General features: G+C 41.3%; 5 protein-coding genes, 1 long non-coding RNA gene and 1 pseudogene across 7 annotated transcripts; 6 read left to right on the top strand and 1 right to left on the bottom strand.

Annotated features, from left to right (window-relative positions):
* Nucleotides 1–2,668: 2,668 nt before the first annotated feature.
* Nucleotides 2,669–6,198, top strand: LOC127775826 (1-aminocyclopropane-1-carboxylate oxidase homolog 4-like). The gene is made up of 2 exons (XM_052302132.1): nt 2,669–3,895; nt 5,821–6,198. Exons 1-2 carry the CDS (start codon nt 3,053–3,055, stop codon nt 6,073–6,075), a joined length of 1,098 nt encoding a protein of 365 aa, XP_052158092.1. The 5' UTR covers nt 2,669–3,052; the 3' UTR covers nt 6,076–6,198.
* A 483-nt stretch (nt 6,199–6,681) lies between these two features.
* Nucleotides 6,682–7,752, top strand: LOC127775825 (uncharacterized). Its single transcript, XR_008018042.1, has 3 exons — nt 6,682–6,908; nt 7,009–7,152; nt 7,263–7,752. It is a non-coding gene; the product is annotated as an uncharacterized LOC127775825 (long non-coding RNA).
* A 15,475-nt stretch (nt 7,753–23,227) lies between these two features.
* Nucleotides 23,228–26,198, top strand: LOC127778110 (probable peroxygenase 4). Its single transcript, XM_052304767.1, has 6 exons — nt 23,228–23,484; nt 23,644–23,799; nt 23,936–24,021; nt 24,819–24,916; nt 25,617–25,742; nt 25,843–26,198. The coding sequence occupies exons 1-6, from the start codon at nt 23,451–23,453 to the stop codon at nt 25,988–25,990; spliced, it is 648 nt and encodes a 215-aa protein (XP_052160727.1). The 5' UTR covers nt 23,228–23,450; the 3' UTR covers nt 25,991–26,198.
* Nucleotides 26,199–33,310: 7,112 nt separating this feature from the next.
* Nucleotides 33,311–41,796, top strand: LOC127776522 (probable peroxygenase 5). 2 transcript variants are annotated; one of them, XM_052302927.1, is made up of 6 exons: nt 33,311–33,446; nt 33,647–33,760; nt 38,944–39,029; nt 39,193–39,287; nt 40,171–40,296; nt 41,484–41,796. In XM_052302927.1, the coding sequence occupies exons 1-6, from the start codon at nt 33,371–33,373 to the stop codon at nt 41,647–41,649; spliced, it is 663 nt and encodes a 220-aa protein (XP_052158887.1). In that variant the 5' UTR covers nt 33,311–33,370; the 3' UTR covers nt 41,650–41,796. The 2 variants fall into 2 exon arrangements, with proteins under 2 accessions (XP_052158887.1, XP_052158885.1); XM_052302925.1 differs by having other exon boundaries at nt 39,151–39,287.
* Nucleotides 41,797–42,164: 368 nt separating this feature from the next.
* Nucleotides 42,165–42,787, top strand: LOC127776379 (uncharacterized; annotated as a pseudogene).
* A 6,580-nt stretch (nt 42,788–49,367) lies between these two features.
* Nucleotides 49,368–56,605, top strand: LOC127776523 (probable peroxygenase 4). The gene is made up of 6 exons (XM_052302928.1): nt 49,368–49,510; nt 49,706–49,819; nt 53,801–53,886; nt 54,056–54,150; nt 54,994–55,119; nt 56,204–56,605. Exons 1-6 carry the CDS (start codon nt 49,435–49,437, stop codon nt 56,382–56,384), a joined length of 678 nt encoding a protein of 225 aa, XP_052158888.1. The 5' UTR covers nt 49,368–49,434; the 3' UTR covers nt 56,385–56,605.
* A 105-nt stretch (nt 56,606–56,710) lies between these two features.
* LOC127776520 (potassium channel KAT4) lies at nt 56,711–58,566 on the bottom strand. Its single transcript, XM_052302923.1, has one exon. The coding sequence runs from the start codon at nt 58,541–58,543 to the stop codon at nt 56,711–56,713; it is 1,833 nt and encodes a 610-aa protein (XP_052158883.1). The 5' UTR covers nt 58,544–58,566.
* Between the last annotated feature and the right edge of the window lie 237 nt (nt 58,567–58,803).

Below are 58,803 nucleotides of genomic sequence, written 5' to 3'. Positions count from 1 at the left end.
CAGCGAGTCCAGCTGGCAGGCTGATTAGTCCGCTTGCAGTATTGCTTTCAATGATACTATCTCCGTTTCACGTTATAAGTTGTTTTGACTTTTTTAAAGTTAATGTTTTTAGATTTAACATAGTTTCAACACAAAACAAAGAAATTATCAAGATATTTTCAATGTTGGATGTAATAAAACTAAATTGGTGTTATAAATGATACTATATTTTTTTATAATTTTGGTCAAACATTCAAGAAGTTTGACTTTAAAAAAGTCAAAACGATTTATAATATGAAACAGGGGGAGTAATAGTTAACAGTTCAGAAAAGAAAAATCATCTCTAACTATAACATACGGTTAATAAGCCATTTGTGACTATAATATATGGTTTAGATATATGTGCACACGTGTGTGATGTGCTCATGCCTATGTGCACGTGGTCTGTTTAGCAATAGAATATGTGTGTGTTCTATTGGCACGAGTGCATTGCTTCCCTCCCTTGAATGATCCTCCAGAGAATCATTGTAAAACATCAAATAGATCCTAAGGGGGAATCATCGTTAAACAACAAATAGATTTGAGGGTATGCCGTAAGGATAGAGTCCAAAATTCAATATATCACTTTAATGTATTTCCCACCTTTCAAGGATAAGTGTTGACAACAGGTACACTGAAACTCAATATAATAAACCAATATTCATAGTATGAAACTCAATATAATAAACCAATATTCATAGTATGTCTCTGTACTACACAATTTAATATGGCCTCTCTGAACTGTCTGATGGCCTCTTGTCTTTTCTTCAAGCAAGCACTACCTCTGGAACATGCTCGCGCATCGCAGTTGCCGTCCCGCCTTGCCCAAGCAATCACGACCGGCCGCATAGATGAATGGTTGGATCTCGTCTCTATACGCGGTTACGCTGTCCAGCACTCATTCATTGAAACTATCATAAGTTTAGCTACTAGAATGAAGCCCTCGAAGTCTCTCACTAGCTATACATGCATTTTCTTTCCGTTTGCTTTATGCACATCAAGTATATTAAAAAAAATAAATGTGAGAGATGACTACAGATGCATTCTGTTGCTTTGTTGTGCTTCTTCTATCTTTTTTCGATGCGGCGCTGTGAGAGTGGACATTGGTGGCGAAGCAAGCTAGGAGTAAGCGACCAACCAAAGCGGGGGAGGGAGGGTGTGAGGAGGAGGTGGCGGCGACGGCTAGGGAAGAGAGTGAGCGAGAGGAAAGGGGCGGGGGAACAATGGCAGTTAGGGTTTTGGGGGAAAGGGGATAGGGATGCAAGATTTTACTTAAGAACATCCTAGTTTTCCATGTTTCCAAACATGGTCCTATTTTTCAATTTTTTTCTTCTTAATATTGGATATTCCACGACATGGAGGGCCTAAAGACAAAAAAAAAACCCGGAAATCGTACAATAAGAAATTTGAACAAAATTTCAATAAAAGAGAGGTTTTTCTTTTTGCAAAAAGAATCCCACTGAGTTCTAGTGCGTGGTACTGTGTCGCAACGTGGCGGTGGCCACACAAGCGCAAAATGCTCTCATAGCTTCAATTGTGAGTTAGTTTTAAGACATTAGATTGTTTCTAGTCTATAAAACACTATATTTCCTGAAAATCAAAGAAAAATAACAAATCAAACCGAGTGTGATGTGAGGGACTTAATATAGTGTATTGATTGATACTCCTTCGATCCTACCTGAAGATTATAGGGCATGAGGAACTTCGTCTACCAAGTTGGGTCACTATCATGATTCCACCAAACTCTCTGCTTGCTAGCACATCTTCCTGTTAAAAAGAAATACGGGATGTGATACATTATAGTGCTATAAATCTAAAGAAGATTATTCAAATTTGTATTACTAGCATATACCATGTTTCGTAATAGATTTAGTTTTAATGGAAAAAAAGGAGTATGTTTGTTTGTCGTTGCTGTTGGTTCCTTTTTTTTGAAAGAAAATTATGGATACCACCAATATTTAGATGGTATTCTTTTCTAGTTAAGATACGAATTTTATCTTATTTTTGTTAGCACGTTTTTCAAACTGCTAAACGAGACGTTTGGAGCGAAAAAATTTATATGGAGATTGTTTTAAAATATCAAATAAACCCATTGAAATTTTATATATAGACGTTTGTAATAATTAAAATAAAATTTATTTTACGCTAATGATCTTATTTTAAGTACGCTTATATTCAATTGAAAATATAGTTTCTAATGGTCTATTTGGGGGAGATTCTGGTATATAGAGATTCTCCCTAAATGGTTCGGATTTTCACATAGATTCTGATAACTTGTAGTAGTTGTAAAAATCCAGAAATAAACTAGTTTATTTTCTGGATTAACTATATATTCTTAGAAGTTAAACTCTGTGTTTCCCAGTTTGTCTATATTCTCATTAGCTGTTTCTTTCTCATAATTTTAAGCTACACAGACAAATCTAAATACGGTAAAAAAAAAAAGGCCTCCCATACCACAATAGTGTTACCGCGACTATGTTATTTTCTGTTAACACGGAATGTCAAAAATATATTTTCTTCCTTATTCTTTAACTTTATTGGGTCATTTAACTTTTTGCCACTTTTAAAATATGGTAATTAAGGATTTGTAATAGTGGCAAATAATTAAATATCTCAACTTCATCGGCTTCCTTTTCAACCTCTTTCAAGCGCCGCCGCCCACCGATGGCGACCCAGCCACTCTTCACTACCTACGGAATCCATGGCGGTTGTTTGGCAGGACGACGAAGACCATGGCGGCGCAGCCGCTTGCCCTCCCGCTGCTGAGTGCTGACTCCTTCGCCCTCCTCCTCACTTTCCTAGCTCTGAGCCTCTGAGCCATTCCACCGCCAACGATGCCGCTCGCTCGCTCGCAAGCCCATGCCTCCAAGTAGCTTCATCATGACCACAACTGCTGCTGCTGCTACCATCCAAATGTTTCTGGTGTAGATGCAATTCTCTCTTGATTTCTTTTCTCTCTCAACTCTGTTCTGTTATCTGTCTCAATCCACACGAAAGCTATCCAGTTCGTCATCAAGCCGGCGAGGCGGCGACCATGGCGTCCTCCGCCGCCGCCGCCGCGGCAACGGGCCGCGCCGCCCTCGTCAAGGCCTTCGACGAGACACGCACCGGCGTCCGCGGCCTCGTCGAGTCCGGTGTCTCCGCCGTCCCGGACATCTTCCGCCACCACGACCCCTACGCCTCCGTCCCGCTCGCTCCACCCGGCGTCTCCATCCCCGTCGTCGACCTCTCCCTCCCCGCGCCGCTCGCCGCCGAGGCCGCGGCGGGGGCCGCGCGCCAGTGGGGGTTCTTCTACCTCGTCAACCACCACGCCCTCGTCCCCCCCGGCTTCACCGACGGGCTCCTCGCCGCCACGCGCGCCTTCAACGAACTCCCGGCCACGGAGCGCGCCGCGCACTACGGCCGCTCCGTGGACGGCGGGGTGGACTACTTCTCCAACTTCGACCTGTACCGGTCCGGCACCGCGAGCTGGCGCGACACCATCGAGGTCACGTTCGGGCCCTCGCGCCCCGACACGGGGCGCATCCCGGCGGCGTGCCGCGCCGAGGTCGTCGGCTGGGACGCGCACGCCACCGCCGTGTCCCGCGCCGTCATGGCGCTGCTCTGCGAGGGGCTCGGCCTCGCCGCCGACGCGCTGGAGGAGGCCTCCTGCCTCGAGGGGAGAGTGATGATGTGCCACTACTACCCGGTGTGCCCTGAGCCCGAGCGCACCATGGGGGTCGTCCCGCACACGGACCCCGTCGTGCTCACCATCCTCGCGCAGGATGATGTCGGTGGCCTGCAGGTGAAGCACACGAACGAGGATGGGGAGAGCTACTGGGTAGATGCGAAGCCTGTGCCCGGCGCTCTTATGATCAATGTTGGGGACCTATTGCAGGTAAAATTCATTCAATTGGTATCTAAACTCCCAAATTCGATCCGTAGTCGGTTCGGTTGAATTCATCTCATATGTATTTGAATTGGGGCCTCATCGTTTGCCCTATAGCTTATAAGCCAAAGCCAAAATTTGAATTTAAAAACTTGAATTTGAATTTGATTTTTTTCAACATAGTTTTTTTTTTAACTTTGGCTTTTCAATCACTAAGAACATATATACAAAAGTTTTACTCACATATCATTTTGTAAACGCTAATAAGCCGCTATGGCTTATAATAAGCCTAGACCAACCGATGGGGACCTTGCACTCCTGGCATATTAAGGATGTTTTTGACGAAATTTGTTACATTCAACATCAATTAGAAACAAAGCAACTGCTCCTGGTACTGAAATTTGTGCATAGGTTAGCTTTATACTGTGAGACTTAAATTGGTTAAAAAGAATTAAAACACAAGAAAATGTTCAGTTTCATGGTATGAGTAAGAATACGTTTTTGTGGTTCCGCAGCATGGTCGTATAAACCTTTAGCACTGTGGTAGGCCATGATTAAAACACTCTACCCTGTGATAGCTCCATAGCCGTTGGATTGTGTGCAACTGTTATCATTTTGCCTGCATGTCCAGCTTAACTGTTGAAAATACAAAATATCATTTCTCGTGTAATCATATTCTCCAGATTTTTGAAATGAATTTGTTCTCAGGTTTTAACTGTCTAAAGAAAGATGCATATTTTTGTCTCTAAACCTTGCAAATCAGAGGAGCTATTACTCCAGATCTCCTACTGATTCCAACTTAGATAGCCATCTTATATAAGTCCACATATATAATGATGCTTTAGTGATCCCCATATTCACACATATAAATGAAGATGCCAATATCCCACCCACATAATTACACAATCACTAGTTGTGAATATGCCATGAAGCCAACTGCAGAATATGGTTTGTTCTAGTCTCCTTTGAATGGACCAAACGGAGCAAAAAATATCCACCTTCTGAGGAGGTATCTCCACCTCCTAGAACACTTAATACAAGTCAGTTGAGAGATGGAGGATGCCATCATATATACCTTTTTGTTGATCATTTTCCCAGGTGACACTATGGAGACATAATATGTAACAAATGTTATTGCTCCTGAAAATCAGCTCGTCCTTCCAAAATGAAGACTCCAATTAGCCTATATATTTTGCAACCTGTTCTGCTAGTCTTCTTATCAAATTGTTTCTTCCTGTTTGCCATATTTTGTGTTCCTTATACCCCCAGCAATCCTAGTATAAAATTTTAGAATTTGGGTTAAAATCCAGCTAAAACTGACCATGCTGACCATGATTGGGTCTTAGCAATGAGTTCATCGTTGTTGTGGTGCTCCAAAGAATCTGTGCGCCCCATAAGGTCTATTGGTGATAGAATACCATCGTGATGGACACATGTGTTCAGGTTGCAAAAGTTAATTCAGTATAAATACGAACAACAACAAAGATAACAAAAACTTGTGATTCTGAACAGGAGTTTTTGCTAAATATAATATAGCTTTGTGGATTATACCCCCCCTCCCCCCCCCAGCCATCATTATCTATTTTTGTCTAAACAGCTGTGTTTTGCTGGGGCCAGAACAAAAATTTGTACTACATTATTTTCCATTCACCAGAATCATCTTGTTTGAAGAAGAAAATCATGTTGATTGCATACAACAATCGCACATAAAAAAGGTAAAATGAATGAATAAGAAGATGATTTACCTGGAAAGAGAGCACTTTTCTTCGCTATAGAATGATATCATGTTTCTTGGGTTAATGATTTGTAGAAGCATGTTTTCTGTTTTTTAGATAATAAGACATTCAAAGTATTGTTTGCGCAGCTTTAAGAGGCTTACTGAAGATGTTTCACTAATGCCAATTTTTTCCATCAAATTTAATTCTTTCTATCAGATAATGTCTAATGATAAGTACAAGAGCGTGGAACACCGGGTAGTAATGAATTCACATGAAGAAGCCAGAGTTTCAAGTGCCATCTTCTACAATCCTGGCAAGAGAGGGGACTCAGTTTTTTATGGACCATTGCCAGAGCTGGTTTCTTCGGAAAACCCACCAAAGTACAGGAATTTTACTATGCCTGAGTTTTTGGGGACCTTCTTTAAACGAGAGCTTGCGAGCAATGCTCTTATCGAGCACTTCAAAATATGAAATTATTCAAATGTTGCAGGAAAAAGGTTTGAACTTCTGTATGTAGATGCCAATACTGATAATGTAATGCAAACTTAATAATGGAAGCCTCATATAGTGTTATTCAAATGTTGCAGATAAAAATGTTTGAACTTCTGTAAACTACATAGATGCCAATCTGCCAATACTGATAATGTAATGCCAATGTTCTACCTCTTAATCATGAAAGCCATGCTTCTCTATCTTTTGTATGTGCCTCAAATGGACGCTAGATTGTATAACCAGTTCAAAAACTGGTTTATTTGGGCAGCATAGCAAAGTAAACAAGTTTTAACATGTCTGAGTTTTTCGTGGACCTCTTCGGACTATAACTTGCAAATTGACCACTATGCATACTACATGACTTTATAAATGTTGCCAATTTTGCGTCAAAAAAAAATGTTGCCAATTTTGCGTCAAAAAAAAAATGTTGCCAAGCAAAGTTTGGATGTATGTACATGTACCCATGCCATGTCAATTATGTTATTTGATAGTGCAATCTGTAGGAAAATTATTATACCTCATAAGTCTTAAGTTTTATCCTTTGTATATTTTCTGCACAATGCATCTGGAAATAAATACTAAATGCAACATTTTCCTGGAACTGAACCAGTGAGTCCAGCTTGCAGGCTGTCTGCTTGCGGTATTATTTTCACTGATTGGCCTGCATACACCACCAGGCAGAGGAGGGGTCATCACATATGGTTTTGTGTAGCGTCCTACTATATCTGTTACTGATAATAGTCAACGGTTCAGAATGAAAAAAAAAAATCTCTGACTATATAACATACGGTGTATAAGCCATCTGTGACTAGGTACCTCTGTTTCTGTTGTGAGCAGCATTGACAGTATTTTTACTAGTGGTTTGTGATGTTCTGCCGGCTTACTTATTGCTCTCTAATGCCTTTTTGTCAGGTAAGCAATTGAGCTTCAAAGTATGCCACAGCTTGTTCATAGTTTTATTGCTAGGGCAAGAAGTGACTACATAGACCTCCGCTTTACTATAAATTGATCCCTGATGCCACCTTCAATTGACACTACTTGGGAGTTGGGATAAACGTAGGCTAAGTTTTCTTTACTTTTCCCTCAGCTCTCGCATCTTTGCTTACATGAATTAGTTTAATTGTTTTCTCCACTGGGTTAGAACCTGAACTTACTTTTGCATGCAGTTCTGTTGCTTACCGATGCAAGTAGGGTTGTATGGATACCAAATCTTCATTGAAAAAAATATAGATATCATCAATATGGAAATTGGATTGCCAGTGGTTTGGAACTTTGGATCTTGGAATCCAGAAAAGGGACTTCATGCAACCAGAATGTTTAGGTCCTCTGGCAGATGTTCAGAAGCTCATCCGCTGTTATCAGTGACAATTCGATCACAAAGTGAAATAATCTATGCACTGTATTTATTTTGCGATATGATATGTATACTCCCGTTTTGAAGTGACAAGTTTGGCTTGTTTGATGTTTATACATTCATTTTTTTTAGATAATGATGTTTATACATTCGTAGTTGTCAATCCAGCAATTAGCACAGATTTCAACATCAGAAATGCAGGCTTCACTAACCATGATGTTCATGTGTTTGTTCTTTGAATCAACAACTCTAGGGTTTCACGGCATCAATCCCTTCCACAATACCTGATCCTCATCATATTATGCTAGTCCCTCCGGCTACAGATTTGCTCCATCAAGATCACAGCCAAAGCAATGGCTAACAGGCTACAGCAGGAACTCCAGGCTTCCACAAGATAGTGCTGAAACTCAAGCTCTAGCAGTAGCAGCAATCCTCCAATGCAAAGTAGAAAAATTTCCCCCAGGTGTACTCTAGTCTCGGGCTTCCGTTGTCCAGCTCCAAACTGAATTTTGCTGAACTACAACCACTGATTGCGAGAATTAATATCTACCTGGAGGGATGGCAAGCTCTTTTCATGAATTATGCAGGAAGAGGGGGTTCTGGTTAACTCGGTGCTTGATAGCCTGCCTGTATATGTAATGACAACCATGCAGCTTCCTCAGGGAGTGATCTGACGCGATCGACAAAAGAAGGAAGGCTTGCCTTCCTGTGGTCAGGTGAAGAGAAAAGCTCAGGGGCACGATGCTTAGAGCCTATTTTGGGGTGTTAGGCGCCGGCCCTAAATGGCACAGCGCGTAGCTGTGCTCGACGGGAGGGGTGGTGGAAACTAACAGGAACTGAGATTACTTCTTTCTTGATTCATTACTCAAACCGAATGGCCTATGTAGCCTTACAATGGAAACCAAACAGCTACTAACAAGGAACTAACAAACTTAATCTTCCTAACAAACTTAATCAACTGAAACTAATCATAACAAACTTGATCCAATCCTCATGGCGCCTGCTCTGGCTGCTGGCGACGGTTCTGGCGCTGGTACTGAATGCCCCACATAACATGGGGAGCTTAAAATTTTAAGAAGAAGCTAGTTGATAGCCAGCTTCCGATAATATGGAAAAATTGGGTTTCGCAGCTAAGTTCATTTTCTATATTATACAGCTACAACTTCTCAGAATCTAAAAAAAAAAACTGGACTGTTTGAGAGAGGGGGGTTCTGATTCTAGGAGAAACTGCAGCAGCTAGAAGCTTCCTCAAGCAGACCCTTAATAGCTTAGGACCGTCTTATGTGTGCCGAAGTGCCAGGGCGGTCTGGGAATCAGGCACCTCCAGGACCACACCTGATTCCTAGAGCCAATGCTCCTGTGGAGACCTCTCCCGTTTTTCTCTCAGATTTTCGATTGGACTGAATTATTCCATGATAATACTATCATTTGTGCCGTAATTGCAGTTCTGTTGCTGCAGGATTGCTGCTAGAGTCTCCAGAAATTATGTCAGTCTTCATGCCACTTGGAGGATGATGTGAATGGGGGGCAGAGGAGCTGAAAACCACTTCACAGCTCACAAGAATACACAGCCTTCCTTGGCTGGATAACAGGATGCACTCACGCATCATCTGTCTCTGCTGGAATTCTGGGCCATTTGACCTAACCTCTCCATCATGCAATCTTTTTGCGTGCTTATTCTCTGTCACAGAGAGAAATCTGTTCATTTATTTATTTCTTTTTGTGATTTGGAGTATTACTTGAATTTTGAACACAGGTATAATTTAGGTATAATTTACTTAGAGTATGTTTTATTTCATCGACTTAGGACATATCCCATTTTCCATTGCAGGTAGGAACAGAAAAGATCCATGCCAGAATGATCTGACATGCAGTTTGCAGAGATAACTAAGTGCACTGTCGAAACTGAATGATTGGCCTTATTGTTTCGCGTATGTTTATGCGAATCGCTTATTAGTAATTTAAAGATAATTTATGAGTAAAACTTTTATGTAGGTGCACATAACTACAAAATCATCTTCGTAATTTAGTTTTAAAATTCCAAATTTGGCTTATGAGCATAAGCAAAACGATTGGCCTCATCTTTCTTATCTTAGTACTAGCAATTAGTGAATGTTACGTACTAAGTAAAGATGCTTCTGCATGCTTTCATTATGATGTTGACTGTACCTTTTTTAGACGGAAATGTTGATGTGCAATTTGCTTAGTCGGTTATATAAAAAAGGAGGGCAATATCCGAACGAAAGCATCTGAATACATATATCACATGGGTTCATGTTTGTTCTGTTTGCAATTGGTTGACTTTGATGCATCTGTCATCAAACTTGGACGGAAGAAAGAGAATTCCATGTTTCGATGCTATTTTTTTTTTAGAGAAAATGTCACAAGGACCCAGCTTATATTCAAAGCTAATCATCTGAGATATGCTGGGGACTCCAGCTTGCAAGCAAAGAACAGAGCAAAAGGATACAGTTTCATCAGCAAAACAGCTAAGCCACGGTAGGAGACATCAGCTCCAGCTCACCAATCTCCCCACCCTTGATCAGAGCCATCCACTGTAATAAGAAAGAATTAATTTGGAAAGGAAGCATTAGTGGAGAGTAAATCAATTTATCTCTAAACACCATATTGTTTCTGGTGATCCATAAAGTCCAGCAGACAGCAGCAAGCAAAGCAATTTTAATATTATGTGTTTAAGAACAGCTCTTAAGTTTGCCAGCAAGAAGAAATCATCAAAGTTCAGAGGGATCTGATCCCAACCTAGTACATCTCTACACATACACCACACAAAGATAGCAACAGGGCATCTAAATAGAATGTGGTTAGTGGTTTCTAATTCCCCACAGAGCTGACAAAGTGCTGAACCACTCCAGCCCTTTTGCACCAAATGGGCAGTAGTTTGAATTCTGCTTCTCATACATAAAATGTTTGATTTTCATAGGGCAGGGCCCCCAAAATATGCTATTTTATGTCATGGTACTATGTTCTGAAAGAAACATTTTTCTCGTTGTTGTTATGCCAATAAAATTGGATTGGATTGGTGTTAACTGCTGCAGTTGGTCAAGTCGTGCATTGTATAATTATGTCCATAGACAAATGAGGTCACCAAGTGCATTATTTGCCCTATAGTGACTAGGTTTACATGATTAAGCGTGTTGATCATAAACGGAACTCTTTTAGGACAACCTCTGTCATAATTGGCCAACTTAATTTTTTCAATAATAAGGCAGCCACTTGTAAACATGGTATTGATGTTCCGATAATCAAGAGAATGATGCAGAACGTGTTGATCATGTTGTCAGAATGTAAGACACGATATATTTATTGGCAAGTTAGACTTAATTATTAAAAATTCACAATACTAATGATATAATACAATCATTAAACCATGGATAAATACTAATTATTTGATACAATACAATCAATTCTAATTATTTGATAAATCACCACCAATTTCCTATATGCAGGTCATTTTCAGGGCAACTCACTGGTTCCGGTCTTGGGCACAATTACAAAGGTGTGATGAAGGTGGAGAGTTCCTGAAAGTTACATGTCGCAAGTTGGAGACTACAGTTATGCAACTTTTTGCCAACTATGAAGGTAGCCCGCGCGATGCGCGGGCATATGTATTAGCTTGTTAAAAACAGGTCTGACAAATTAATTTCAAATTAGAAGCAAGATGTTTTTTTTAATTTGCTTTTTTCTTTCAGTGAGCCGAGTCAAATGATTTGGTTTTTCCTTTTTTTTTTCAATTTGAGTAAGAATCGCACACTCTCTCTCATGAACGGAACATATACGTGGAGTACGTGCGGCTGACTCATGGATGGCATCATCAATCAATGGAGGATGAAATTATCTTGAAGTTTTTAAGTAGATTAATATTAAGATTAGATCTAATGATTGAAAATATTGAAAAATCAATGGTTAGAATATTTTATATATAATTCCTGTGATTTTTTATAATTTATTAGAGGGTCACATGTCGTTTAGGAGCGTTGGTATGATTGCCACGTGGCGATTTAGGAGCGTTTATAGGATTTAAATTTAATATTTGTTTAATATGGTGCTTAAAAATTTTCTCTTAAACATTTATATTATAAGTTTGAGCTATGTATATGGATCTTGAATTATGTATTTAATTATAAATTGCACAATAATTCAAAAAAAAGAGAAAAAAATTAACTTGAGATTTACGATCATTTAGAAATCTAATTATTAATTTTTGATAGATTGAGTGTTAGCTTAAAAAATAGAAGTTAGCTTAATAAATAGGAAAGGAGAGGAGAGTTAGGAGGGTTATGTGCGCACGTATGGAGGTGGCGGTGAGGGTGCAGGTACTAGATTTTCTTTGTAGATGAAGATCGAATGGTTAAAATTAATGGGTCCTTAAATTTTTCTAAATAAATTAGAATTTTTATGATTTTTATTAATTTGTTAGCTAGAAAGTTAAAAGAAGGAAGGAAGGAAAGAGGGAGGGACGTACGCGTACGTATCGTCTGTAGAGGAGGCCCAGGAGGAAGGTGGCGGTGGAGATGGATTTTGGGATTTTTCTAATATTGTAAAATATTGGGTCCACCGTATTAAGTGAGAATCGAGGGCTAGGTGTTTTGTTTTTTTTCTTGTAATTGCCTCGATTTCTCTAATTTATTAGAGTATTCTATGGCAGTTTAGAAGCGTCTGTAGAAAGTTTAATGGACTTTAGCTAAATAATAGGAAGGGGAAGAGGAGAGGAGAGCCCTGAGCTTCTTGGAGAGGGAAGTATCCATCGATTTAAATAAAACCGATGGTCATATGCGTTTTTTTCTCAAAAAAATTAAGATTTTTTTTATAATTTCTTAGATGTGAAATGTGTTGACATAGAGGTGTTGTAATGGACATCTAATAGATGATGATATGATATAGGTTATCAATTTTTATATAACGTTTCATTGATGTTTAGTTGTCATGGAAAGGATATGGATTTATGCCTAATAATATATTTATCAGATATCAAGAAAGGCCTAAATGGATCAAACTAAAAAGGAATATATTAAAAAATATAATCATTTACCTATCTATTCTTTATATACAATCATTTAGACTATGTGACGATCGGCCACCAACTATGCATGTAACAGACGAACTGACATCCCATAGTTATATCTCAAACGGCACCTATTAGATATGAGATCATTACAGATGATCCATCAGATGACTATTTCTACGTCGAAAACATAGTAAATATAGGACTTAGCTTGTTGATTAATTTAATTAAAAAATACAACCGTTCAAGCATATCATAAAATCAATGTATATATCGTCCATAAAAAATATTACTGCTTGCACGTTGCACAGCTAGCTCGTTGCTCCATGCAAGAAAAGATATATATAACTATTTACAATAATACGTTATGGTGTGAATCTCGTAATAATAACTACCTTAATTAGAAAAAAAAGGAAAAAATGGAAAAAGAAAATAAGGGGAGGATAGGCGTACGTCCAGATGAAGTGCACGTGTGGGGCCCAGGAGAGAAGGGTGAGAAGGGATTTTATTTTGATCTGTTGGTTAATTAGATCTACTTGAAAAAACACAACTAAATTATCTTGTTTTTTTTTTTTACATATGTAGATCTAAAATAGTATTGTATGTTTGCGAATAGATATTTCACACCCTAAAATATGATGTGAGCTTTTAAAAGAATTATCAAATAACTAACTATATTTAGGACCACATTATAACTTCTATAATTTAATTAAAGGAATAGAACAGAATCACAAATTAGATATATAATTTAAAAATAATTTAGAAGATGGTTCAAGGAACATTGATTGGATAATATTTTATATTAGTATTATAGACCTTAGTTTAACTATATATATTTATATGTGTGATGTAATATATTTTAGAGAACTATATTTTAAAGATCATCCATTTTTATGATGTATTTTTTTGTCGTCTCTTTTATGTACATGCGCATGGTTTTTTCTTTTCTTTCCGGCGAACAGTACGTAAGATATTGTTTTGTTTTTGTGTTTCTGTGTATGTTAGTACGTACAGGAGAAGATAGTGGTTTGCATCGTATAAACTTGAACGTGCATGACAACAGTAGTAGCGCTTATAAATCATATAAATAAAAAGTTATTATTTTTTAATAATAAATCATATAAATAAAAAATTATTATTTTTTAATAATAGATCTAATCCAATGGTATAAAATGGCGGGTCTACCAATTTAAGTGAAAATCGACGGTGAGATTTAATAATGCCATGTGGCGGCCTACTATGAGCGTTTGTAGGAGTGCCACGTAAAGGCTTAATAGCGTTTCTAGGAAGTTTAATGGACTTTTAGTATATATAATAATAGATAGATAGATATAATAGATAATAGATAGATAGATAAAAGATTATGGATGGAGATTTACAAATAGACTAAATATGTTCTCCTTATTTTAGATTGGGTTCTTCTTTATCCTATTTGGTGTGTTCTATTTGTTTAGATCTATACTTTTTTCTCGAGTGTTACTATGTAATAATTGGCTGTAGTTCTTTTTAGCAAAGGCCGGAATATTATATTCCATTATCTTAAAAAAATTCAAACCATGCACTTGCACGAGGCTGCTAAGTGCTAACCGCAGTCTTAAACAAACACTTCACATTATTACAATAAAATAAAAAAGATAAAGAGGAAGAGAGAATTCATCACAGTCGCATGACCCTGCGGAAGAACAGAACCACTCCATTAACTAACAAAACACTACCTCCAGTCATGCAAGAGTTATGTTTTAGACATGTTTGCACCTGCCATGTGATTAATAATATAGCCCGTCACATTCCATAGAGCTTGTGACAGAAAATCCTTTCTCATATCATACGAATTTTAGACCATTAAATCATATTTAAGATGCGCAACAAAAATCTTATCATTTTTCTCCCTACCCCCTCCTCCCTTGCAGCCACCTGCACACATGAGCGTTCCGCTTGCCTCCTCTAGCACTACTGCCCCAACACGCTGCTGCCCAACCTCATCAGCTGGCTGGAAGTCGTGGATGGTGCCAGTGAGCCCCCAACCCACCCACCCTCTGGCCGGCCTCCCCCCTCTCCTTCTCCTTAACTCAATGGCGGCGAAGTGCCCCGGCCTCGCCAGTCTTCGGTGGCTTCCTGCTGTTGGATCCACTACCACCAGCCACCAACTCCTAGGTAGTAGCTTTGTTTTTTCCCTGCCGTCAACACCGTCCTTCGTCCCGCGGTTATAGTGCTACCGCCACCGCTACCTCGCTGTCCACCTGAGTCTACCGCCGGGTCCTCCGTCACCAACAAGCCTTGAGGTAACTCTTTCCACCCTCCTCCTATCCCGACCCAACACAAAAACCTAAATGGTCGGTACCACCACTGTCTCACTAGATTTTCCGCAATTCACCGAAGCTGGTGGAGGAGGACGACACGAATTGACCATTGCTCTTGCTAGATGGCTAGAAGTACTTTATTTTGTTTTTTCAGAGAAGGGTTTTTTTTAACCCGGCTTCTACATCCAACCAGCTATATGTAGCATTTTTAAATTAGGAACTTAGCCTATTTAGCCCTTAAATAACCCTATCTGAAATTCGCTCCTATAGAGACTTGAACCTAGGATCTTCGGGTGCTACTTAGGTCACTGCAACCACTAGTTTGCACACCCTTTTACAGAAGTACTTTAATTGTTGACTAGAGAGCTACAAGTTATTCTGACCAGGCTCCATTTTCTCCTCCTTACAAATATAATGTTAAAACTACGTATCAGAGGCAATAATAAGCTCGGATCCATGCATGTGGAATGCGTTAATAGAAGAAAAAATGACATGAAAGAAAGCTCTGCTGTCACTCGGTGTGACACCCATTATAGGTCCATGTGATTTTGCCGGCAGGTTTTGCTTAAGAAAGCTAGAGAGGATCAAGCGTACTTGTGACGCTTGAAGACTTGAACAAATCAAGAAAACACTCCACAACCTGCAACGCAGTAGCGTGAAAGTGAAACCTGGCGGATTCTGTTGCACTTGGGATAAACCTTGCGATTAACGGCACAGAAGGCTGAAGACTTTGCTCGATCATCGACAGATCGTCGTATTCTTCGGCACGCATGATTTTGTTTAGTCATAGGCTCGTACGCGAAGCAAACCGGCCTTATCGCAGAATCTCCAATGCAATCTTGGAGTGGCATGCCAGTCGATCAGTTCCGTGCAATCTTCAGATTCCGGCTAATAATCACCGGCAAATTCGTCAAGCGGCGGCCGGGTATTGCATACCTACCGTCGTCATTGATTTCTGGGAATAGTTCCCACCGGAGGAACAGCGAAGATGATCGATGAAATTAAACTGACAGACGTTCAGTAGCTAGCCTAGCAATTTCTTTGCCAACGAAGCCGGACCAAATTTAGGATCTGTTTGAGGGAGATTCTAACTGCTGCAGCTTCTTTCAGAATCAGAAGCTCTCTTAAACAATCCAGCATTTGGTTCAGATTCTGAAAAGCTGTAGTTGTAGAATCCAGAAAATAAACTAGAAGCCAGAAGCTGGGAAACCCAGCTTTTCCAAATTCTCAGAAGCTGGCTACTAACCAGCTGCTTCTTAGAATTTTAAGCTCCCCAAATAGGCTCTAAGATCTTGTTTGGATCCAGGGACTAATTTTAATGCCTGTCACATCAGATGTTTGGACACTAATTAGAAATATTAAACATAGACTAATGATAAAATCTATTCCATAACTCTGAACTAATTCGCGAGATGAATCTATTGAGTCTCATTAATTCATGATTAGCCTATATGATGCCTATAATTATGGATTAATTAGGTTAAAAAATTTGTCTCGTGAATTAACTCTCATTATACAATTAGTTTTATTATTAATCTATGTTTAATAATTAGTATTCGCTGATCCAAACACCACCTAAAGGCGCGAAGAGAGGAACGTACGTACACTGCCGTGTAGTAGGAAGGAGATCGAGGAAGTCGCTGTCGCGTGGGACGATCGACGTCGTCCTTCCGACACGTACGCTAGCTCCAATACATCTAGAGAGCCGCTCTCGTGCGCGCCCCACTACGAATCTCTGGCCTCGCAGTCGCACACGTCCATACTCCATAGCTAACTCGATGTGAGGCGCCACGCGACGCGACGGCGATGTGGACATACGCGCACGCAACGCCGATGCATCGCGAGGAGGATAGAGAGGCCGGCCGTTTGTTTGCACGTGTTCCCAACGCGCCGCTTCCGGGTTGGCGATGGACCGGGGCGTGTGTGGTGTGGCCTTCGAATCTTCGATATCTCCTCCCCACCGTCTAATGGGGTCACGCGCGGTCCCGTCTCCCGCGTCGACGTACGGCGTCATCGACTACGTGCTCTTAATTATCTTTTGGCTCTCCTTCGACTGGTGGTGCACAGCGCACTGCTCACGATCGACCTCTCTGCCCTCGCGCCCCGACGTCCTCGAGAGATGGATTCTGATCACTCAAGACGTCCATTCACCCGTTTATTACATGTCAACTAGATAGTTAATCTTTTTAAATAAATTAACAAGATAGATCAATATGTAATATATCACTTTAACAAACATACAAGTTCAAATTCAACTTACATAAGTTGTAACAAAAATAAAAAATTTAACTACAAATAAATATATAATAATTTAAGTTTTGTTTATTATTTTTGTTATAATTTGTGAAAGTTGAATTTTAACTTGCATGTTTGTAAAGTGATATATTATATATTGATCTACCTTATTATTTTTTCTAAAAAATTTCATTACTATTTAGATGACATGCAATAAACGAGCAGACATCCATTCAGGTGATTAAAATAGTTTTCCGACGTCCCTGTCAATCAATCCCGCTCGTGAATTAGTAGGAGGGCAACAACAATATACCCCCTCCATTCAAAATAAAACCTAGATTCATTGTTCTAGTTGGTATTAAATCTTTACCTAGATAGTAAAAGTAGTCCATATAAATAGAACCTAACATATAAATCTTTAACTATAAATGGACGACAAACTCTCTTTCCCACAAGTCCTTGCCACACCCGGCCCCACTACCATTCTGTGCGCCGCCGAGTAGCATTGGGCTCCATGATGGATATAGGGATGGACCTCCCTCTCTCATTTAGATATGTACCATTGTGGGTAGGGGAAAAACGAGTTGGTGTAAGTGTAAAATGTACAAGGGTGGTGCAGGGGTTGTTACATAAAATGTAACGAGGAGATCTAGGATGGATATTTTGGATCCAATGGTCCACAATCTGGTTTGTAAGTTTGTATGTAGGTATATGTTTCCATTACATATTTTCCCGAAATATAAGCCATGAGCAATAGATACTGCTACGAGTAATAGATTGCCACACAAAGGCCACACCACCTGTCGGAGTGTGACACTACTACAGAATCCCTTTTTGCAAACGGGCGATACGGATTTTCGCATGCGGTTGGGCCAGCCGCATGCGCGAAATCGTCTGCAAAGATGGCGATCTTTTCATGCAACTAGGGCGACCGCATGTGAAAATCGGATTTTTGCATGCGGGCGGTTAAGCCAGCCGTATGCAAAAACAAAAAATCACGAAAAAAATAAAATTCCCCAAAAAACTAAAAATCATGAAAAAATATAAAAAATCCCCCAAAAAAAACTACCCGCCGGCGCCCACGTCACCGCCGCCGCTCACCACCGCGCCCGAGCCGTCGTGGGAGCCACCGCCATCCGCTACCACCGACGGATCTGGGCAAGAGGAGGCCCGCTGCCGCCGGATCCGGGCGGGAGGAGGCCAGCCGCCGCCGGATCCAGGCAGTAGGAGGCCCACCGCCCGCATCGCCGCCGACCGCTCCCACCACCGTCGTGGACCTTGAGCTCCGCCGCGAGCTCCTTGCGCTCCAGCCCCATGGTGATGGGCACGACGTCCTCCACCGCCGCCGGCTTGTCCCCTGCAGCACGACCCCAACCACCGACCGATCAACGCGCCTCCACACCCCATGGAAGCACATCCAAACACACGAGATCCCTTACCGGACAGGAGAGGGCTGGTGCGGCGGAAGGCGGCGGCCGTTGTGGAGAGCGGCGCGGCGCGGGCGAGGGAGGCAGGGCCCGCGGCGGCGGCAGCGGAGGTGGCACGGCTCGGGGCCGGGGCCACCAGATCTGGCCCTCCTGAGGTCGGCGCCGCTGGATCTGGCCCTCCCGAGGGCGGCGCCGCCAGATCGGCCGCCGACGCTATCGCCGCGCGCCCGGCCTGCGCTCTTGAAGAGGGAGAGGCCAGGGAGGAGAGGGAAAAGAAAGAGAGGAGAGGAGAGGAGAGAGAGAGAGAGACGGGGTAAAAAAATATAGGTGAGAGAGAGAGAGGAGATGAGAGTTAGAAAAATTTAAAGTGGTGGGAGGGAAAAGAGAGTGGAGGAAGATGAAAAAATTGGGTGGTATTTTTGCATGCGGACCACATAAAGAGTACGCATGCGAAAATACATTATTGCATGCGGTTCCTTAAGTGGACCGCGTGCGAAAATAATCATTAAAAAATAAATTAAAAATATGAGAAATCCAAATCAAATTTTATAATATTAAATGAACTCATATGAAAAGTTACCAAAAACAAAGTTGTAGAACTCATTGAGATCTACAAATTTTCTTTTGGTCATTTTGTCATCCGAGTTTGATTGAATTATATAAAATTTGAATCTTAAAATATAAGAAATTCAAATAATTTTTCGGATAGTAAATGATTTCAAATGAAAAAGTTGTTAGCAACAAAGTTGTATAACTTATCAAGATCTATAACTTTTGTATTGGTCATTTTTCTATATGACTTTGTTTGAACAAATTGAATCTGAATTCCAAATTATGACAACTTCAAACAACATTTTCAAATAATAAATAATTTCAACTAAAAAAGTCATCATTAACAAAGTTGTATAAATCATCAAAATCTATAACTTTTATTTTGGTCATTTCTTCTTCTGACAAAGCGATTTGTACGATTGTTCACAAAATGTACATATTTCTTATATAGTTTATAAAACTATAACTATATATAAGAGATATGTACATTTTGTGAACAATCTTATAAATAACTTTGTCGGATGAAGAAATGACTAAAATAGAAGTTATAGATATTGATGAGTTATACAACTTTGTTATTGATGACTTTTTCAAGCTGAAATCAATTAATGCTTCAAAATATTATTTGAACATTTGAAATTTAAAATTTTAATTGATAAAACAAATCACAAGAAAAAATGGCCAAAATAATAGCAGTAAGAACACAATAACATGATAGAGCGTGATTTTAGAAACATTTAGAAAAAAAGAATAATCTAATTTGGAGTTCATATGAGTGAGATACACTAGTTTCAAATTTTTCAAAATTTTTTTTTGCATACGCCTCCTTAAGTGGCCCGTATGGAAAAATTGATTTTTCCATGCGGACGCTTAAGTGAGCTGCATGCAAAAATGAGCTTAATTTTGCATGCGGCCCTCTTAAGAGGCCTGTATGGGAAAATTGATTTTCCCATACGGGCCACTTAAGGGGCCGCATGCAAAAATGACCATCGATTTTTGCAGACACCACTAGTTATGGTCCGTTTGCAAAAATCAAGGGGCCTCGTGTAGAAAAATCACTTTTGTAGTAGTGTGAACTCCTTAAGCGGGGGACTGTGCAGCCCCCCTTTGTTAGTTCGGCCCGGGGGCAGCGAGCGAACATTTAGGAGTTGGAGAGATGGAAGTAGATGGCTATGTCGAGGGGGGTCGGGGCCCTGAGATGGGTGAGACACAGGAGGTTTATACAGGTTCGAGCAACTGGGGAGTGTAACACCCTACTCCTGTATATGATGATTTTTCTAAGCTTACAAAGTCTCTGAATCTCTGGTGAGCTAGAACTCAACCTCCAACCCAGTGTTTTTGGAATCCAACCCCCTCCTCAATAGGCCTGAAGCTCCTTTTATACCTCAAGGGGTTACCACATGCGCTCTCAGAGCCGCCTAGAGAGGAGGAAAATATTCTCTACATTAAATGTGTGTCTCGCGCCTCCACCCAGAAATTGCCTGAACATCGGCTGTTGTGCGGGGCCCATCGAATCAATGCCGGCTGACGTAGGCCGACATAGGGAGGATCCCCGTCATTCATCATTTAATGGAGGTGGACTTGGGGGCGCGCATGCACCGGAAACACGATCCTGGGCATGTACAGAGCGGTCAAGCCGACTCTGGACGGTTGAGAGGCGCTGTGCCCCTCATCATCGTGATGGGACGGGGCATACCTACCGCACGCCACCTGACACCTAGTCAGACCGCGCGTGACTTGCCACCTTTCCGTCTGTCGTTCGACCGGTCACGCACCGGTCACGATTTAGTCAGGCGCGCAGCATGCCACATTTAATGCAGCGTGGTACGCTTGCTCTACCCGCACTAAATGTCGTTAGGTGGGTGCTGGGGGGGGGGGTGTCCACCTAGCCTCACTTGCATGACAGCCACGTGGTGACCGTCCTGAGGGGTCGGGGCTAGGGGTGAAAACAGTACGGAAACCATCTTTATCGTTTTCGTTTTCTTTTTTTTCGGAATCGGAAACCCCAGATACAAAAACAGAGTTGAATATTATCGAAACCGAAAACGGAGCGAAAATGACCTAGCGCGAATACGGTAACGAAAATTTATCGGAATACAAAAACCTCTCAAACTAATAAATCCAATTCTCAAGTCTCAACGGTCAACAATTCATCGTAAAACACAATCATATAAGTCCAATTGTTAAGTCTCAACAATACATCACAAAACACAATCTATGGAATAAATTATCTATGTTTAAGAGAGTAATGTTGTTGATAAATCCCAATGCAGAAAAAAAATACTTATGTAACTTCAGATTTCATAACAAATATTTTTTTAAAAAATAAAAGCCAAACTCCATGGTATTCACTATTCAGTGCTAAAATAAGAATCTAGGATATTTCAATCACAAAATTTTCGGAAATTCCGAGAAAAATTCTGAAAAGTTTCCGACCGATTCCGAGTTCCGATGGAAACTGCCTTTATCATTTTTTATTCCGTTTCCGAGAAAATATTTCCGAATTCGTTTCCGTTTCCAAAAAATTCCAACCGACAGATTCCGTTTTCGAAAATAGGTCCGGAATCCGGAAAGTTTTCATACCGTTTTCACCCCTAGTCGGGGCAGTCCAACCCCTCAGGCTAGGGAGGGGCGGCTATCACTCATCCACGGGCCCGACTCCCTCGGGGGAAGCGCCACGTGGATGTTGAGGGCGGCTTCTCCCCTTTAAGCATGGTACCCCTAGACCCATATCACCGACACCATCTATAATAGAGACCATTCTGCATTATATTTTGTGTTTGTACACCTAATTATTTATGTATCAGTTATTGTGAAATTTCTTATTATCAAATCAACTGAAACTTTTTATATTTTGGACCTACAACATCATAAAAAAGTACATATGTACCTCTAACTTTCTGATGGACCTACTATACCATAAAAGAGTTCATATGTACATCTAACCTTTCTGATTCACCCACTACACCATAAAAGAGAACACATGTACCTCTAACCTTTCTGATGGACCCACTATCAGCCTCTCCCAGTACCCTCTCTTTTTCATCTCCCCCTACTCTTTCTCTATCTCCTCACTGATCCCCTTCTCATTTTCTTTGACGATGCCTCCACCTCTCCCCTCCTCCCCGTCCATCGTCGTATCGCCCTCTTCTTCCACCGCCAGCCTCTCCCCCTCTCTCCTCCTCCGCCGGTGCCAACACCGTCTCTCCTTTCTTTAGCCAATGAGCTTTAGCTCTCTCCCCTCTCCACCAACTAGCTCGAGCTCTCTCCCCTATCTAATGATGAGCTCGCCTCTCTCCCTTCTCTTGCTGATGAGCTCGAGTCTCTCCCCTCTCAGCCACCAAGAAGAGCCCCAACGATGGTGAGGATAGCGAGGTCTTTTTCACCGCAAAATCTACCTACGAGTTCACTAGATATGATCGCAAGCTTGCAGAGGTCCAATGACGAGGAGTCATGACGACCTTTGCTCCGATTCCTATCTCTTGTCATCCCCTCCATGCATCCTCAAGTTGTTGATGACCCTTAGTCTTCTTCACTATCCATATGCCTATTTGTCTCCCAGAACCGCCACCGCTGAACAAAGCAAAATAGCTTAGAGCCCTCTAGACATTGTGCCATCCACACCCGTCCACCCTTTGACTTGCGCAACACAATTCCTCGCCACACACATGACAATTTTGGAGTAGCGCATATGACATCCAATTGGAGCATTGTAGACTACAGCCGACTAGAACCACCTCCTTTATCGCCTGCCAGTTACACATTTTTGGTTTCTTCATGATATCCAACAGCGCATATGCTCTTGGGCTAGTCAGTTAGACCCTCGGGCTTCATTGTTGGGTGCCACCACTACCGACTACTCTGCTGACCATCGACGTCTGGAAAAGGTTCTCGGCCACCGAAAAACGCTATTAGTTGTTGCTTACCCAAGAACACTCGTCCTTCTGCAAGAGGCTAGCCTACTCTTCGGGCTGGAGCGTACGTTTGCAAATACGCCCGGACTCGATCGGAGGGTGGGTAGGGTAGGGTGCTAGTTCGGAGCACGTGCGCCGCGCGCAACGGTTGCCGGAAAGCACGTCAGGGTGGGTGCTTCCTTGATTCCTTCGCGAGGTGGTACTCGCCGCACTGGCCATCGCCCAGGTACGCGGTCCCTCGATCGCGCGTCGATCCAAGGCAATGCAAACACGTGAGGCATCATGTATCGGCGACTCGATGGGCATAATATATATACCTACCTTGCCCCAGATTACCAGTAGCGAGGCATCCACCACCATCAGCCAAAGTGCCAAACGATCGATCGATCTCTGCAGTCTGCAGATTAGCCCACCACCACCAGCATCAGGTCCACGAATGCACACCCTGTCAACTCCACTCCACCCGCTTTTCTTTCCCTCTCCCCGCCACCTTCGCATCTCAACCTTTCCTCTCCCTCTCTCTCTCTCTCTCTGATCTCGTCGTTCTCCATGGCCTCCAAACCCGCGGACGTTACGGCTACAGGTGAGCCATCTATCTACATACACACGTCCTCGTAGTAACGCGCCATGGCTGCTGCTTCTTCTTCTTCTTCTTCGTCTGCTTATTATGGCGGCGCGAATAAATCTGTCGCGTTCCTTGTCGCCACCGTCGTCACCGTGCCTCTCTGTGCCCTGCTGCTAGGTGGCGGCGGCGTCGCCGTCGTCCGTGACAACAACAACAACGCCGGCGGCGGCGAGGCGGAGGTGTACCGCTCCGAGCTGACGCCGCTGCAGAAGCACGTCGCCTTCTTCGACCGCAACAAGGACGGCATCATCTACCCCTCCGAGACCTACCAAGGTTTCAGCTCACGCAGCCACCACCACCGATCGATCCCCTTTCCTCTTCACTGTTCACACAGCGATTATTTTCTTCATGATTTTTTCCTTTTTCTCAAGCGTTCGATTCGTTCGTTCGTTGCTGCGCTTGCTTGCAGGGTTCCGCGCAATCGGGGCAGGAGTCGTGCTGTCCGCCGTCGGCGCCGTGTTCATCAATGGCGGACTTGGGCCCAAGACGATACCGGTCAGTACAACAGCTGCAGACAACAAATCTCCCTCTGTCTCAATTCAATGTTACTGTTTTCTTGCATACTGCCAAAGTGCCAACGCTTTGCTTTGCTCGCTCTGCGCCAAAACATGAACTGTCTTTTTTTTTTTTTTGTCTAGTTGTTGCAAGCTACTATCTGGGTATGCACAGGTGTTTCTTAGTTCAATTTCACAGTTTGGGTACTGTTTCTTCGTTCAGTTCATCGACAATATTTCAGTAGATGAGCACAACAAACTAATATCTCCTGCCACTAATTTTCCATTTCTGTTGCACAAACCATAGGCCCGTAGCTAAGCGCGTCTCATGGTTAAGAAAAAGAAGATACAATTTCTTTTACAATATTTATTCAGATCGGTGTTAAAAGTATCAAACGATTAGGAAACTACTAAACGAGAAACGTATTCGTAACGTGGAATATATACCAATGCCAGCACCTACATTGCAAGGGAAAGATACCTCCTTTAATTCGGAAAAAGAAAGAGAAAGCACTGATGAAGCACCACTGCACTGATAAGATAACTGAAAAGAAAGAGAACACCAATGGGCCACGCATTATTGCATAATATCGATAGACACGGACAATACAACTGCATTTTCTTGTGTGTACTGGACAGAGTAAAGTCTCAGGCTCAGCTCACTTTTCTGTTGCCTCTTTAATCTTTTCAAATTGACTTTGAAACAGAGACACGAAATGGGGATTGATTTAGTTGCACGAACTATTTACTGATGCTGACTCTCGTTTACCATTTTTCAACCTCACTGCTTTACTGTAGGAGAACACCAAGACTGGTCTCAAGTTACCCATATACGTCAAGAACATCCACAAAGGCAAGCATGGAAGCGATTCAGGCGTGTATGATGCGAATGGAAGGTACCTTTCTATATTATTATGTTTTTAAGCTGAAGGTACCTTAATTTCTTTATGTGTCAGCATCAGTATGAACATGACTCATGCGGCCAGCACAGATGTCAGATGTTTAATTGGGCTTAATCGCTTTGTCGTTGTACTTTACTCATCAAGATTAGGATAAATTAAGCCAGCACCTAACCATAAAGTAACACAGACGCGGATGAATTGCTTAACAAACAGGAGAACTGAATCGCCTTTTTCATGTGGCATGGTGATGCAGAGATTTGAGAGATATCACCCGGCCAAAAAGATTTGAGAGATATCTGTTTATTAGGCACTTTAGTTGTCTGTTCCTTCTGTCAAAAGCTAGTGAAGATGCATCCAAACTATAGTTCTAAGAGAGATCACGCATAATATGAAATCAAAGATATGGTTGTTTCATTTTCTTTAGAACACTTGGTTGTTCCATTGCATGCATAGTTTAATACGTGTGAAATGCACATGGTGAAAAAAATATTGCCACTAAGACTCATGGTATCACATTGAGATCTATAAGCTTTTAGGATCACTATGCAGTGAGGCTATCACTGCTGTTGTTTTCTTATTGTTTTTGTTTCAATGCGAACAAACAAAGGCACTTGTCTTAGCTAGAGTCGTAAAAATAATGCAATAGGGTAACATGGATCTAGATTTGCTAACCACACAATATGTACACTTGCAGGTTTGTCCCTGAAAAGTTCGAGGAAATATTCAAGAAGCATGCTCACACCAGGCCTGATGCCCTAACAGACAAAGAGCTGAAGGAGTTGCTCCAATCAAACAGGGAGCCTAAAGATTTCAAAGGATGGTGAGTTCTCATCTAGATTAAGACTGTAAGAACAATGGTAAAATGAAGTTATGTTTTGTCCGTGCTCATCCTTTTTTTTCTTTGGGGGAAAACGTTGCAGGTTGGGTGGCTTCACAGAGTGGAAAGTATTGTACTACCTCTGCAAAGACAAGGATGGATTTCTTCACAAGGATACTGTCAGGGCAGTCTATGATGGAAGCCTATTTGCAAAGATGGAGCAAGATAAGCAGTCTGCTAAGAAGAAATGATAAGACCATACTGGGTGCTGTAATTATCTGTGATTGTTGCAGGTGATTGTAAATTACGGTGTGGGTGTGAATCCAAAATTATTGCTGTAGTTTGATTGCGCGTGTTTGTTGACCCGTTCCTGTAACAAGAAGCTATTTGTGAAGTTATTGGAAGTGTTTGTAAACATGGTGGTATCCTCTGATTTATTCACTTCATTTTTTTCTTTTACACATTCAGTTTTCATTTGCTATATTTCCTAATTAATACTGCTAACACATCATGTCTTCTTCACTTCAGTACTTTATGATATATGGTGTGATGCATTTTCTGGCAAGCGTACACAGGAGTCACCACAGAGCTATATAGACAGGCACTCGTTTGGTAAACATGTTCTGTATTTTCGTCTTAATCCAACTTATTCTCTTTTTGGGGAGAGAATGAATACCAATTTATTTTCCCATCATTGTTATATGCTACTTCCTCCGTGCTAAAATATAGCAATCTAAGATATGATTAAACACAATCTAATATAATAAATTTGGGCAGATCCTTGAATTTTGGGTTGCTATATTTTTTTTTGACGATGGACAGTTCCTACTGCTTCTTTTCTAATAAACGTAAGCTTTCGGATAATACATACTTCCTCCGTTCTAAAATATAACAATTTTTAGCTATGAGCAGGCAGTAAGTGACTGCAGGGAGACCAACACTATACCGCTGACCAACATATAGCAATCCAAATATAAAGAGGAATAGATACATAGCTTCAACAGATTACTTATAGCCAAGTATTACACATCAATCATAGTCCCAAAGATAAAACTCATTCATCAATGTGCCAGTGACAAGTACCTGCTACAGACGGCACACGGTTCCACTACGAGGAATTCGGCGAGATGGTGGCATATATGGTTTTTTTCTTTGGAATTGCTTAAAAAAAACTGTCGCAAGTCTTTTAGGTAATTTTTTTCAATGTAATTATAATGTAGTTGTGGTGTAACATTACACTACACTATAGTTACTATAGTTACATGATGTTTTGAACGTGTTATGGTTGTTAGCCATATTGTAAACATCACACTCAATTAAAACGAGAGTTATTTCCTATCAGAAGATCAGGCCATGAGAGAAAGCGTTATAAAACATGGTTTTCGGTTTGAACCGAGAACAAACTAAGCATTGGTTTGATTAATCCTATTCAAAGTTTAGTTTAGCTTCAAAGGATTCTATGTGGCAAGCTCTGCGAACACGCCACCTCCCGCAAGGGTGGCACGGGCGGTGCAACCCTAGCAACCGCCACCACCTACCTCCTCCTCCCTCAGATTCGCCGTCGCCAGAGCGGTTTGCCGGCAAGCCGTGCGACACGCAAGGACGGTAGCTGCGGGGCTAGTTATGGTAGCCTCCCTGAGCTCAAGTGCGGGCAGACTGGGAGAGGAAGTCAGCTGGGCCGGAGTTGGTGCTCATGGCGAGGATGTGTGGCGCGAGTGATGGCAATGACGACCGTGGAGGCGCAACTGGAGTCGGTCCCTGGCCAGATCTGGGGACGACAGCGGCTATGGAAGGCTGGTCAGGCGTGGCGAAGGCGACCCTCAAACCCCGCGCTAGCGTTGGCCCGTGGCTAGCTCTGGGGACGGCGGTAGTCACGATGTCTAGGGAAGGCCCTGTCGGGTGTGGCGACAACAGCCTCTGACTCCCCGACGATGATGAGGCCGGCTGGATCTATCACCTCCGCAAGATCTGGCAATCCCTAGCCTAGATCTCTATCCACTCCAGCGTGAGCTTTGTGCCAGTCTGAGTGGTGGTCTGCAATGACGACGATTGTACGATGATGACGACGCTGGCGGTGGGCATGCCTGTGCTGGCCTAGTTTCGGGAGGCCAAAATTGGTGGTAGGCAGAGCTACCGCGGCACGGGCGCAAGGCAGGATTAGCTGACCATGCTCCGGGGAGTTAATGGCGGCAGGGGGCAATGGGCGCGAGGCGATGGCGATGCGAATGGGTGTCTTGAGGCAGCAGTAATGCAGGAAGTCTGGTTGAGGCGATGGCTACGATGGTGCTGTGAGGTGGGCGTTGCAGGCCTGTGACGGGCTTCGATCTAGATGCTAGTCTTCTTGTGGTGGGGCCTTGCAGTCATAAGATGGCCACGTTGGGTAGGCTAGTGCGGGGGAGAGGGGATCCATTCTTTTCTCTCACCCTTTCCCTCTCCAACCTAACTGCGTAGATGGATTTGGAGCGCGCCGAAATATCGAGCTCTTGCTTGATGGTTGGCCGGTGGCGAGGTGCTGGCGTGGTGGCCGCATATCAAAGGTGTGCAGGTGGCGATGCTTATTGTTCTTGGTAGGCAACCTCAGCATAGGAGGGTAGAAAGATTACGGGCGAAAACCTAGCCTTTTGGGCTAGCAATGGCGAAGCTTGTGGTTGCTGCTTTTCCCTTGGGACGTTGTTTGTGTGAACTTTCATGCCCTCTCTATTGGATTTCTTTAGGTGAAAACTACGTCCTAGCACCTCAGGGCGGGTGGCTGCGGCACTCTTAGTGTCACATCTTTCCTGGAAGCGCTGTTTAGAAGATCCTTTCCCTTAGGGAAGTCATGTTTTGCTTTGATCTTCAGCGATACACTACTACAAAAATGATTTTCCTGTACACCGTCCTCTTTAGATTGTAGACGGACCGTAACTGGTCGTGTCTGCAAAACTCGTCCTTCCATTTTTGCGTGCAGACCCTTAAGAGGACTGCACACAAAAATCGATTTTCGCAAGCGGGCCTCTTAAGGATCCTCAGAAAAAATATTGTTTTTGCAAGTAGGCCTTTTAAGAGGACCGTACGCTAAAATACCCTCCCTCCTCTCTAGATTTTTTTCCCTCCCAACACTTCAAAATTTTCATCCTTATCCTCTCCATACATATCACCTCCTCATGCTTATCCTCACCCTCTCCTCATGTGTCTCTCACTTTCTCTCATCTTTCTCTTTCCCATACTCCTCTCCCTCTCTCAAACTCTCCCGGTCGGGAGAGTGGCGGCGGCTGGGAGAGGCCGGCGCGCGTGGCGGCGAAGGTGACGAGGGGTGACGGCGGCAGAGGCCGGTACGCGCGGCGGCCGAGGGGAGGGCGACGAAGGCGGCGTGGGACGACGGTGGCAGAGGACGGTGCGCGCGGCAGCCGACGGGAGAGCGATGAAGGCGGCGTGGGGCGGGCGGTGGCGGACGATGGGCCGCCGGCCGTCCCCCGCGCAGATCCGGCGGCGGCGGCCATCCCCACCCAGATCCGGCGGCGGTGGCGGGCGACGGGCCGCCGGCCGTCCCCTGCGCAGTTCCGGCGGCGACGGCTGTCCCCCACCCGGATTTGCACGGATCCAGCTGCGGTGGCGGGAGGAGCACGGTCGCCGCGGTGGGAGGAGCCCGATGGTGGTAGGGGTGGGAAGAGGCCGGTGGCGGCAGCGATGGGAAGAGGTCGGCAGCGGGTGGAGCACGACGGCGGCAGTGGTGGGAAGCGCCCTGCGGCAGACGACAGCTGCTCGATTTTTGCGATTTTTTTTTCTATTTTTGTTTTCGCGTGCGGGCGACGTAAGCACCCACATGCAAAAAACTAATTTTCGCGTGCGGGTGTGTCACCCTCACGAAAAATTAGATTTTCGCAGACCCTTTGTGGCAGACGAGCCGGAGGTCCGCACGTGAAAATCAGTTTTGCCCATCTGGAAAGATCGTTTTTGTAGTAGTGGTTGGTTTTGGTCGTAGATGTGTTCGGAGGTCCGCACGTGAAAATCAGTTTTGCCCATCTGGAAAGATCGTTTTTTAGTAGTGGTTGGTTTTGGTCATAGATGTGTGGTGTGGTAGTTGTTTTTTCCTTTTCTGGTTATAGTCTCGTAGGATTGTAGACTTATAATTTTTCTTTTGCTCTATCAATACGAAACGTCGCACTATGTCGTGCATGTTGTTAAAAAAGAAGTTTAGTTCAGTTTCCACACAGAACTAAACAACCACCAACACCCAACACACGAGAAAAACCAATTCTTACCGGTGATTGCTGTGTTCTCTACTCGTCGCCGAGGGTGCGAGAGATGCGTGTGAGGGACGCATGGGAGCACGCAAAACGCATGCGTGAGGCATGAAATGGGCATGGAATGTCTGAATGGACTTCTAGCACGACTTCGGGCTTGAAATGAAACTATATGGCGCGCCCGTTATTATATAACCCGTTTATATATTTGTTTAGTGGACTTTTAACTTAGGGTTTGTACGTCGGTGAACGGATCAGTCAGTAGGTTTATTTGGCGAACAAATTATGAAGGTAAAATTTACTCTAAAACACTCTAAATTTGTGGCACTTGTTTTAGAACATTCTAATTTTTCCATTCTCTGTATATAAACTTCGGAAAATTAATATATAGGTGCCCCCCACTATGGTTTGAAAAAAAAAATTCTAATTTTGTGGTCATTTGAAAAAAAAAAAGACACATTGACCATTATTTTAATATATTCTTCTCTAATAGAGAGAAAAATTTATAAAAGATGATTTCACCCTTGGACCACCTTGCATAATTTTAATCTGAATACATTTTTGTTGATTGTAATCATTTTATATTAAAAGCTGTCCCAAATTATTGAAATAAAAAATTTTCAAACAGTTGTTGACAATAATGTTTCAAAATTTATCCCTTTTTTTAAAAAAAACCTGGAATGCATTCGATTTCCGTAATTTGGGACAAGTTTTGAATTTTATAAAATATGTTTAAATTCAGGAAAAATGTGTTAAAATTTAAAATTTGCAAGGTGGTTCAAGGGTAAAGTCATCTTTTGCAAAGTTGTTATCATTTCATTGGAATGGGATATATATCAAAATAATGGTCGAAGTGTCTTTTTGGCAAAGAAGCATAAAATTGGAATGTCCTATGACAAAGCCACAAAACTAAAGTGCCCTAAAGCGGCCGCGAATTTAGAGCGTCCTAAAGCAAATTTTGCTTTTTATAAACATAGCTAGCTAATGAAATACTTCTAAAAGAATTTCTTTTGTACCAACAACTGTAATGTAGTCATGAATTAGGATAAATTTTTGTTGTACTTTACTCATAAAAAAGAGTATAAATTAAATAAGCACCCGACCATAAGATAAATGTAGACGCGGATGAATTATTTAACACACATGTATCACCTTTTACGTGTGGTGTGGACGCTAAAGGGAAAAGAAAAATCTGGCGATGCAAAGACGAGATTTGGGAGATATATATCTGTTTGCATCACTTCAGTTGTCTTTGCCTCCTGTCTTGAGGTCCTGTTGAGATCCCATGGCAAAATTTTTCACTATGTCACATCGAATGTTTGACACATGTATGAAGTTTTAAATATAAACGAAAAAATAACTAATTACACAGATTGCGTGTAAATTGCGAGATGAATATTTAAGCCTAATTGCTTCATGATCTGACAATGTGGTGCTACAGTAAATATTTGCTAATGACGGATTAATTAGACTTAATAAATTCGTCTTGCAGTTTATAGGCGGATTCTATAATTTGTTTTGTTATTTGTCTATGTTTAATACTTCAAATATGTGTCCATATATCCGATGTGACACGCTAAAATTTTACACCCATAATCTAATTAAACACATCCTAAATCTAGTGAAGATATATACATACCCGGCAGCTATATATATAGTTGAAAGAGAGGTCATCACACATAATATAATAAAGTCCAAGACATGGTTTTCTCATTGCATGCATGATGCATAGACAGCATAGTTCAATATATGTGAAATGCATATGGTGAAAAAAAAATTGCCAGTAAAGATGCACGGTATATCCTATTCATATCTACTAATAGTTTTTAGAACCACTCGGTGATATATGTGAGTTGCTAAAAAGTTCAGCAATATATGGGCACTATATTTAAAACCTAACGGGTGGACTTAATTATATACAGTCATGACTTCACCACCACACCACATGTGATTTCCCTACTTCGGGAATATTTATCAGCTTGTATAACGACACTTATTGTTCCAAAAAAAATACACTAATTAATATCCACTAAACAAAAGAAATGAAAATTACACATTGAGTCTTCTTCAACTTTGTATGGTTTAGTTTCTGCCAAGCTTGCAGAAGAATCATCATAGAGTTTTTAGACATGCGCATATTTGGCTCAACATATTCTGTATTTCCATTTCGTAATCCAATATATTCTCTTTATGAGTAGATCTAGAAATGCCAATTTACTTTTCCATGATGTCATTATCTAAAAAACACATTTCCATGATGTAACAAGTTCTGCATAAATGAAGATTAGATTTTACTAAGGCCGAGTTGGGAGCACATTTTCAGCGCACGTAAAATAGAGTGGTCCATTAGCGCGTGATTAATTAAGCATTAGCTATTTTTTTTAAAAAAAATAGATCAATATGAAAAACACACCGAGAGAGCATACGTGGAACACGAGGAAGATGAGTTGGGAAAGTTAGTGAAATAACTCATAGCCATGTATTACATATCAATCATAAATATATAAATATCTTGTTCATCAATGTATCATCGTACCTACCACCGAGAGGACCTCCTCCTCATTGTTAGGCCTTGTTTTGTTGGAGGATATTTTTGGATTTAGTTGTCATATCGTATATACGGACACATATTTAAAGTATTAAATATAGTCTAATAACAAAACAAATTACAGATTTCGCCAGAAAATTACGAGACGAATTTATCAAGCCTAATTAATCCGTCATTAGCAATTGTTTACTGTAGCACCACATTGTCAAATCATGGCATAATTAGATTTAAAAGATTTGTCTTGTAATTTATACGTAATCTGTGTAATTGTTTTTTCCTACATTTACTACTCCATGCATGTTTCTAACAGGGCCTTAGTTCAATCGGATCCTGTTGGGTGGCTATGGCAACTGCAACGCGTTAGCCTCCGTTAAATCAGATCTTGCACAACTGCTGTTCATGAGAGTACGATTCAAAATGAATACTACTTCCTCTGTTTTGCAATATAAGTCATTCTAACATTTCCTATATTCATATTGATATTAATGAATCTAGATAGATATATGTATATATTAATTAACATCAATATGAATATGGGAAATGCTAGAATGACTTACATTATAAAACGGAGGGAGTATAACACATGTTAGAGCCGTTACTATCTATTTACATGTGGCTCAAATCTGACCATCTACTTGCTCGATCCAACACTGTACTACCCATCATAACATCCGACTGCTTAACGGGCGGTAGCTATAGCAATTGCACCCGATCCAAAGTCTTGTTAGTTCTTTTTTTTTTGAAACCTAAAAGTCTTGTTAGTTCTTTTTTTTTGAAACATAAAAGTCTTGTTAGTTCTTCCCTAGCTAGCTATTTAAGCTGGTATATGCGATTCCATTTGAGAGCAATTCTGCGAGACGATGAGGGCTCAACGACCATCGTTGGCAGCTGCTGGCAATCCGGTACTTGCTCTTCTGTTTCTATGGGTTCTTAGCTGTAAGTCCCTCTGGCACCTGCCTTGTTTTTCCAGATTTTTCTTTTTATCCACCTTCATGTTATACAGATGGATTCAAATATTCAATGAATGATTTCAGGCTGTAATTAAAATGGGTGAAACCCTTTCAGCCAAAAAGAAAGTGGTGGCATACAATTTTTCTAACTTGCATGTTATTATATTGCTGTGATTTTTAATTAAGGGGGACATGTAACGGCGGAAATTGATATCGCCAACATGACGGCGCTACAGAAACATGTTTCGTTCTTCGACCGGAACAAGGATGGCATTATTACTCCGTCGGAGACCATTGAAGGTGATATGATTAGCTATATTGTTCTGTTTAATTTGCAATGAGTTCCGAGAATATTGTGCTAGTTTGGTATGGAGAGATATACTTAAGTTCAAAACCGATATTTTACTCTAACTATATGATTTAAATTCAGAACTTCATGTGCACTGTAGCAGCCATATATAAAAAGCTAGCAAATGCATAGTTAAGGTAATGTTATTTGAGCTTGCAAGGGTATGTTATATTGAGCGCAAGCCATAGTGATAGGTGTGCAAAAACTATGTGTTGTAAAAAAAATCTACCTCTATGTGGAGGAGAAGAAGAGGTTTTTTTTTAAACCCCGCGGGTGTATTTGTATTAAAGTAGGGGGAAACATTGTACAATAGCCCTAAGGCTAGGAGATTACAAAAGAAAATAAAAAGAAAAATAAGAGGGGGGAGGGGGACTGTCAGGGGAAGGGGTTGGGGGTATATGTCACGATTTACAGATTGCCAATTATACTTTCACGAGTGTACGGAGACAGGGATTGGATGCCCCTTGCTCCACTTGTGCGCCATAGCCATACTTCATCAATTGCCCGAATAAGGAGGTGCCAATCAAAGTTTGGTGAATGAGATGCGTGGTCTAGCTGCTTTGCTAGTAATTATGGTTGATGTTGCCACTGTTGATGCTGCCAAATACGTGGCAAATATGTGGACTCAATATATACGGAGGCATACATATATCCGTCTTTGAAAACCACAACTAAGAGGTTTTTTTGTGGTTTGCGTAAAAACCGTGGACTGCCGGTGAAGTTCGACAAAATTTTACAAAGAACTTAATAGTTTTTTTTTCTAACTTGGCATATGCAAAAACCATGGATTACTGGCGAAGTTCAAAAAAAAATTATGTAATGGGTTTAAATTCAGTTAGAATTTTCTTAACTTGGGCGGCTTAATATTGAGTGGTTTGTGATCATCTCGAGCCAACTCGAAGCCTCTGGTTATTGTTTTATAAACCTGCTCATATGGATGTTAAGAAAACATCAGGCTCCAAGAGCACGTCGAATTTCAATTCAGAGAATTTTATATTTACTTAGAGGTTAATATAATAAGGCTACAGAAAATCTGAGCTAAGATGATTCCCTTAAACCTGGTCTATGTTTGAATGAGCTCCTTGCAGTGGTAAATACTCCCCAAATCTTAGGCTCCCCAAACACCAGTCTCACCTAGACTATGAGATCTAATAATTACACAATCCAAACATTGAACTAGTAGCTAGAAATTGGATAACTCTAACTTCTACAAATTCTTAATAGCAGCTTCTCATAATCTCCGGCCCTCAAATAAGGCTTTAGTTTTCGTGTTTGATAATCAATCTACTAGTTAGCATTTTTTGGGTTGAATGCTGGGGGATTACTTAGGTTACCGATCCATATAACCATAGTGCAAAAGTTTAACCAATCACCCAACCGGCCAGTTAGACTCTCTGTTCACCGGAGCCATCCATCCGATTGGCGATCACCCATTAGACTGTGGTTTAGTAGTTAACTACATGTAACATTTATATTTGAGTAGTAAGTGGTCAACTGCCTAGTTGGTCCCCGAGGGCTCTCTCACTCCCACCCACCACGGATCAATTCTCGCATTTAGCCGGCTCAGTTTATCTTAGGTCGTTGATTCACATGAGAAACCACCTGGTTCATCCGGGTCACATAAGTTCAAATGCAGTGAGGGTCCTTAAAGCAAACCAAGCTGCTCATGCTATTTTTTCCGGTTATTCCGTTCAACCGCCAGTCAGATCCATGTTTCTTACTACATACATGCAACATAAGGAAAGTTAGGTTCACTAGAATGGATACCCTCATCTCAAACGGGCGGTAAGCCCCATCTCAATCGGGCACGGCGTCCGTCACAGGCTAGAAGTCACCGATGTGAAAAGTAATCTCAATCGGGCAAACGGCCGTCACTGATGAACCTATCTCAATCGGCCCTAATTGAAGCCCGTCACCGATAGCTTTGACCCAGACTACCAGTCAAACTATAGCCCGTCACAGATGACCTATCTCAATCGGGCCACAAATAGAGCCTGTCCAGATAACTACTAAACTCAATCGGGCCTAAACTAGAGCACGTCACAGATGATACTCATCTCAATCCGGCCTAAACTATAGCCCGTCACAGATGACTGTCATCTCAATCGGGCATTAACTACAGCCCGTCACAGATGACCATTATCTCAATCGGGCATTAAGTTATGGCCCGTCACATATGAGTATAATCCACAAAAAAAATTGTTTTTTGGCTAGCCTCAGGCCTTTGCTAGCCATGCCCGCTGCAAAAATGACAGAAACACAGATATCCAATATCCCCAGCTCCCCAGCATCACCCATTCATATATATGCATTTACATACACAGCCATCAATATATTTCACACAACTACATTCACAGAACATCCATTTTGATATCATTTTTCACATCCATTCACATATTTCACATCCATTCAAATATTTATCATTCACCTGCAAAACCGAGTTAATTGGATCAAATATTTATTTTAGCAAGTATTAACATAAACATAAGAAATATATACATAAATATAAACATTACAGTTACATAATCACAGTTACATAATCAATGTTCATCATTGGCTAAACATAAAAGTTCAACAATGTTCATCATTTTAGTTTAAGCCTAAACATTCCTTTGGGGTTAATTATTTCGCGGAGGATGAAGCCGGCTATCTCCTCGCGAACCTCCTCAAAGCTGGTAGGCAGAGACTTGGTAATTTTGCTCTACATTGTCATAATTCGAGATTAGTTGATCGATCATATATATGTACTTCGATGTAGTTAGTTAGTCTATCACAATTGAGACCACCGACCTCAAACTTAGCCAAAGTCTTCACCTTTTCTCTGTACAGAAGGCGCATGTTGTGGCACACATGGAATCCACACTGGTCACCTATTTGTTGCTTCACCGGGAAGTATTTTTTGTGGATGAGGGTGTCATGTCCTGTCTTCCCGAGGCCTCCTCTTTGCACGTATTGGGCCCACGCTTTATCTATCGCTAGTTGAATTGGGGTCCAATCATATGCGTTCTTATCAATTCTGGAGTTCAGGTAGTGACATGTACTCCACTTAGGTGTTATGACCAGAAGGATCCAATGGGCACTGCGGCATTAATATAGTGAAAGTTAATTAGTACTGAAGGAATGTGTCATGCTGTTGTGTATATTTAGGGAACACACTTACTATTGATTATAGGCGCATATAATGTACTCCTTGTCTCGGCGGGACCACAAGGTGTCGTAGATGTAGTTGACCATTCCTTGACGGCCATTCTGGAGATTTGTGACAGTAACCACTTGTGGATCAAGGAAGGCAACTTCCGGTGCATTCTTCTGACACCATTGCCAACTTAACCTACATGCAACATAAACGATCTTGTAAACGAGTTAAACCGATTGTTATTACCAAATTGAGTTGGGTGACAATACTTACGAGGAGTAGCACTTAATGAGGCTTGTGTCCACCGCTCGGAGCCTGTAGAGGTCGAATAGATCCTCGAAGTCGACCACGCTATAATTTGTTGGACCAAGGAATGGCTTTCCATCGTGCTCTCCAAGGATATCGGTAGCTTTATTCGGACTCCTGGCGTTAGATTTCTCCATATAGTATATGTGAAGGTCCTTGCAAGCGGTGCCCATTGCGGCAAGCACGTCATCTCCAACCAATGGCATGCCTAGTTGGAACTCCTGTGGAGCGACGTATTTCTTCTTGACCTCTTTGCCCTTAGTCTCTTCCTGCCCCTTGCCCAGATCTAGCTTCCTTGGAGCTAGAAGCGAGGCATGCACCTTTCCTCCTCTTCCTCTCCCCTTTGCATCGGTAAATCTCTAGCCTGTGGTAAATCTCATGTAGTAAATCCCTAGCCCTTAAATAAGGCTTTAGTTTTCGTGTTTGACAATCAATCTACTAGTTAGCATTTCTTGGGTTGAATGTTGGGGGATTACTTAGGTTATCGATCCATATAGAGTGCAAAAGTTAACCAACCACCCAACAGCCGGTTAGACTCTCGGTTCACCGGAACCGTCCGTCCGATTGGCGACCACCCATTAAACTGTGGTTTAATAGTTAACTACAAGTAACATTTATATTTAGTAGAAAGTGGTCAACTTCCTAGTTGGTCCCCGAGGGCTATCTCGCTCCCACCCACCACGGATCAATTCTCGCATTTAGTGGCTCAAGTTTTGTTGGTGAGCTTGTTAAGTCAGTTTATCTTACGGAGTAGGTCGATTCACATGAGAAACCACCTGGTTCATCCGGGTCACATCAGTTCAAATGCAGTGAGGGTCCTTAAAGCAAACCAAGCTGCACATGTTATTTGTTCCGGTTATTCCGTTCAACCGGTAGTCAGATCCAGGTTTCTTACTATATACTACTACATATGCAGTGCTTCTAACATAAGGCGAGTTAGGTTATTCAACTCTTGTGCTTGGTTAATTAATTCATTCATGATTAAGGTGGCCAAAATGCCTAACCTGGGTTTTGGATATTCACATGCATGGAAATTAGTTTTGGATCACAATTAGTTGATGTGTGCATTAGCACATAGGAAAAAGTTTAAATACCGCAATAAACTTTGGATGAAAGTCTGTATAGCACCCTGAACTTTAAAACTGGACATTCAACCTCCTAAACTTTGCCATACCATCCATATTACCCCCTAAGGTGATTTTGCATGACGGTTTTGCATATTTGGAAGCTTAGACGAATAATTTGAATAACTAATATAACATATTTGTATATCATAAGTTATAAGCCATTAATTTATTTCTATACAGTATATCATACTATTATTGGCATTTATTTGTAAATGAGAGTTAATAAGAAGCAAAAAGAAATATTTCAGTCAAAATTTTAATATATATGTCTAAAGTGTATGACATGATCAAACTCACCCAACTTATATACAAATTAGACAAAATCACTATATGCAAAACCATCTTAAGGGGTTCAATTTACCCTTGTATAAATGGTATTGTAAATTTTAGGTGGTTGAATGTCCGGTTTTGAAGTTAAGGGTGTTAGACGGACTTACATCCAAAGTTTATGGGGGTTGTTTGGACTTTTTCCTAGCACATCATATTATATTGGAACTAGTCTCTATAAAATCACTGCAAATTAATTTATATCTTACTAACGTATACTGCTTAATTTGGATTGCAGGGGTTGTTGCAATCGGTTGTGACTTCGCATTTGCTAGAGACCTAGCCGCCAGTGTGCATGCTGGTCTTGGTCCTAAAACAAGCCCCGTACTTTCTCATTTTCTCCCATAACTCTAATCCAAAATCATATAAAAATAATGACTTGTTTATTATGAATTTGGTCCAAAATAGAGTAACTAGATATGCTATTTAATTTATTGTACACAAGGGAAAAATTCACCCGGTATTGTTTCCGCATTCAAATGCGCAGAAGGATGCACCATTACCTCACTTATCGATATACATAAACAACATCTATAGAGGAATGCACAGGAGTGACACAGGCGCACTAGATGCTAAAGGAAGGTAACACCAACCACATGCCTATATATACATATCTTACATAAATGTTAGAAGACATCACATTATATCATATAATGTCAAGCATATTAACAATAATATGTGACACATGTATCTAAATAGCAAGATAATTACATATTTTTAGTTAAATCCTTTAGGAGTACATACAAAAGAACTTTAGTGAGTTTTGAGCATTTGCTTGATATACTCTATCTTTTGTTTAATAAGAAATACAACTTTTAGATGCATATTTTATTCCACTTTACATACATTAGTAATACTATATATACATGATTAATTAAGTTATTTATTAATACATGACTATATATACACTTTACATAAATTAGTAATACTATATATACATGATTACTCAAATTCCTCCCACACACTCATTTCTAATACTGTATGTGTTGCAATCAATCCAGAGGTCATAATAGTAACTCACAACATTTTTTTTCCTTAAATCAAAATGGTCATGGCATCTTCATATATTTATTTGAGTGTAGTATTGTCTATGTGTTACCGTAACCCAATTAGTGTAAAGTTATTTATTAGCCAAGCCTATTTAAGCCTGATCTTTAGAATTAATTGCATAGTCTTTTTGAGGTTTTCTAACAAAAACAGGATAAAACTTTTGGATAAAAGTGTCACGCTTTTCAAACTGCTAGGCAGTGCGTTTCGTGCAAAAACTTTCTATATGAAAGTTGCTATAAAATGTAAGATTAATCCAATTTTCAAGTTTGTAATAATTAAAACTCAATTAATCACACATTATTACCACCTTGTTTTACGTGAAATACTTAATCTTTATCTTCATCTTCATCTTCAGAAGATTCAAACACCACCTAAGGTTTGGATCTATATATATTTTAAACATGATGATTTTCAGGTTTGTTCCTGCAAAGTTTGAGGAAATATTCTCGAAACACGCAAAAAATAGACCAGATGCATTGACATCCTTGGAGGTCAAAGAGATGATTCTAGCAAATCGAGATCCAAATGACCCACAATCATGGTATTTTTCTTAATATGTTTGGTCAGTTACTATCAATTACTCATAAAAAATGTCAATTACGCTCTTAGGGCAACTATAAGTTCACTTTGACCCTTTGAACTGTATTCGAAGTTTATCTGTTTACCTCAAACTTACAATCACCATGTTTTGGTTGCCATGGTGGTGATTTTCACTGATGTGCACGGTTTCCTGTTAGGAAATTGTTTTTTCTTTATAATAGGTAAAACCCAACCTCTACACCAACACCAAAATATATATATATATATATATATATATATATATATATATATATATATATAGAGGACACTCATATGGGGCACCATGGTATCTAATGCACAAAATCACTCAAATTTTTCAAAATTTTCAAATTGTGAGTATATACCTAGTTATAATAATTTGATTCATACCTATACTTATCAACAAAACAACTCAAATTTAACTTTATTTCACAATCCATGATTACATACCTAACTAATTATATGTATGGATGCTATATACCTAGAATCAAAATCTAACAAAAATAAGTTCAAATTCAGTTCAAACTTGCTTTAAACTAGTTAGTAAAGTAGTTAATGTTAATACCTAAGTAATTGAAAAAGTTTCATACTCATTTGAATTAGGTATATACTCAATTTCAACAATGGTGCCCGGGCACCATGGAGCATCAAACAAATTTAATATATATATATATATATATATATATATATACACACACACACATATACATATACATATACGCACGCGAGAATAACAAATACACTCGCGAACTGTGTGAATTAGAAACTAAAACTATAAGGAAGATATTTCTCAGCATGCCAGTCTCCAAAACGGCCATCCTACGCAGTCTTCCAAAAAGTAGGAAAGTGAATGACATTTAGATTTGTCAGTGAAACCCTTATCCATCTGTTCCAAAACCATAATAGAATACAGTTGAGGATGTTAATTTTCCTGGTTTTGAAGTTGAACGTGAAAGGGGGATTGTTGTCTTAATATATAGATCTTCCATTCTAAAAACATCATTTTAAGCCATTACCCATATCAAATAAAAAAGGAAAATGTATGCTCTTACTTAAGGTTGATGCTATAAGTTCTGTAATGATTTTCATTCAACAAAATTGAAGTTTCTAACAAAAATTGGTTACTTGTGATTACTTATGTTTAATTACACCTTTTTCTTGAAAACACAGGGCTGCAGCTATAAAAGAGTGGGGGCTAATTTATGGTCTTGCGAGTGATAATAACGGATATTTTCACAAGGATAGTGTGAGAGGTATATACGATGGTAGTGTGTTCGTTAAGTTGGAGAAAGAGAGGGAATCTTCACAAAGTACAGTTTGCCGGAGCTCTGTATAAAGTAATTGGGAAATGAAGTTGTAATCACAAATACATTGTATTGCATCATAGGTATTGTTCGTGTACATGCAAAATGCCATATTTGGAGAAGCACTGGTGTATGGTAGTAGAGTTATGGTTGCATGACTTTAATCGTTATGATTCAAATCTTGATTTATATGAACATTATGTATACATGGGTGCACTCTTAATAAGATTTGAGAAAACTAATTTTATACCATTGAGTTTGTCCTAGTGAAATGATTTATCATTAATATTATCTATTTCTATAATATAGCAGGGACTTTACCAACTGTTCTAAAAGAAGAAAGAAGGGGAAAAAAAAGGTTTGTCTAAAATAGGACATGTTGGCAATGTTCGATTCCTTTTTGTTTGTTTCGACCTTAAACGGAAAACTAATACAACCCATCGCCAAACTTACAAAACCAGAGCAAACGAGGTCACTCGGCAATATTGTCCCCTATTGACTCATTTGACTAGGTCTTCGTCCCACGTGACATTGACATGGCGCTTACGTTGTCGACATCCGCTCGCCGTACAACCACATCCGCGTTTCTGACGTCTCCCGTGCCAGCCACCCCCTCACTAGTGGCGCCTCCTCCTCCTTGACACCCCCGGTAACATCCACTCCTCCTTCCCTCGATGCAGCTACCCCATCACACCTCAATGTCTTCGCCACCCTCCCTCCACTCCCTTACTATGGCCGTTGCACCTCATCCCTCATCGTCCTCGGCTTCGGGGTGGCAAACTCCCCCTTTTCCCGAACCTCTCAGTCCATGGCTGGGAGATCGACCGCACTGTGATCTCCGCTTCCCATGATTTCTTCGGCCTCACGGGGCTCGAAGAGGACCACGCTGCCCACCTCTTCATCCATGTCTGGGACACGCTCGAGGTCGAGGCAGTGGAAGGGTGGACCTGTTTGCTGATGGGAGCATGCTCCCATAGCTCCAAGAAGCAGACACATGGATGCAGATAGGCGGGATGGTGGTGGCCGGTGGGAGGGTCATGGTGAATTGCGGGCTGCGGCAAGCCATGCGTGGAGGCGGAGGAGGAGGGGCGGGACGGCGAGGCCGTCAAGGACGCACCCCGTGGGCATGAGATGGTGTGGAGAGGAAAGAAGGGAGGACCAAAGGAGTGAGGATGAGGACGAAGAGAGAGGAGAGATAAGAAGGGAGGAGTGAGGACATGCGAGGTCACGTGGGCACCACCATTTTAAATATTTTTTGTGTAACTGATAGTGGGCCCACAGTTTTTATTATTCTCCATATCAAATTGCCACATAAGCGCTACATCAACACCACGTGGGACGAAGACCTAGTCAAATGAGCCACGTATATACTACGTCAGTCAAAACCGGGGACAATACTATTAAGGGACCTCGTTTACTCTGGTTTAAGTTGGGGAATAGGTTGTATCTGGTTTTTGGGGTCAAGTTCCAAAATCATACTAAGCAACAAATTTGAGGGACCTAAAGTGAACTTATTTTCCCCTGGCGGGCAGCTGTCGGGAGTGAGGCGCTAGCTGGAACCCTGCAATCCGGTGGGGCAGAAAGCCCATCAGCCGCTCCAGCACCGAGGCTGCGTCACGGCCTCAGGCCCGTGGCGTGGGCAAGAGGCAAGCCCAGTAGTTGATGCTCTAGACGGCCGGTACCGGCAGCTATCCGGCCCAAACGCCAAGGGCGATCCTTTCAACCGTACTGTACACACTATATATTTTTTCGAAGGAGCATGATGAGTATGTTTCGGTGAATACGGTGCAATGCATTTGTTCTTTGTACGATTATACATTTCTATCAATGTACCTGACGAGGAGTAGTATCTCTTAGACAGTAGTAATTGAATATTTCCAACCAAGTCTCGAGGGTATTCAATACATGAAAAATATGAGAGTAATATGCAACAACTACTCTCTTCGTCTCAAAATATAAGAAGTTTTGGTTATATGAGACACATCCTATCTAACCAGCTAGATTCGTAGTACTATGATGTATCTCATCAAACCAAAAACTCTTTATATTTTAGGATAGAGGAGAACCTTTTCCTTAATACTAGTGAACGTGCACGTGCAAAGCACATTGATATATACGATTGAAGAAAAATACATTCATTGCTGATTTACATCTACATATCCTTACAAATTAAAGCTCATAGTCATTCATAAAAATAAAAGTATTGTAAACATTGTCTTGGTAATTCATTAAATAAAACTAAATTGTTATTGTATTACACCGTAACAGATGTTTTTCAGTGAGAAACTTATTTTCATTACATTTATGTTACTTTACGCTATGGACTACATACAATAGATAATGGTTAAGCCTATAAGAGTTAAACTATTATGGGAACAAACGACGATAGCTAACTCATGAAAAAGTGAGATAGCAGCCCATATATTATCAAAAGCTAGTAAATTTAATGCAGCTTAGAATAGATCGGTGAATCATCAATGAATGTTTCCCAATTTTCATACACACACACACACACACACACACACACACACAGTACCTGCAAAGTTTAGGTGCATGTATGGGCATAATGGTGTACATAGAAAAATTCAAATAGAAAGATAAGTACAAACACTATTATGCCATATGTAACAATCATATCAATTGCGCACCACCATGAGTTCCTGTTTACCCTGCAAAGCTGAATTCGTTGTTGTCATGATTTCTATAGAATGAAGCGCAATTGGCAATTTATACTTTCACATATACAGAAGTAATTCAGTCCACAAAAAGAATGAGAAGATGTAGCATGGTGGCAGCATTTTATTTGCAAGTTTGTGATAGTTAGGATCGATCTTTGCTGGAGACAATATTTTGAACTCGAGATGCATAGAAACATGGATGTGTTCGCCAAATGCTAGCTGACAAACAAAAAAGTGCACATCCTTGGAATTTTCTAAACAAATGCAAAATTGGCAGCATCATTCTGATGTGACTGAAAACTCTATAGAAATAGTCTCCTTTTTTAAAGAAGTTTCGAAAACAAATATAAGCACAGCCCCTGCAGTAAAAGAAGTGATATTGCCACATTGCTGAAACAGAGCACAACTTTTCTTCAAGTTCGCTTTTGCAATAGGAGCATCATACAATTGATTCCATAGTTAATAATTTACAGCAATCGTTCGTCAAAAATTTTATTCACAAGCTCATAAAAGAAGATCTCCTCAATGTAATTATCAGATTGTTTATTAACTTCAACAAAAAAGGAAAATCACGGTCACTTGTTTTTGGATCGTGTTTTCATATACCAAATGCAACCGTAGAGACATAAGAGCGAGGAGGGAGAGAGCAGACCCGGCGAGCGGCGGAGAAGGCGGTGACCCACAGCAGCGGCGGCGGCGCGTCACGCGGCTCCGAGCGGCCCGCTCCCTCGGCGATGACGGCGGCACCCTGCTCCCAGTGGTCAGTGGAGTCGAGCAACAGAGACAGCGGCGACACACGGATCCGAGGCGGCGACGGGCGCGTGTGAGGAGGCGGCGGGGTAGGGCGAGCGGCTCCAGCGGGAGGCGGCGGCTCCGGCGGGAGGCGGCGGCGTCGGGCGCGCAGCCGCGCGCGAGCGGAGTGGCGCCGGTGGGAGGAGGCGGCGGAGGGCGAGCGGTGGCGGCGGGCGCAGCCGCGCGCGAGGGGAGCGGCGGCGGCGGAACGGCTCCGGAGAGCGGCGCCGGTGGGCGCGCAGGAGGCGAGCGGCGGGCGGCGCCGCGCTGGAGGATAGGTTTTTTTTTCTTTTTCGGCGGCGGTGGATTCTTTTCTTTTTATTTTCGCTAACCGCTGTTTACCGACATGGAGTCGCTAATTGCAGAGATTGATTCAACTTTTAATATAAACCATTGAATAAATAGATCTAAGGATCAGGAGAGAGAGGTGTTTGATGAACTGTTGCTTTTTATATTGGTATAGATGGAAGTAGTATGAAAAACATATATGTTCCTCAGAAAAAAATTATATATATGCGCTTTGATTATTTGGCAAAAGTTTTTGCATTTTTACCATACTTTTTTTAATTTGCATTTTTTAACCATACTTGTGATACTACGAAAGTGCTTTCTTGACATGAATACAGCCATGCACCCTACTTTTGCAGTGGAGCACCGAGCACACACCCCAAAAAAAAAAAAAAACACATCATCAACACGGACTTGTGTTGCCCCTGCTGGAGTGGTCCAGTTATAAAACCCTTAAAAAACCATCAGATATCATCACTTCGAACTAAGCAAGGCCTCTTGCCTCCTCCCCGCCGGCGTCGCCTCGCCTCGCCTCAGCTTCCAATGCCAACCACTGCCGCGGATCTCATTTAAATCTGAACACATTTTAGTTGATTCTAAACATTTTATATTAAAAGTTGTCTCAGGTTACGGAAATTGAAATTTTTTCAAACAGTTTTAAATTCAGACAATAGTGTTTCAAAATTATTTATTTTTTTGAAAACATGGAATGTATTTGATTTCTGTAATTTGGGACAAGTTTGAATTTTGTAAAATATATTCAAATTCATGCAAAATGTGTTGAAATTTAATACAGTTGTTTAAATTAAGACAATAGTGTTTTAAAATTTATTTATTTTTTTGAAAAAATGGAATGCATTTGATTTCCGTAATTTGGGACAAGTTTTGAATTTTGTAAAATATGTTTAAATTCAAGCAAAATGTGTTGAAATTTAAAATTTGCAAGGTGATTCAAGGGTAAAATCATCTTTTGCAAGGTTTTATTTCTTCATTGTGGTCGAAGTGTCTTTTTGGCAAATAGGCATAAAACTAGAACGTCCTATGACAAACCACGGAACTAAATTATATATCCTAAAGCGGCCGCGAATTTAGTGTCCTAAAGTAAATTTTGCCTACTATAAACATAGCTAATGAAATGCTCCTAGAGGAATTTCTTTTGTAGCAACAACTGTAATGTATTCATGAATTAGGATATATTTTTGTTGTACTTTACTCATCAAATAGTATAAATAAATGGGCACCCGACAATAAGATAAATGTAGACGCGGATGAATTGCTTAACACACGTGTATCACCTTTTCCGTGTGTTGTCACTACTACACATGCATCAGCGGGCGCGGCTAAATCGGCGGCGGCATCGGCGGGCGCCACATGGGCATCGTCGGCGGCATTAGGGAGTGCGGCGGCGCGGCATCGGCTACTGTGGCGGCGGTGGAGCGGATTCATCTCTGGCCGCCACGTGGAGGCCAGATCCATCGCTGGCCGCCGCGGGGAGGCTGGATCCGTCGCCTGCCGCCGCGGGGAGGCCAGCTCCGTTACCGGCGACTGCGGGGACGACGGCGGCGGGCCTCGGGCAAGGCCGCGACGATGACGGTGGTGGCGGCGACATTGACGACGGGCAAACTTTCTCGACTACGATGTCTACGACCTCGAGCGCGCCATGGCAAACTTCCTCGACTAACGTCTATGACCTCGAGCGCGGCGGCCGGGCTGAGGTGGCGGCGGTCGGGTGCAGCGGCGGCCTGGGCGAGGCGGCGGCGAGCAACGAGGCAAGGCTTTATCGTGCGCTCATCGTCCTCCTCCTGGTCGTCGCGTGCATCGTCAAGGGAGCGATGTGGTGGCCGGCGGTGATTTTTGCTCTTTTTAAAAAAATTTTGGTTTTTTTTTCGTGCGGGTGGTATAACACAACAGCACGGGATAATTGATTATCCAGTGCGGTCGGCCCGCCCGCACGCGAAAATACCGATTTTCTCAGACACTCGGTTGCAGACGGGCTGAACAACCGCATGGAAAAATCAAAATGCCCGCACGGAAAAATCTTCTGTAGTAGTGTGTGGACGAAGGGAAAAGAAAAATCTGGCGATGCAAAGACGTACGAGATTTGAGAGACATCTGCTTGCATCACTTCAGTTGTCTTTGCGTCCTTTCTAAATCTAGTGAAGATACCGGCAGCTAATATAGTTCAAAGAGAGGTTACTCATAATATAATTAAAGTCCTACACATGGTTTGCTCATTGCATGCATAGACAGCATTGTTCAATATATATATGTGAAATGCATATGGTGAAAAAAAGTTATTGCCAGTAAAGATGCATGGTACATTCTATTGATATCTACTTGTAGTTTTTTGGACCACCGCGGTGAGATATGTGAGTTGCTAAAAAGTTCAACAATATATGGGCACTATTATTTAAAAGGGTTCGTTGGAACCATGTCACCCTAATTTTGTAAAATTTGAGATATGCCACCCGTATCTCAATGAGATGTAGGACCCACATGAGTCAATCACATGTAGGTCAGGGTGACATATCATAAATTTTACAAAATTTGTGTGGCATGGTTCAAATTTTCCCTATTTAAAACCTACCGGATGGACTTATACACTTCCGACTTCACCACCACACCATATGTGCTTTCTCTACTTCAGGTTGTATAACTACGCTTGTTGTTCCAAAAAAAAAGACTAATTAATATTCACTAAATAAAAGAAATGTAAATTACACATTGAATCTTCTTCAACTTTGTATGGTTTAGTTTCTGCCAAGCTTGCAGAAGAATCATCATAGAGTTATTAGACATGCTTATATTTGGCTCAACATATTCTGTATTTCCATTTCGTAATCCAATATATTCTCTTTATGAGTAGATCTAGAAATGCCAATTTACTTTTCCATGATGTCATTATCTAAAAATAAACTTTTCTGTGATGTACTCCCTTTGTTTTAGGTTATAAGACGTTTTGACTTTAGTCAAAGTCAAACTGTTTTAAGTTTGACTAAGTTTATAGATAAATATAGTAATATTTATAATACTAAATTAGTTTTATCAAATCAATAATTATATATACTTTCATAATAAATTTGTCTTGGGTTAAAAATGTTACTATTTTTTTATAAACTTGGTCAAACTTAAAACAGTTTAACTTTAACTAAAGTCAAAACGTCCTGAAAGCTGAAATGGAAAGAATAACAAGTTTTGCATAAAAGAAGATTAGATTACTGAGAGCCATGTGTTACACATCAATCAATATATCTTGTACATCAATATATCGTTGTACCTACCACCTCATTGTACCTACCACCTCCTCCTCTCCTCCTCATTGTTAGTTCAATCAGATCCTGTGTTGGGTGCCTATAGCAACTGCAATTTTAGTATTTACGTTATCCACCGTTAAATCAAATCTTACACAACCACTGTTTATGAGAGTACAAATCAAGGCAAATACTATAACCATACTAGGTGATTCCCGCGCTTTCCAATGGAAATTCCTAAGTAATTTTTAATATTTTTTAAATAATCGAGTTAAAAGTAAAAATTATAATAGTTATTAACAACAAATAAAACTGATTTATCAAACTATGTTCAAAGAGAAATACAATTAGTAGACTCTGTATAAGATTGTAGATGAAATATAATAGTCCGCACTTTGATTATACAAATGAATATATGTTAAATATTATAAAAATGAAGGATATATATGTTAAAAATATTGTGAAAAATATGTGAAGGAAGATGATTGGATGTTAATTTGTAGAATTCAATGAATTATAGATGATGTTGCGTGCTTGTATTAGTTTTATATGTAATTATTGCTTGTAAATGATAATGTAACATGTTTGCATGTTATAGTAAGATAGGATTAGGCAGTTGCTATTTATATACATGTGGCTCAAATCTGACCATCTATTTGCTCGATCCAAAACCCACCATATCATCCGACTGCTAACGGGCGGCGGTAGCTATAGCAACCGCACCCGATCCAAAGTCTTGTTAGTTCTTCCCTAGCTAGCTATTTAAGCTGGTATATGCGATTCCATTTGGGAGCAATTCTGCGAGGCGATGAGGGCCCAACGACCGTCGTCGGCAGCTGCTGGCAATCCGGTGCTTGCTCTTCTGTTTCTATGGGTCCTTGGCTGTAAGTCCCTCTGGCACCTGCCTTGTTTTTCCAGATTTTTCTTTTTATATATCCACCTTCATGTTATACAGATGAATTCAAATATTAAATGAATGATTTCAGGCTGTAAAATCTTGGTGTCAGCCAAAAAGGAAGTGGTGGCATACAAATTTTCTATAATTAACTTGCATGTTGTTGTTGCTGTGATTTTTTTAGGGAGGCATGTAACGGCGGAAATTGATATCGGCAACATGACGGCGCTACAGAAACATGTTTCCTTCTTCGACCGGAACAAAGATGGCATTATTACTCCATCGGAGACCATTGAAGGTGATTAGATGTATTAAACAATGAGTTCCGAAAATATTGTGCTAGTTTGGCATGGAGAGATATGTACATATACATAAGTTCAAAACGGATATATATTTTACTCTAGCTATTCCTATATGATTTAAATTCAGAACTTCATTGTAGCAGCCATATATAAAGCTAGCAAATACATAGTTAAGGTAATGTTATTTAAGTTTGTACTCCGTCCATACTTATAAAGGAAGTCGTTTAGGACAATGTTTAAATCAAACCTTGGGAATATAAATCATGAATAACTCTCCAGTTGTTGAGTTTGAAAATGTAAAAATTATATGAATAGATTTGTCTTAAAAAATACTTTTATAAAAGTATACATATATCACTTTTTAATTTTTTAATGAATATTTTTATAGAAATAAGAAGTCAAAGTTGTATTTTGGAGACCGTGTCGATGTCCTAAACGACTTTTTTTTTTTAAGTATGGAGGGAGTAAGGATATGTTATATTGAGCGCAAGCCATAGTGATAGGTGTGCAAAAACTCTGTGTTTTTAAAAAATCTACTTCGATCTGTGTGGAGGAGAAGAGGAGACGCCAATCACAAAGAGGAGACGTGTGGTCCAGCTGCTTTGCTGGTAGTTATGGTTGGTGTTGCCACTATTGATACTGCCAATACGTGGCAAATGTGTGGACTCAATATATACGTTTTTCTGGTCCGTGCGAAAACCGTGGACTATCAGTGAAGTTTGACAAAATCTTATAAAGAGCTTAAATTCAGCTTTTTTTAAAAAAAAACTTGGCATATGCGAAAACCACGGATTACGGCGAAGTTAAAAAAATAAAAATAGTTCAAATTCAGTTTGATTTTTTTCTTAACTTGGCTGGCTTAATTATCGAGTGGTTTGTGATCTCGAGCCAACTTGAAGACTTTGGTTACTGTTTCATAAACCTGCTCATATGGATGTTAAAAAAAACATAAGGCTCCAGTTTTAATTTACAGAATTTTATATTTACTTATAGGTCAATATAATAAGGCTTGAGAAAATTTGAGCTAAGGTGATCCCCTTACACCTGGTCTATGTTTCAATGAGCTCCTGATAGTGGTAAATACTCCCAAATCCTAGGATCCCCAAACACCAGTCTCCCCTAGACTATGAGACCTAATAACTATACAATCCAGACATTGAACTAGTACCTAGAACGAAGTTGGATAATTCTAACTTGTATAGATTCTTAATAATTGCTTCTCGTAATAGGGCTTTAGTTTCGTGTTTGACAATAAATCTACTAGTTAGTATTTTTTTTTTGGGTTGAATGTTGGGGGAGGGGGGTGTGGTTATATTTTTTTATGGGTTGAATGTTGGGGGGGGGGGGGGGGGAGGGGGTGGTTTACTTAGGTTATCGATCCATAGAACCATAGTGCAAAAGGTTGGACCAGTCACCCAACCAGCCGGTCATACTCTCGGTTCACCGGTCCCTGCGTTCAACAAGTGAACCACCCATTAAACTGAGGTTTAGTACTTTCTCTGTTTCATATTATAAGTCGTTTGACTTTTTTTCAAGTTAAACTTTTTTAAGTTTGTTCAAGCTTATACAAAAAATAAAATAGTATTTTCAACCCAAAACAAGTATATTATCAAAATATATTCAATATTAGATTTAAAGAAAGTAATTTGATATTTTAGATGTTATTAATTTTTTCCTAATAGAAGTTTGACTAGGAGAAAAATTAGATGACTTATAATTATAGATGGCCAAATGGGCCGTCCTGCTCGAGCACGATCTGGCCCGGGCGGAGATCAGTCGTGCCGGTACGACCTGACCTACACATCGGGCCGTGCCTGCCCACAGGCTACACCAACAGCCTAGGCACAATAATAAGACTCAGGCCATGCCGGCCCGGCCTAAAGACACGATGACCTATTTTGTCCATAGAATAAGTCTATTTTCCCTCCCTCATCACTTTGGATAGTATCACATATGGCTAGAGTAAGTATATTTAGCATCCATCCTCTCTTTTGGCCCATGCCGTGTATGGCTGAATTAAGTCTATTTTAGGTCCCTCAACTATTTTCTTCCCTACTCACTGGCAGGGGCGGAGCTAATATAGCTAGGGGGTGCCCAGGAACCCGGTTCAAAAAAAATTACCTATAGTTTATCTATTTTCGCCATATATATACCCCGTCAGTATAAACTTAGGCACCCGTATCAAGCTAAATTTGATTCAAACCAGAGTAAAGCAAGCGAATGGAACCCCCTTCAATTTATTCTAGCTCCGCTCCTGCTCACTAGACCGTGTCGTGCCGGTCATGGGCCTGACACCAATCGTCTCGTGCCGTGCTTGGGTCAAGCCAAATGGTAGTTCCGTGGATCGGCCCCTCGGGCCTTATTTCCATTTAATACTTATAATATGAAACACAGGTATTAGTTAACTACATTTAACATTTATACTATTTAGCAGTAAGTGGTCAACTGCCTACACTACTAGAGAAACGATTTTTAGCGACGTTGGCCTTTTATTTTTCCAGGCGGGTATAACCCTCGGAGCCAAATATCTGCCTACAAAAATGTAAACCGGGGTGAACTTTTGTCATCCGCCTACAAAAATCAATTTTTCCAGGCGGACCTCTTAAGTGATCCGCCTGAAAAAATTGATTTTCCCAGGCGGAACCTTATGTGGTCAGCCTGCAAAATCATGCCTCCACGAAAAAAAATCTAAGTCATCGAGTCCTTATCTTCTTCAACTCAACCCCTCCCCACCACTCATTCCCCCTCTCTCTCTCTCTCTCTCACGAGCAACAGGGCAATGGCGGCGGCAGTGGCTCCGACGAGCAGCGGTGTCGGCGGCGGCTCTGAGGAGTGGTGTGGGCGGTGGCTTCGCCCGCTCGCCTCGCCGCCTCTGCCACTTCCCCTCCTTGCCCCTTTCGCCGCCGACCATGACGAGCGACAACGACGGCTCGCTGCCTCCGCCGCCGGCTCCCCTCCTCGCCGCCTCCTCCGCTGGCCACGACGCGCGACGACGATGGCTCGCCTCCTCGCTGCCTCCGCCACCGGCATCCCTCCTCGCCGCCTCCGCCACTGGCCATGACGTGCAATGCGCCGGCTCGCCTCCTCGCCGCCTCCGTCACCAACTTCCCTCCTCGTTGCCTCCGCCGCCAGCCACGACGCGCGACGACGACGGCTCGCATCCTCGCCGCTTCTGCCGCCGCAGCCAGCTCCCCTCCTCGCCAACGCGACGATGACGACGAAGAACACACCGATGCGACGATGACCACATTGAGGCGACGACAACGTCGATGACTGCCGTGACGATGATGGCGGCGACGCGACGATGATGACAATGACGCCTGTGGAGGCCAGCAGAAGGAGGAGGAGAGGCGGTGGCTCAGATCCTCCCTCTCCTATGTGGGGTGGCGGATGGAGGAGAGCCGTCGGCCGGAGGGGGAGGCTAGCAGCGGTGCCCGTGGGTAGGGCCACCGCCGGTGGGTAGGGGTGGTGGATTTTTTTTATTTTATTTGCTGAGATGATTTTCGCAGGCGGGCTAGTTGGTCCCCGAGGGCTATCCCACCCACCATGGATCGATTATCGCATTTAGTGGCTCAAGTTTTGTTGGTGTGCTCGTTAAGCCAGCTCGGTTTATGTTAGATCATTGAATCACATGAGAAACCACCTGGTTATCCAGGTCACATCAGTTCAACTGCGATAATTGAGCTGCTCATGCTATTTGTTCTAGTTATTCCGTTCAACCGCCAGTATGGTCCGAATTTCTTACTATATATGCTTATAACACAAGGAGAGTTAGATTATTTCACTCTTGTGCTTGGTTAATTAATTCATTCACGGATTAAGGTGGCCAAAATGCCTAACCTGAGTTTTGGATATTCACATGCATAAAAAATGATCACAATTGATGTGTGCATTAGCACATAATATTGGAACTAGTCTATATAAAATCACTATAAATTTATATCTTACTAACGTATACTGCTTAATTTGGATTGCAGGGATTGTTGCAATCGGTTGTGACTATGCATTTGCTAGAGACTTTGCCGCCCCTGTGCATGCTGGTCTTGGTCCTAAAACAAGCCCCGTACTCTCTCATTCCCTCCCATAACCCTAATTCTAAACAAATCATATAAAAATAATGACATGTTTATTATGAATTTGGTCCAAAATAGACTAACTAGATATGCTATTTAATTTATTGTATACACAAGGAAATAATTGACCAGGTATTGTTTCCGCATTCAAATGTGCAGAAGGACGCACCATTACCTCACTTGTCGATATACATAAAGAACATCTATAAAGGAATGCACGGGAGTGACACAGGTGCACTAGATGCTAAAGGAAGGTAACACCAACCACATGCCTATATATACATATCTTACATAAGTGTTAGAAGATATCACATTATATCATATGATTAATGTCAAGCATATTAACAATAATATGTGATGCATATGTATCTAAATAGCAAGATAATTACATATTTTTAGTTTAAATGCTTTAGGAGTACATACAAAAGAACTTTAGTGAGTTTTGAACATTTGCTTGATATACTCTATCTTTTGTTTAACAGGAAATACAACTTTTAGATGCATATTTTATTTCACTTTACATACATTAGTAATACTATACATGATTAATTATGTTATGCCTTGGCAAAAATTCATCCCACACACTCTTTTCTAGTACGGTATGTGTTGCAATTAATCCAGAGGTCATAATAGTAACACATTATTTTTTTTCCTTAAATCAAAATGGTCATGGCATCATCCTATATTTATTCGAGTGTAATCCTATATACTTATATATATACTTATATAGTTCATCCCCACTAAGTGTAATTAATGTTATTTTTCTCTTATCTCATTAAGCCACATCACCTCAATTATTTCTAGCCTTTGAATAATATATCTATGGTTCAAATTATCTCTTCTTTTTTCTCATAAAACCATGCAAAACTCAATTATTTTTGTACTCAAATTTCATAAGTATCAATTTGTTTTAATTTTAATAATTATATTGCATCTTATTTGCACATATTCATTATGCGCGACGCCTATTTAGGCCTGGTCTTTAGAATTAATTGCATGCTCTTTTTGAAGTTTTCTACACTTTGTTTGGATATATATATATATATATATATATATATATATATATATATATATATATTAAACATGATGATTTTCAGGTTTGTTCCTGCAAAGTTTGAGGAAATTTTCTCGAAACACGCAAAAAATAGACCAGATGCATTAACATCCTTGGAGGTCAAAGAGATGATTCTAGCAAATCGAGATCCAGATGACCCACAATCATGGTAATTTTCTTAATATGTTTGGTCAGTTACTATCAATTACTCCCCACACAAAAAAAAAACTGTCAATTACGTTCTTGGGGCAACTATAAGTTCATTTTTGACCATTGAACTGTATTCAAAGTATATCTTTTTACCTTAAACTTTCAATCACCATGTTTTGGTTGTCATAGTGGTGATTTTCAATTATGTGGTTTCCTAGTAGGAAAGTGGATTTATTTTTTAAATAAATAGGTAAAACCTGGCCTCTACACCAACACCAACATAGGTATATGCTGCCAAAAGTAGGAAAGTGAATGACACTTAGATGGTGTTCATTTCTTCTAAAGATGAAGATGAAGATTAAGTTTTTTATGCAAAACGAGGTGGTATTAACGTATGATTGATTGAGTTTTAATTATCACAAACTTGAAAACTAGATTAATATGATATTTTAGAATAACTTTCATATAGAAAGTTTTTGCACGAAATGCACTGTTTAGCAGTTTAAAAAGCATGCCACAAAAATCTTAATTTTCATCCAACTCTTGTTGAAGAAAAGAACGGGACCCGGTGTGTTTGGTTCTTAGCCATACTTTATCACCATTTGCTAACAAATATTACCACTTGCCTAAGTTGAGGCGATCACATTATTGGCCACACCTTATCAAATCTAAGGGAGCATCACCACACTTCTCTGAGTAAATGACATGTGAGACCTAATTTATTAGAAAAGAATCTTGCCATAATTGTGGCTACAACCAAACAGAATGTGGTCAAACTGTGGTTGGCAACCAAATACCCCTTTAGATATGTAAATGAAACCCTTATCTATCTGTTCCAAAACCATAATAGAATACAATTGAGGATGTTAATTCTACTGGTTTTGAAGTTGAACATGAAAGGAGGATTGTTGTCTTAATATATAGATCTTCCATTCTAAAAACATCCTTTTAAGCCGTTATCCATATCAAATGAAAAAGAAAATGCATGCTCTTAGTTGATGCTATAAGTTCTTGGTTTTCATTAAAACAAAATTAAAGTTTCTAACAAAAATGGTTACCTGTGATTACTTAAGTTTAATTACACCTTTTCCTTGAAAACACAGGGCTGCACCTATACAGGAGTGGGGGCTAATTTATGGTCTTGCAAGTGATAAGAACGGATATTTTCACAAGGATAGTGTGAGAGGTATATACGATGGTAGTGTGTTCGTCAAGTTGGAGGAAGAGAGGGCATCTTCACAAAGTACAGTTTGCCGGAGCCTATCATTTAGGAGTACTGTATAAAGTAATTGGGAAATGAAGTTATCCCAAATACATTGTATTGCATCATAGGTATTGTTCGTGTACTTACAAAATGCCATATTTGGAGAAGCACTGGTGTATGGTAGTGGAGTTATAGTTGCATGACTTTAATCATTATGATTTAAATCTTGGTTTATATGAATATTATGTATATACGGATGCACTCTTAATAAGATTTGAGAAAACCTATTTTATATCATTAAGTTTGTCCTAGTGCAACGAATTGCCTTTAATATTATCTTTTTGGACATATATAAATGCTCATATCATATACATTTACAATCTGCCACAGCATATGGCATATCCTTCTAACTAAAAAACAGGTGATCGCCATCTCTTATCACTTCAATGTCCTCGACCTCGGCTCCTTCCACAGTGAGGATCCCTCTCACGGCCTTCCCAAATTTCTGTTCTGAAAGTTTCATCAGTTCTTGCATCGAATCTGGGAGCAAGACGAGCTTCCCCGGCGAAGGATGCAGTGCTGTGCTAGTCGCGTTGGGAAGTTGCTCATGAATAACAACCCGTTTGGGTTCTTTGCACGGTAACATTTTGTGAGAGGCCTCTTTTGATTCATCTACAGCAACCTCGGTTGCCCTTTCCAAAACCATTGAGTTTCCATTCCAAAGATGATCGCTGACAAAAGCCACATCCTTTGTTTGCACCTTCAGAGACTCAAGGTACTGAATAAAATTGGAGAACACGATGTACCCATCTGCGGTGTTAGGCTGGACAGCCTGGAGCAGATGGATGTGGCTTATGCGGACAACCTGGGTAAGCCTCCTGCTCCGGATGGTGAATGGTTGCGGAATGCTGAACATCACCCTGATTTCCCCTGCCATGCCCTGAGGTCCTATTCTCTTCACATGCCTCTCTGTCCCATCTGCAAGGGTTGTCAATGCCTCCACTTCGCCGGAGATGATGATATAACAGTCCGTCGAGGTCTCATTCTCCAGGATAACATTAGCCTTGGGGGGAAAGAATTCTGCTTTCATCTCCGCGACCAGCTGCACAATGAGGCTATCGGAGACTCCCTGGAATAGGTAGCAGCTCTCAACAGCACTCTTGAACAGGTGCTTCATGATGCCCGACCGCACAGCTTTGGGCAGCTCTGACAACATCTCCTGCTGCAGCTGCTCATCTGTCCTGAACCTGAGCTGCACGCTGGCCAACATATGCTCCCTCATCGCCTCTGGCAGCCGGTTCATGCTCACAAACTCCGACACCCGCTGCACCATGTCCCTCATCTTGAAGGTGTTGGAGGTTTCACGGACAACGAGGTTGGTGATGTTGCCGATGATGTAGGATGTGAGGCCCATGTTGAAAAGCATGAAGGCTATGCTGAAAAGCATCTCACCAATGTTGGTGGCATGCAGGTCACCGTAGCCGACCGTGGCAAGCGTGGTGATGGACCAGTACACTGCACAGGTGTAGCAAAACCACACGCTTCGGTCCTCAAAGCTATGGATCTGGTTGCCTATCCATGTAAGCTCCTTGATCTTGTAGTTGAATGCCATCCACAGGTAGATGCAAGCGGCAAAATGCAGCGCAAACAGTGTCACACATAGAAGCTTGATAAGCCTGGTCCACAAATAGTTGAATCTGATGTCCTTCTCCACCCTTGCAAAGAGCTTGCTGACACGCCGTAGTCGCCAAAGACGGAGAAGATTGAGGAGCCCCCAAAGTCCTTGTCTTTTGCCAGTCACAAGCTGGTAGATTATTTGTAAAGGAATCATCGAGGCCACATCCAGAGCGAAACACGGCCGTTTCAGGTACCTCATTGTGGTCTTCCTGCAGTCAGTTATGAGGAGGCCGGTGGAGGTGTCATGGTATGCGACGAAGAAAGATAAGGCAATGTCAATGGCGAAGAAGACATCGACCACCAGGTCCGTGACAACAAGAGCAATGGAGGCTGCCTTCTCCATGGACAGGTCGAACGGCGATGCCCATGCCGAGTACAACACTAGCATGATCAGGAACATGTGCCACCGCCTGTAGCTGCAGCTATGAGGGTTGATGACAAACCGCCCTAGCGAAGGAGATGCTTCATCAAATGCCGGCCGGAGAAGCTCGCTTCTAGCGGCCATGGCGGGGCTCATCGTCACTGGTAGTATTGCCACCGATGTGCTGCCTTGTCTTGTCATTCTTCCACCTTATTTGTTGGTGTTTTTTTCAAGTTGATCTAGTTTTATACCCAAAATTCTCCTAGACAAAGTAGGAGTGAAACTCCTAGTTCCTCTAGAACTCAATCTTCAATCTCTAAATAAAAACCGCAGCCAACTCCAACCGAGTCGGACTGCAACTCGTTCTTGCCTCCTGCCGCGTGGGCCACCTGGGCCGACTCGGCCTGCCATCCAACCGAGTCGGACTCGGCCTGCCGCTTGCCACCCCGACAACCTGCTGT

Source organism: Oryza glaberrima, chromosome 6, assembly GCF_000147395.1.
Source record: "Oryza glaberrima chromosome 6, OglaRS2, whole genome shotgun sequence".
Lineage (NCBI taxonomy): Eukaryota > Viridiplantae > Streptophyta > Magnoliopsida > Poales > Poaceae > Oryza > Oryza glaberrima.
Note: the sequence above shows the minus strand (reverse complement) of the source record. Positions and strands in the feature narration are given on the sequence as shown.

What these genes read in the sequence shown, in the direction of transcription:
- LOC127776522 (XM_052302925.1), top strand. Translation starts at nt 33,371, where the DNA reads ATGAGGGCTCAACGACCATCGTTGGCAGCTGCTGGCAATCCGGTACTT. An exon ending in TCCGTCGGAGACCATTGAAG is followed by an intron (nt 33,761 to 38,943) that starts GTGATATGATTA and finishes TTTGGATTGCAG; the next exon opens with GGGTTGTTGCAATCGGTTGT. An exon ending in CCAAATGACCCACAATCATG is followed by an intron (nt 40,297 to 41,483) that starts GTATTTTTCTTA and finishes TTGAAAACACAG; the next exon opens with GGCTGCAGCTATAAAAGAGT.
- LOC127775826 (XM_052302132.1), top strand. Translation starts at nt 3,053, where the DNA reads ATGGCGTCCTCCGCCGCCGCCGCCGCGGCAACGGGCCGCGCCGCCCTC. An exon ending in ATGTTGGGGACCTATTGCAG is followed by an intron (nt 3,896 to 5,820) that starts GTAAAATTCATT and finishes TCTTTCTATCAG; the next exon opens with ATAATGTCTAATGATAAGTA.
- LOC127776520 (XM_052302923.1), bottom strand. Translation starts at nt 58,543, where the DNA reads ATGACAAGACAAGGCAGCACATCGGTGGCAATACTACCAGTGACGATG.
- LOC127778110 (XM_052304767.1), top strand. Translation starts at nt 23,451, where the DNA reads ATGGCCTCCAAACCCGCGGACGTTACGGCTACAG. An exon ending in CGCGGACGTTACGGCTACAG is followed by an intron (nt 23,485 to 23,643) that starts GTGAGCCATCTA and finishes CCCTGCTGCTAG; the next exon opens with GTGGCGGCGGCGTCGCCGTC. An exon ending in GTGTATGATGCGAATGGAAG is followed by an intron (nt 24,917 to 25,616) that starts GTACCTTTCTAT and finishes GTACACTTGCAG; the next exon opens with GTTTGTCCCTGAAAAGTTCG.
- LOC127776523 (XM_052302928.1), top strand. Translation starts at nt 49,435, where the DNA reads ATGAGGGCCCAACGACCGTCGTCGGCAGCTGCTGGCAATCCGGTGCTT. An exon ending in GTTTCTATGGGTCCTTGGCT is followed by an intron (nt 49,511 to 49,705) that starts GTAAGTCCCTCT and finishes TGATTTTTTTAG; the next exon opens with GGAGGCATGTAACGGCGGAA. An exon ending in GCACTAGATGCTAAAGGAAG is followed by an intron (nt 54,151 to 54,993) that starts GTAACACCAACC and finishes GATGATTTTCAG; the next exon opens with GTTTGTTCCTGCAAAGTTTG.